General features: G+C 36.2%; 5 protein-coding genes and 1 pseudogene across 8 annotated transcripts in view; 5 read left to right on the top strand and 1 right to left on the bottom strand.

Annotated features, from left to right (window-relative positions):
• Window positions 1-2,228, top strand: part of LOC116255313 (DNA replication licensing factor MCM7) — a 14,467-nt gene extending 12,239 nt beyond the window's left edge. The window contains exons 10-15 of the mRNA XM_031631110.2: window positions 1-136; window positions 244-416; window positions 560-763; window positions 1,025-1,190; window positions 1,275-1,496; window positions 1,852-2,228. The exon at window positions 1-136 is cut by the window's left edge and continues 56 nt beyond it. Coding sequence (XP_031486970.1) covers window positions 1-136; window positions 244-416; window positions 560-763; window positions 1,025-1,190; window positions 1,275-1,496; window positions 1,852-1,959 — 1,009 coding nt within the window. The 3' untranslated portion in view covers window positions 1,960-2,228. The remainder of the gene's footprint in view (window positions 137-243; window positions 417-559; window positions 764-1,024; window positions 1,191-1,274; window positions 1,497-1,851) is intronic.
• An 892-nt stretch (window positions 2,229-3,120) lies between these two features.
• On the top strand, window positions 3,121-7,023 carry LOC116255049 (ribosomal RNA small subunit methyltransferase). Of its 4 annotated transcripts, none has more exons than XM_050078082.1 (4): window positions 3,121-3,280; window positions 3,832-3,961; window positions 5,256-5,563; window positions 5,984-7,023. In XM_050078082.1, the coding sequence occupies exons 2-4, from the start codon at window positions 3,955-3,957 to the stop codon at window positions 6,725-6,727; spliced, it is 1,059 nt and encodes a 352-aa protein (XP_049934039.1). In that variant the 5' UTR covers window positions 3,121-3,280; window positions 3,832-3,954; the 3' UTR covers window positions 6,728-7,023. The 4 variants fall into 4 exon arrangements, with proteins under 4 accessions (XP_049934039.1, XP_031486639.1, XP_031486640.1 ...); XM_031630779.2 differs by having other exon boundaries at window positions 3,454-3,961; XM_031630780.2 differs by lacking the exon at window positions 3,832-3,961.
• A 1,115-nt stretch (window positions 7,024-8,138) lies between these two features.
• Window positions 8,139-9,959, bottom strand: LOC116253939 (uncharacterized). The gene is made up of 2 exons (XM_031628941.2): window positions 9,769-9,959; window positions 8,139-9,597 (listed from the first exon to the last, which is right to left on the bottom strand). The coding sequence occupies exon 2, from the start codon at window positions 9,202-9,204 to the stop codon at window positions 8,356-8,358; it is 849 nt and encodes a 282-aa protein (XP_031484801.1). The 5' UTR covers window positions 9,205-9,597; window positions 9,769-9,959; the 3' UTR covers window positions 8,139-8,355.
• Window positions 9,960-19,053: 9,094 nt separating this feature from the next.
• On the top strand, window positions 19,054-23,984 carry LOC116254281 (pyrophosphate-energized vacuolar membrane proton pump 1-like). Its single transcript, XM_031629559.2, has 8 exons — window positions 19,054-19,546; window positions 20,481-21,055; window positions 21,451-21,830; window positions 21,916-22,002; window positions 22,165-22,495; window positions 22,749-23,159; window positions 23,235-23,294; window positions 23,604-23,984. Exons 1-8 carry the CDS (start codon window positions 19,291-19,293, stop codon window positions 23,808-23,810), a joined length of 2,307 nt encoding a protein of 768 aa, XP_031485419.1. The 5' UTR covers window positions 19,054-19,290; the 3' UTR covers window positions 23,811-23,984.
• A 21,503-nt stretch (window positions 23,985-45,487) lies between these two features.
• On the top strand, window positions 45,488-50,405 carry LOC116255083 (pyrophosphate-energized vacuolar membrane proton pump 1-like; annotated as a pseudogene).
• A 4,025-nt stretch (window positions 50,406-54,430) lies between these two features.
• LOC116254493 (mitochondrial Rho GTPase 1) lies at window positions 54,431-70,836 on the top strand. The gene is made up of 15 exons (XM_031629916.2): window positions 54,431-54,663; window positions 55,112-55,323; window positions 55,404-55,536; window positions 55,652-55,798; window positions 58,532-58,708; window positions 58,842-59,096; window positions 59,676-59,744; window positions 61,975-62,030; window positions 63,271-63,352; window positions 65,266-65,477; window positions 65,636-65,705; window positions 67,197-67,309; window positions 67,773-67,923; window positions 68,458-68,644; window positions 70,429-70,836. Exons 2-15 carry the CDS (start codon window positions 55,121-55,123, stop codon window positions 70,500-70,502), a joined length of 1,929 nt encoding a protein of 642 aa, XP_031485776.1. The 5' UTR covers window positions 54,431-54,663; window positions 55,112-55,120; the 3' UTR covers window positions 70,503-70,836.
• The last annotated feature ends 955 nt before the right edge of the window (window positions 70,837-71,791 follow it).

Raw genomic sequence — 71,791 nt, 5'->3', positions numbered from 1 at the left:
ACTTTTAAAGCACATAATAAAAATAGCTCCAAGAGGCATATATACCACTGGAAAAGGAAGCAGTGGAGTTGGTTTGACAGCTGCAGTTCAAAGGGACCCTGTCACTGGTGAAATGGTGCTTGAAGGAGGTGCTTTGGTAAGACCACAAAATGTTCTTGCTTGCATTAACATAGATTGGTGGAGCAGTAAATTTTAAATTTTAGGTTCTGATTTTCTTGGAAAATTACTCTCCTTTGAGGGCAGGTGCTAGCAGACAAGGGTATTTGCGGTATTGATGAATTTGACAAGATGGACGAATCAGATAGAACTGCAATTCATGAAGTTATGGAGCAGCAGACTGTTAGTATTGCTAAGGCCGGGATAACAACATCTCTGAATGCTCGTACTGCTGTTCTTGCAGCTGCAAATCCTGCATGGTTATGTTCTAGTCAACTCGTTTCCGGAGTTTGTTCTTTGTTTCTGAAACTTAAAGGTTTTCATTAAGTGATCTTCTATCCACGAAATCGTGCCTATACTGTCACCCTAACAATTTTTCTTTTCCAACTCATTGTATATTCAGGGGACGATATGATCTTCGCAGAACTCCAGCGGAAAATATAAATCTTCCACCTGCCTTACTCTCAAGGTTCGATCTGTTGTGGCTAATTTTGGATCGAGCTGATATGGATAGTGATCTTGAAATGGCAAGGCATGTCACCTACGTGCATCAGCATCAGCGACCGCCTTCTCTTGGGTTTAACCCAATTGAACCATCTTTACTTAGGTAGTCTACATTTCAAAATTGTATCATCTGCTTTTAACTTGCGGCCCCTATAGATGCCTTCACTTCCTGCACCTTTTGCTGGTGCAGTGTGATTTAATACCTTTCCACGAATAGGATCTATATGCCCAACTTAATGCCTAAAACATGTAATTTACCTGCCATAATTCTGTCCTTTAACCAGAGCAGTAAGCGATTATTGTGTGATAGAACCTAACGACTGTCTGCAAATTGACAATGTCTTATTGGCTGTTGTATGACCAGAGCTTTTATCGCAAGGGCAAGGAAAGAGAACCCCAGTGTCCCTGATGACCTTACAGAATACATGGCCAGCGTTTATGCCAGCATGAGGCAAGATGAGGCAAAAACCAGCACTCCTCACTCTTATACAACAGTCAGAACACTTCTTAGTATCCTTCGGCTGGCAATGGTATGCTTTCAATCTAAAGGACTTTCAAGTTGATGCTTTGTAAAATATCCGCGAAGGTTGACTTTTTTGTATATGCTGTTCCAGGCACTTGCAAGGCTCCGGCCATCGAAGTTTGTCGCTCAAAGTGATGTTGATGAGGCCTTGAGGTTGATGAGAATGTCGAAGTTCTCACTTTATTCAGATGAAAGGAGGAGGTCAGGTTTAGATGCCATCTCTGACATCTATTCGATCATTAGGGACGAAGCTGCAAGGATGAACGCCATGGATGTCAGATATGCTCATGCACTTAACTGGATCTCAAGAAAGGTAATCATAGTTTATGTAACCCCAGACATTAACTATAGGGCAAACCTTCCTTCTGCATTTTTGAAAATCAAGTTCGAGCCCTACATAGCCTCCAGTATTGTGGAGTGCCCATGATGATTATTCAGTCCTTTTCCCTCCTGGAGAGCATTTATCACAATAAATTTTTTGTCCATGGGCTATCATGGCCAATGATCGAACTTTGGCAAATGAGGTGCCAACGGATTTTAAAAGATCATTGAGATGATACGAGTCATGATATCGAGCAATCCATGTTCAATAAACTAATGTCTTTTCGCTTTTCATGGTAATAATTTTACTATGCTGGTGAACTTATGTCTTTAATTGAATCTTACAGGGCTACAGTGAAGCTCAGCTGAAAGAATGCTTAGAAGAGTATGCATCACTTAACGTGTGGCAGATTCATCCTCGGACATTCGATGTCCGGTTCATTGACGCATTTTAGATTGTATTCGTTCCTTGTATATTACAAAAGAGCAGCATCACCGCATGCACTAATTAAATCTCTTTGCCTGTGGTTTCTTCTAATTTTCCTTCAAGAAAAGGATTTTTTTCAGTTTTTTGGGGGATTGGAAAGGCGGGGACAGGTTAATGCCTACTAGATTATGCTAAGGGAGAAACTTGCAGTTGGTATTAGGGATGATTCATGGTAGAATGGTGGGAAGAATGATGTTCCTGCTGCATTAAGTTATTTTACGATGTACTTTGATTTCACGGATGTACTTTCAAATCTCATATCAAAGACTACCAAAATGTGACTTTTTTCTCCAAAATCCTCTCGTTGTATATTCCCTCTTTCTCTCTCTCTCTTAATTGGTAATAGCTATATATAAAATCCAAAACCCAATCCCTTTGCATTCTTAAACTGTGAGAGAGAATGCATCAGACTGCCCCCCCAGGTCACCATATGATCCGTTCATTTTGAGTTGCCGCAACCATTTCTGCAGAAGAGAAAGAACCATAAACGCAAGAGGAAGTTCGGTTACTCGATAATTTGTCTACGAAGGCGAGGGTTCAAACACGGGTAGAATTATCCTGGATAGCATATCATGAGTGTAATGCCTGCAACACATTTATTTGTCCAACTTGGAGGGGTCCATAAAAAATGTCAAAAGTTTTGCTTCTAGATTAACAAATCCGAGGTAAATATCCTGCAGTCAAAACTATCATTCTGGCCAAAGTTTGATTGCTTAAAGACAAATCTTTGAATTTTCAATCCAACCCTTTGACAAAAATCCATTAACACTGATAACACTGATAGCATGCAAACATTTTCTTTGGTACGAGTGTAGTCACTAGTTTGAATCTCATAAGCATTAACTCTCTCTCAGTAAATCGATTATTGAGAGTAAGAACTCTAACCTTTAGTTTTTATCTTGCTAGGCGCACGACAAAATCTATTGATATGACTAAGTATGAGGCTAGTCTTAGTTTGAATCTCAAAAGCATTAACTCGTTTAGTAAATCAAGCATTGAGAGTAAGAACTCTAACCTTCAGTAGTTTGAATCTGTTAACCATTAACTCTCTTAGTAAATCGAGTATTGAGAACTATAACCTTTATCTTTATCTGTTAGGCGTGCGACAAAATCTAAGGTGGCTTGGAGCGAGGGATTTCTCGTACTTGCCCCTCGAGTTAATCGTGAAATGTGAGATACCCGTCCGGCTCTCCCCCAGCAAGAGAGAGAGGGATCGATCTCTGAGTTAGGGTTCCGTAGCCCTTTCAGGTGCTTCTCCTGCTTTCTCCATTGCTCGCGGGCGCAGGAAGGTAGGGTCTCATTACTTTTCTTCTAGCGATCTCTAGAAATTACTTCTTTTCTTTCTCAATTTGAAGGGTCGATCGTCAGAACCAGATACGGTGTAGGGTTTCGTTCTTCTTCTATTCAATTCTCCGAAGGAACTGAATCTTGATTGGCTACTTCCTGTTGTGTTCCTTTGTAGATTCCCTGGTTTATTATTGTGCTTCCGTTCGTGGACGATATTGGCTCGGGAGAATACGAGAATTTAGGGTTTTAGGGCAAGGGAGGAAGTTTTCTTGCAGTTGGGGATCTAGGGTTTTGAAGATTGTTGAGGGATTGTGGTGAATGTATTTGACTTTGGTTCTGGGGACGAGCCAGCGGCGTTGTCTCGGAGGGGTATTTCATGTCTGTTTTTAATTCATTTATCTAGGTTTTCTGTGTACTTGGTTTTCAAATTTGGGTAGCACGTAGATGGTATTGTGTGTCTGAATTTTTTGGGTTTTGTAAGAGGGATAAGGATTCGAGGAATCAGTGGTTTGGTCGAGATTTCTGCTTAGAATCGGTACACGATCATCTACAGGTTCCTGTATCTGGTTGGGGGGGAGAGAAGCACAATGTCGAGCAAGAAAGAAGAGAAAGCGCAGGCTGCAGCCGACCGGATCAAGGCGGCCGCGCTGAACGCCGCAAAGCTGTTTATACAGATATGACTGGTATGAAGAAGGACAAAATCTTGACTCCACCACTGGATATCAGTGCTATGGTCTAAGAAAGACAAGTGTGAAGGCTGTTTGAGAATTGGTTGGAAATTCTTAGGCGCCTATGTGCTAGTTGTGTAGTTGTCAGGGGGCTTTTTATAAATTTTTTTCTTTTGTTTAAAAGGTTTAAAAGAATGATTTTCACCGACCGAAACGGATTTCTGCCCTTTGCGAAACCCTGCATCTCTCCAGTAATCTCTCTTTCTCCCTCTCTCTCGATTCCACGGCTGACGCGTGACGCCCCCTCGCTCTCGATTCTGGCCGCCGGCGCCGCGCAGGTATCTGTCTCTCTCGCTTGAGGGCCGGCAGCCGGCAGCCTTCGCTTCCTTTTCTCTTTCAATGAGTGGTTATTTCTCTCTCTCCCTCTCTCCCCCTTTGACGAAGGGCTGTTGGCCCTCTCCTTCGGTTTGTGCGTAAGGGCCGGCGATGCACTTCTGTCACTCTCACTCTCTTTTCTCTCTATCTCGATTGCTTGCTTCCGCTATTGCTCAACATGGAGGAGTAGGAAAACAGTGCTCTTGCTGATGGTAGTAGGTGTTTGTTTGAGCATCAATTGTATTTGCTTAATTTGGCTGTAGGCGTTTGGTTGAGCATAAATTGTATTCGCTTAATTTGGTAGGTTGATTAGCGAAGCTTGATAGTTTTAACAAGGTTATTTTGTGATTTTTCGAGTGAACTTGTAGCTCATGAAAAAGAAACAACGAGTGCTTTCCACTTAATTTAGTTTTTCTTTCCCCGTTTCTGCAAAATTTGATGCTTGGCATGCTTAGACTGTAAACTGAATTGTTCCTTTCTTTCAATTGTACAGTTTTCTGCAGAAGAAAGCGAATAGGAGAGTTTTATGGGATATATAGTGCTAATTTTTGCTTTACAGTGCTAAATTCATTGTTCTTAATTGGGCTGTTTTATCATCATGCATCTTATGTTGTTGTCTGGTGCTGGAGGTTTCTCCTCTTCGTTACTTTGACAAGCTTATGTTCATCTAGAATCATTATCCAGATACAAGTCATTGGGGTTATAAACTTGCAGATTGTACCTTTTCTTTACTGTATCAAATTTAATGTTATTTTTTTAGTTCAATGATTTCGTTGGATTTGATGAAATCAGCTTGCTTTTCCTTTAATTTTTTGTAGACGAGTGAAAAATAGTAGTTGTCAATTACTCTATCTTCTTGTAGAGGACCATGAATTTGCAAAATTTGTTGTCGTAACGATCCAGCTAATTTATGCTATGAACTTTCAATGGATAGTTTCAATGGCTGGTGGCAAAATCCAAAAACGAAAACCAGCTTCGGCAGATCACTACCAAGGCGGAATACAGTTTCATAAATCAAAAGGCCAACACATCTTGAAAAACCCTTTGCTGGTCGACACAATTGTTCAAAAAGCTGGAATTAAGAGCACGGATGTAGTTTTGGAGATTGGTCCTGGTACTGGAAATCTTACCAGTAAGCTTCTGAATGTCGCAAAGACAGTCATCGCTGTTGAGATGGATCCCCGCATGGTTTTGGAGTTGCAGAGACGCTTCCAGGGGAGTGGTTTTGGTAATCAGTTGAAGGTATGGCTAATGCATTAACATTTAGCGTGTGGTTGTCTATAATTTGATGAGTTACGCTATGGCTGAAGTTTTGTGAAGATTTGTGCTGGTGACCTTATGCCGGATCTATCCAAATGGTTTAATGCTCATATCATCCATGCTTATCAGAGAGACAAGATTGAACTAAATATCTTGTAACTGGTTTTTTCCTACTTTAATTGGTCAATCAATGCACTCCGTGGGCCCTTTATCATTTCATAAAGTACCATTTTGTGCCTACACCTGTGAAAATAAAAATGTTCCTGCTTCGGCTTCTTGTGTTTCTTAGGAGGTTTCTACATTTGATGTATCATCTTTCTTCTTTACCATGTGTCTTTGCATAGCCGTCCTCTCCATCCTAAAACTGAAGCTGATGAGAATATTAAATTTTTAAATTTGTAGGTTATACAGGGAGATGTTCTCAAATGTGAGCTTCCATATTTTGACGTCTGCGTGGCTAACATCCCCTACCAAATATCATCACCTCTTACTTTCAAGCTTTTGGCTCACAGGCCTGTATTTAGATGTGCGGTCATTATGTACCAGAGAGAATTTGCAATGAGACTCGTTGCGAAGCCAGGGGATACTCTGTACTGCCGTCTGTCAGTAAACACTCAACTTCTGGCACGTGTTTCCCATCTCTTGAAAGTTGGAAGGAACAATTTCAGGCCACCACCAAAAGTAGATTCATCTGTTGTTAGAATCGAGCCTCGGAAGCCACTCCCTCCCGTGAGTTTCAAGGAATGGGATGGGCTGATCCGCTTATGCTTCAACAGGAAGAACAGAACTTTGGGTGCCATTTTTAGGCAGAAATCCGTCCTTTCTTTGCTTGAAAAGAACTATAAGGCAATGCAGGCGTTGCAAATTTCACAACCATCGTCGAATGATGCCAATATGTTGGATGTGGCTGTCCTGGGTGATACTGCTGGAGACTCGAGTACAGATCTGGATGGTGGAAAGGAGGACGAGGAGATGGAAATTGATGGTGGGGATGGAGAAGGGGCAGAGGAATCCGAGTTCAAGAGCAAAATCATGGGCATCTTGAGCCAGGGAGATTTCGAGGATAAGAGGGCTAAAAAACTAACTCAGGTAGATTTCCTGTACCTTCTCTCTCTCTTTAAGAAAGCTGGCATCCACTTTGCCTGATTCTTTCGACCGGTTGGTGCCCAATTTTTTTTTGTCAAGAATCACACCGATCCTTCGTAGGTCTGACTGAAGAGTGTACTTTGCTGCGTCTGCTTTTGTAGTCTCATCGCCTTGAGTTATTGCAAATTTGAAAGTTTTGGTTTTGGTCTGATGTCCATTTCCCTTAATTTGATTCATTTAAGTTGTAGATGGCATTGAGAATTTTAGGGTTCGGCAGGAACATCTAGGTGTGATGAACATTTTCTGAACCTTATTTTCCTGAATCATGAGGAATGAATACAGTGCCAATCATCTAATTGCTCTCTCCCTTTCTCCCTCTCTCTCCTATGTGCATGCTTTTGCTATGTTTGACACAATCATGGATGGTATCTGTATCAACTCGTCTCATTGAAAACAATCCTTCTCCTGCTATTTTGAAGCAGCCATGGCTGGTTGCTCTAATTCCCAATTTTTTGAGAGATCCTGAATGTTTCGTCTTATTTAAGAACACAGGATGATATCAGAATCTTAAAGCAATTTGTTGCCTTTCAAATCATGGAATTTAAGGAATCTAGTCAGGAGGGAGGATCTGACCTTTTAAGGCATGCCTTTATCCGGCCATCTACTCCTGTACCTACCAGCACGAGTTTGGATCTCGAGTCTAATCTATCCTGGGATTTGCAATCTTGTATTTTGCATCTGGTAAAACAAGGTATTGGTGCTAAAAGCCTAAAATCTGCTCATTGCTGCCTCCTTGTGTCTTCGGATCCAAGAGCGCAAAAACCTGTATCACGTTTGTGTTCCTATGCACGAATGACATGGAGTGAGGGGACTCGAACGACCACTTCATCCACCATTAATAGAAGGGTGCGGCATACTGCTGGAATTTGCTGACGTGAGTAGCAACCAATGTAAGCGGTTCAAAGTGAGGTTGAATCGGCCTACTGAGATTCATCTCCGGTTTTCTGACAGGTCCCCAAGGCACTAACGATTTAATCACTAAAAGTACCTCGTTGGATCAGATGATTCAGCGCTTTCTCTTTTGATTCGGACGACGAAAAGCTAATTTCAATAATAAGTGGCCCCAAGGGGCATAGCTAGTTGGGTAGGGGAGAAAGTGCATTTGGGCAATTTCATCAATTCTATGTTTTATTGCAGAAACAGATATCCAATCCCAACTCTTTTTTTTTTCAATTATATGAGAAACAGCATCATGGATTGCTTGTCTGGGTCTACTTTACTAATGGCCACTATTCAATGCTTTCAAGAGGGTGAATACCGTTTACAGGAAACTACACATTTTAATCATGCCTAATGTTACAACGTTATCTCCTATGCACACAGATTTCCATCGTGATAAAACATAGATACACCAGAGAAAAGAGGGGTTCGAACTCTCAAACGTTAACACTCACAAGATCCAATGCAAATGTCAGGAAGAAGAAGAGAAAATAACCCTCGATCCACAACTACTGTCACAACATTATTTCAGAGCAAAAGCATAAAAAGGAAATGAAAAACAAAAAAGATCAGGCTTCAGTACTAACTTCGGATGAAAGATGAAATAAGACCCTAGGAAGCAGTTAACAAATGCAGCAAGGCAGAAAAATAGTAAAAAAGATAAAGAGTAGGGAGACGAGGGTCCATCTTCATCGCCTTTTGCTATGTCTTTTGCTTTTCCTTCGACTATCCCTTTCTGAGTCGGAGTCATCAGCAGAATCTGAATCAGAAGAATCTGAAGAGCTATACCTATGGTGTCTTCTCTTCTTCTGCTGCTTCTGCTTCCTCTTCCTTCTCCTCCTCCTTCGCCCCTCCTCTGACTCAGACTCCGACGAACTATAACTCAAGCTACTTTCCTCACTGGAGGATTCAGTCTCTGTTCCTGACGACCCCTCACTGGAAATGCCACTGTCACTTGTAAATACAGAAGCTTCACTTGCATCGCTCCCAGAATCCGAGTCCGCGAGTGCCTTTCTTTTGCTTTTCTTGCTTCTCTTCTTATTCTTCTCTGCCTTCTTGGCACCTGAACCAGACGGCTCATCTGTTTGATCCCTACCACGCAGAGGATTATCAGGATTGTCCAATTCGTATGAAACTGAAAACTTCATCTTCAACTTGGGATTTTTAAGCTGCTGTGTACGAGAAGGGCGTGATATGTAGACCCTTTCGTTCTTGCATTCGTACGTCCAATGGCCGGCCTGAAAGCACTTCTGGCACTGAGCAGCCCCGCCGGCGGAAATCGCTGGCTTCAGGTCCTTCCTCTCCCCCAATTTGACAGCCTTCTCGGTACTCATCAGATACATCTGCCTCTTCGCTTCTTTCCTTTCCTGCCATCTACTCGGCCCCTCTTCCTTCTGCCCATAAGCATTGACATTCCTCGCGGCAGCTGCGGCCGCCCTTTCAGCCTGAGCACGGCTGAGACCCTTTGCGGCGTTCAGCGCGGCCGCCTTGATCCGGTCGGCTGCAGCCTGCGCTTTCTCTTCTTTCTTGCTCGACATTGTGCTTCTCTCCCCCCAACCAGATACAGGAAACTGTAGATGATCGTGTACCGATTCTAAGCAGAAATCACCAAACCACTGATTCCTCGAATCCTTATCCCTCTTACAAAACCCAAAAAATTCACACACACAATACCATCTACGTGCTACCAAAATTTGAAAACCTAGATAAATGAATTAAAAACAGACATGAAATACCCCTCCGAGACAACGCCGCTGGCTCGTCCCCAGAACCAAAGTCAAATACATTCACCACAATCCCTCAACAATCTTCAAAACCCTAGATCCCCAACTGCAAGAAAGGTTCATTCCCTTGCCCTAAAACCCTAAATTCTCGTATTCTTCCGAGCCAATATCGTCCACGAACGCAAGCACAACAATAAACCAGGGAACCTACAAAGGAACACAACAGGAAGTAGCCAGTCAAGATTCAGTTCCTTCAGAGAATTGAATAGAAGGAGAACGAAACCCTACACCGTATCTGGTTCTGACGATCGCACTTCAAATTGAGAAAGAAAAGAACTAATTCTAGAGATCGCTAGAAGAAAAGTATTGAGACCCTACCTTCCTTCCTGCGCCCGCGAGCAATGGAGAAAGCAGGAGAAGCACCTGAAAGGGCTACGGAACCCTAACTCAGAGATCGATCCCTCTCTCTCTCTCTTTCTGGGGGAGAGCCGGACGGGTATCTCACATTTCACGATAAACTTGAGGGGCAAGTACGACAAATCCCTCGCTCCAAGCCGCCCGACACAGCTAGTAATTTTGAATCCCGTCGTATATATAATTTGAGTCCGTGATATATATATATATATATATATAATGAGAATTCTATGAATAATCAACCAGGTGGTTGTGATACGATTAATGATTTTTTTTAAAAAAAAAAGAAAAAGAAAAAAGAGGTATGGATATTTGCATTATTTATTATTTTTATTTTTTTATCTAACCAACTCGTGGTTAACTAGAACCTGCTAAAAATTAAGCTGGAGTTGAACTCGAGTTTTAGAAACTCGACTCACTCATAAATCGGTATATTATATAATACTATCAAAATCGATTCACCAGTTTTAATTTTAAAGTAAAAACAAATTTTCACATGTTATTCGAGTTACTCGTGTTGATGCTTGTGTTAGTTAACGCCTGAATGAGTCGAATTCGAACTTGATTTTGTGTTTGAGTTCAAACTTGCTATGAGGACTTGAACTCAACTTCGAGTCCGAACTCAAGCTTTTGGAGCCGAGTCAAACTCAAGCTGATCAAACTCAAAGCTCGACTCGACTCGACTCGTGTGCCACCCTAACTCAGTAACTAGTGTCAACATTCACCCACTATATATATTTAATCACGACCAGCTGAGATGGTTTACATCTCCGTCCTTTATTCCAATGGCCATTGTAGCTCGTCCTTATCGTTGCCAGCCCATGAAAGCTCCGTCACATGCCATAGCATTGGCAGAACTCCGACAAGCCGTCGGCGGTCTCTTTCTTTTCTTTTAGCAGCTACCGTCTCCTTCGCCATCGCCAGCCGATCAGAGCTCCGTCACATGACGCAGCTTTGGAGGAACTCCGACAGGCTGTTGGCAGTGGGAGAGAGATGAGTGAAAGTAGTAATAATAATAATAATAATAATAATAATAATAATAATAATAATAATAATAATAATAAAAATAAATTTTTATATACAAAAATCAAATATTAAGATAAGACCTGTTTTATGTTAAATAATTATTTATGAACAATTCCTATTTGTTAAAAACATTATTTTGATTGGAATTTATAAGGTCTTTTTGTTCATAAGGACATACCAAATATATATATATATACATATATATGTATATATATATATATATATATGTATATATATATTAAGAGGTCTTTTTGTTCATAAGGACATACCAAATATATATATACACATACCATAGTAAAAAAATTTATATTGCTGAAGGACAATGAATTATTGCTCCATAGTAAACTATGGCAAATGTTTTTTAGCAATACATTTTTGGTTTTTAATCAACTGACAACATTTAGTATAATAATAAATAAAATTACTGTCAAAATAATATTATACCGTGTGTTTTAGTTATAAGAAAAAAAAGGAAAGAGAGATAGCGAGGAAAAGGAGTTGAAAAAATCAGTTTGGAAAATACAACTACACCTTTTATCGAACAAATTTGTCATAACTAAATTTTGCTAATATTTATGTAAAATCAACCGTGCTGATGTGAATTCCGAAGCAGAACACTAAAATCATTTAAATCCTTGTTGCTAATATTATGTAAAATGTTTGTTAATCAACATAAAGTCTGATAATCTAAGATCCTTGGTTGGATATGATTATTGATTTTAGTATCGTTCTTTTGTTTTATCAACAAAAACAAATCATATCATATCTATGAATCTAAAATATAAAACACTCAAACTAACTCGAGTTGAAATATATATCATATGACAAATACCACCTAGGACGCAACACAACCCTAAATCAAGCTAGTAGAAAAAAAGGACGGGATGCTTCGCCCTCTCATTCAGGTAGTGGGATTCCATCTCTCTCACCAAAAAAAACATCTAATTTGTCCCTTACCAAACATTGGACAAATTACTTTTGTTCCCGTTAAAATTTTGAAAATGTACTGTTATTGGTGACATATAACAAGGGTGGAGACAAGAATGAACACAGGGGCTTGCACTAACCATAGCTCATCGGGATTGTGAAGAAAAATAAAAAAATCTTTTTGCATGGCGATCGAGTCGAAAGGTGTACCATAGGACCAATGCCACTCGAATCCCGAAACAACTCTATACTCCAAAAGTAGAAGAAAGATTAAGGGAAGTTTTGGTCCGTCACTCAGGTGGTGGGATTCCTTTTGCTCACATGAAGAGAGAGAGAAAAAAAAAAAACTGTTTGCAAATTTCAAAAAAATTGAATTTGCCTTATAAAAAATTTGAAAAATATACAAAGTTTTAAAAATATAGTATTATCCTTGAAAGTATAAATTTTTTTGTAAACAATCTCTCAAACTTTCTATCTCTTTTATTTCATGCACATAACTTTTTAATTATTGGAATGAAACCAGCCTTGTTTGATACACAAGGATTTTATTGTGAATCGGATGAAACTTGCCATTTTTGTAGGACTTTTTACTTTCAAATCAAACACAAGAAAAATTAGTCTCCTGAAATATATGGACCCTCTAAGGTCCAACTTCTTACCATAAATTTTTTTTAATGGCAAATTTATCGTTCTAAGTTTTTTATCTGCCATCAAACAGGGCCTTAAGAACCAACAGGACTTGCTTTTTAAAAGGTAAACCCCCACCTAGACTGACTAACCTCTATGGTTTAGAGTGGGAACAAGCCACTTGGCAGAGCAGAAATTTCTCGGTGAAGGGCACTCCTAGTGTAAATTTCAAATCTTAAAGGGAACTCGTATGTAAAAAACTGAAAATTAATGAACTTTTTGCATGCAAATAGTGTAATTTTTTAGAGCCGATGTCGAAAACCAGCAATAATGTAGCTCGGCCACTAGAAGAAGCATTCTACAAGATAATGCGAAAAGTTGGTAATTCCATGATGAATGGCAAATACTTTTGCGGCATTTGGATGATAATCTCATCTAAACACTATGGTTGCATTTGGATGACACCTTGAAAAAAAAAAATATTTTTGTGAAAACTTGGTTTTATAAAAACTAATTTCTTTAGTGAGTTTTAAAAACCTGGTCTACATGTTTAGATTAGATGACAAAAACCAGGTTTTCACTTTCTAAAACCTAGTTTTTGTTGGATGACAAATTATGCTTCTTTTGAAAACTTTGCAAAACATTGAAATATTATCTGTAAGATATTATTTCTATTTTATTACAATTTAAGAATAAATGAACTGAAAATGACCTGAAAAGCGCCATGGTGAGGGTTTTAGAATAGGGAATAAGCATGCTATACAATAACGCCAAAAACTGGCGATTCGACGAACAACAAATATTATGTGGGGGCATTTGGATTATATCCTCATTTTTTGGGTGACCGAGAGGTTCATCCCACCACCCGAAACAAGGGTCGAAGCACCCGCTCCATTCTCCTTGCCTTCGGGGTTCTGGGTTGCGTCGGTATCAACGATAGCAACAGTTGCACCCTTCAACTTGGATACCGTGCCCTACCATTTTAAGACACAGGAACATAGCGCCCACGAAAATTGAACTAAAAATCTGCCTTTATACAGACTCATATCCCAACTAGCCATGCTATGCCCCTTGAGGGAGATTATATCCTCATTTAATCTAGTTTGTGAAAACTTGATTTTATAAAAACTAAGTTTTTTAATGAGTTTTAAAACTCCTTTTTTATGACTTAACCAAAACCTGGTTTCTAAATAATCTGATGAAGACCAGTTTTGTCACTCTCTTTTACAGAATCAGCTTTTGTCAAAACTGGGTTTGAGAAAATCCAATTTTGATGACACCCAAAAACTCCAAAAACATGATTTTAGCGGCTAAACGAGATCCGCGTTGTTTTGGGGTGTCATCCAAACAGGCCTATAAGAATTCAACCATTCATTGATGCAAAAGAAGAAGCGCATGCAAATAGGGAAAAAAAATGTCAATAAAAGTTTTATTGATGCGACTCATGACAATGTGCTAAACTACTACAAGTTATGATCCTGATAATGCATCAAAAATAAGTTGGCAACTTGGCAGACTTCACTTTTTACAAACAATAAGTGAAAAGTATATAAAAATAAGATAAAATTAAAAAACCTAAAATATTTTTAAAATAGTTAAAAATTAACACATTTAGGCTGATTCTTCTGATAATACTGGTTTAAATCGGTAGGGAAGAAAATTAAAAAGTATATACTTTTAGAAGTACATAAATTTAGTTTCACATGAGAATTGAGTGAAACCATTCTTAGAGTTAAAATCATCTGTGACAGGAAAGGTCATTATCCAAAATTAACTTGTGCAATAAAGTTTCCATTAAATTTCTAGGTTTTGCTGTCTCCACATTTAATATTTCTCAAGTTGGCAATTTATTTGGGGCCAATAGTGGTAGCACACAGTTTCATGTCAGTGTATTTTTTCTTCTCTGCACATTTATGGTCATTGAGCAAGTCTGATTCAACTTGGTTGCTTACAATTAAGCTTTAAAATAAAAAATATTTTTAATATAAAAATAAAAACTTATGAATATAAAATATATTTTTAATAATAAAATATTTTATTATTAAATAATAATAATCTAAAAATAAGTCGTGCCGAATCAGGCCCGATTGAGGCGGCCTGATGCCCAAGCTTACTTACAATATGGCAATTTGGATAGTAAAATTTGACAACCAACAATTTTCTTGTGCAATGCCATATTTTCCAATAGTAGAAACTAGTGATGTAAGTATTGTTGTGGTTGTTGTTGTAGCATAAAGCATTAAGATTAAGTTTAATTTCCATATTTTTTTGGGATTTTTTTAACATAAATTTTATTGGCTTTTTTTTTTGCAAAAATATATTTGCTAGCCGAAGATATGAAATCTATTTTATTAAATGCTTCATCAACTTATGATTTCAAATACGAGACTATCAAACGCCATCTAAATGTTACCTTGTTTAATGAAGTGTTTAAATGCCAATATAGTTATTGAAAACAATATAATAGTTAATAAAATAGGTATTGTGAAGATAACATCGTTTTATCACAATTAAACGTGACAAGACTTATTAATAAAAAAAAAAGTTTTAAAATATGATAAAGTTGGGTTTCTTGAATAATTGATAAATCCGATATTATCTTAAACCCAGTTTAAGATATAATAATAATAATAATAATAATAATAATAATAATAATAAAATAAAAACTAAATTCATAAATGAGACTGCCCTACTCGATCCGGTTAGCTGCTGCTACTAATTCGACAAAAAATAGAAGAATAAATAAATGAATAACAATAACGGAAAACGAGGTCCAGCTTGAAAGCTCATCTTGATCCACTGGTGGGGTCCAGTTGATTTTTCCGTGTAAAAGATCCATATTAAATGAGATGTCAATGTCAGGTTCGGGTCAAACGTCTGGACAACCACCCATCGTTTACTCTTATCTAGTCCAGATACCTCTAAGATCAGGATCCAGACCCGGGTCGACGTAGCTGAGTTTCGGACCTTGCCCCGGTTTACCCAGCTAATCTTGCATGGATGACAATGACATAGAGCTATACGTAGTTATCAAATGCAAATCTAAATCCAGATCCGTTTGCGACTTCCTAACCCCAGCTCCCTGCGTCGGTTGCTAGAGCTAACCCGAATTTTAATGAAATAAAGTAATTCCATAGAAAGTTCCTTTGGACCATAATGGATCTGGATCCATTTGATTACTTACTTGGACTGGCTTTTGTTGGTTTTTGAGTTGGATCATATCCATATGCAATTATTGGTCTGCCGACACAAAACCCGAGATCAGTTTATTATGTGATCCAAACCCGCGCTTTGACATCCCCATTTATCGGGTCCGAATCCATTGTCTAGGTGGATCCCGAAAGGGGTGGAGTCACAAGAGTTGGGCCACGTCTGTGGGTCCCACATTGACGTGGATCTGAGTCACCTAATGGAGGATGCCATCTGACTTCCAAGTTGAGATAAACGGCTGAGATTTAACATCACCAATCAATGGCCGTTAGCTCTTCCAGATGATTCGGATACGGATATCAAAAGTTGGAGGTCCGGTTATGGATGTGCACGCAACCCAATTATACATCGAGATAATAAAATGAGAAACAATGAAGCTGTTGCCAGAATCGGGTCTGGTTCAAGCAAAAAGTGATCAAACCTTCAACGCCGGATCCAATCCACCTGCATAATTGTTCAGCATACCAGCTCACTAATACGGTCCCCCGGGTCCAATTTTGAAATCCGAACTTGATTCTCGAAATACCTTTCCCAAACTCAGATCCAATCTTGCTGAGTCAAGACCCCATGCACCAATATCCATATCTACGATTCTGATTCTAATATCATACGTTCTAATGACGAATCTAATTAAAGAAAAAAATGCTAATCTCACTTAATATCTAATGTTGCCTCAAATGGTGTAGCAAAATCGGCCGAACATGCGAACACATAAAAGGCACATCATCTATTCGATTCTTATGTGTATTATTCACACAAGTTATAAAACATCATAATCGCGACACTCTAATGGACAAGCATACTCAATGCTATTTAGGTCCCAATGTATATCAAAACTCCAAGAGCAAGGAGAATCGAGACCATTGAATGGATCATTAGGTTGTTAACCTTCTACTCACTCAAATAAGATCTATAATAAACTCGACCTAGGTCCATTTAAACATGCTATTATCCATATCCTAAAAAATGAGGGCAGTTTTGTAATTTTTTGTTAGTTGGATAATATCAAAAATTAGTTGTTGAGATGTTGAATGTAGAGAGAGAGAGAGAGAGAGAGAGAGAGAGAGAGAGAGAGGAATAAATAAAATGAATGTGCATAATAAGTCTCCTGTCAATTTTGGAATATGGAGAATTTTTTTTAAAAAAAATATTATTCTCACCAAAAAGATCTTATCATCATAAACTACCAGTCATAACGCCAAGTCTTTTGGGTTTTTCTCTCATTTCATTCTTGTAGACCCCTTTCCTTCGCATTTAAGGAAAGTTGGAACCTACTTTTTATTTAAAACGATTATTAACGAATACCTATGGTGACCCTCCTTTGATCCAGAAATTTCAAAAATAAGCTGGGTCCTTTAATGGCATTTCGTCTTTTCCGTAAGTTTTTAAGGAAATAACGTGGGGTGAAACGAGTCGTGATGGACGGCCCTCCAAAAGAGTTGCTGAATGAATACGCCGACCCAAATAGCAAATAATTAATTAATTAATTATAAGGTACTTATAAATTATTATACCTTCCCTCTAACTAACTAAAATCGCCAACTAAATGTTAAGTTCAAGTATAAAAAAATGGAAACATTTTGTTATAATGAGACATATATATATATATATAACTTAAAAGTATAAAATACTTCTTTTGTGTACCCAAAATTCAAATAAAATAGTCTGATTCAAGCCACACGATAACATTATTAGGAAAAGTGTGAAAAAAGGTCTAATTTAATTAATATTTCGTTGCACTTCCTCATTATTGTGGTTGCATGAAAAATGAGATGCACCATGTTGGGTTTTTCATGGTTTACAAGAAGACCATGTAACATTTCATGTAAATAATAAATTTAACATGATGAGACCACCAAAAGACCACGCTCCATATTTAATTTGAACGTTGGATGATAAAAAATGATATGTCACAGGAGGAGGGATGAATTAAAGTTTCTAAATTTTGATATGTATGAAAATATTTTTTTTCAAAATTTTTATATAAAACAAGTAAAATTTTTTAAAATTTATATGTAATTTTTTTTTTTTAAAAAATTGAGATAGAACCAAGGACCATGCGGGCCTTTCTTGGCTCCGCCCTTAGGTATAGTAACTAGCAGGAAATTTAGATATATTTTAATATTATATGTTAGGTACAAGCTAATTAGAGTGCACTACATCATACTTTTTTTATTAATTGTGTTTTTAGAGATTGTTTGGCAACTGGAACCATTAAGTAAATTTAATCATAAAAATAAACATATTTAAAAAACAATTAATATATATTTTTTATGCATTTGTTTATTTTTGTACTTAAAATCATGAAATCGTTAGGACTGCAGAACTGTAATTTGGACGTTATTTTTGTCCTTTGTCAACAGAGGCCAGTTTTAATCGACTGATAGAAAATCAAAGCGCGTACAAAGTTCCAGGGCATGTTGGTGATTTGGGAGTATCTGGCGGACAGATTGGTCTTTTTTGCGGGAACGACAGCGGAGAGGGACATGTTCGTCATTTTGTTTATTGTAGAGGGCATCGTGGACCCCTCGACAATACCCGCGGAGCTTCGGATACGCCACAAAGTTTGGAGTTCCGAAATTGCCCAAATTAAAAAAGCAAATACCCAGAAAGGCCTTTTTGTTTGTAAGACAAGGTTTCCATTCTTTAGAATGACTAAACTGACCTTGGGCCTTGCAGAAGTGGCATGTATAGACTCGACCGCTTTTACTCCAATTATTTTTAAAATTGTATGATAAATTTTATTAGCTATAATCACCAGTGTTTAATTTTACAATTCATCATGTAATTCTTTTAGTTGGCAACGTTTACATTGCATGCATTTTTTGAAACACATATTCTTAAAATATATAATCTAATACACGATGTAATTACGAAGATTGCAAGTCATTTTTTCATAAAAATGTATGTCATCAATATTTTTGGAAGTCTAGTTATCAGTTTAATTGACTCTTGTGCATCTTTTTATAAAATTCCAATAACAAACGGGATCCAAATCCAACAACATTGTTTCAGACCTCAAAAAAACTTCATACGGACGAAGTCTTTGATTAATGAAAACAAAATAAATTTATTGTACAGATTAACGACAAAAGGCACATGAAAATTATTGTGTGCCAAATAACAACAAATGTTTTAATTTGAAGCCGCCAACTCTACTGGTAAATGGCTCAATTTGCAGTTAGTTGATTGGGAACTTAAGAAGGCCTGAAATCGATCAGAATTCAGATGGATCGAAGGTTTAAAATGTTAGAAATTTACAATTCAAATGGTCGAAGGTCCTTTCTGGCAACTACAGTTAAGGCCATTGTAGTGATTTCATCATCAGCTTGAGGGTGAATGTACCAGGCAGCAGATTTTTGAAGTACCCCAACGTTCTCCGAAATCACAATAAAAAAATACAGGGGGAAACGTTAAAAAAAACCAACTATATATAATATATATATATATATCTATGAAGTCTGAATCTTCTGTCTGACAGACTGAGCCCAAGATCTTGTACCTGCCGTTTGCTTCCCTTTGAAGGGAGAGAAAGAGAGAGACCCAAGTTGGTCTTTGAAGAATTGTAATGGATAAGTGATTCTCAGCTTCAGATTGGTGTGTTGTGAAAGACTGGTCAGAAGGGTGGTCGATTTTGATAAAGGTGTTTGTAGCAGGGAAGTAGCTCTGAAGTTTGGTTTTAGTTGGTGAATTTTAATGGTTGCTGTGATGGCTAGCTCGGTATTACTGGGAGAAACGCTGACGCAGATCCTAATACCAGCTGCAGCGCTTGTTGGTATTGGGTTTGCTTTGTTACAATGGTTTCTGGTGTCGAAGGTCAAGGTGTCTCCTGAACTAGATGGAGTGACCAATAATGGCTACAGCGACAGATTGATCGAGGATGAAGAGGAGAATGTTGATGCAGCTGATGTTATCACCAAGTGTGCTGATATTCAGACTGCAATCTCAGTTGGTACAGCAGAGTTCCATTTTCTTCTCGCTTTGAGCCTTTTTTTTTATGACTTTATGTTGAAGTCTGCATGTTTTTTGAGTTCAGTTTTGGTTGTCCTTTCTAACTTTGTGAGTTGAGAGAAAAGTTGGTGTTCATGGCATTTTTTTCTTACGTATCTGTTGGCAGAAAGAATTGTTTTGGTTTCGGAGACATTTCATTCTGTTTGATAATGGTTTCTTCTTTTGTTCAGTTGGTTTTACAGTGTTTCTAGTTCTTCGTTCTGTTCTATAATTTCCTTCTTGATTTCGGGCTTTTTTTATTTAATAATTTCTCCTCAATGTTTTCGTTTTTTATGTCTATTCTCCTTTCTTGGTATCACTTTCTTCCATATGTTGAGACAATTATTATAATTCTGTGAGGAATTTCCGGTTACAAAGTCTCGATCTACTCAGAAGTTTATGATTTTTTTTTTCATTTAATTTACCATGAACAGTAACCAATTTTTTGTAAAAGTATTTTTCAGCTCTGTTTTTCTTTTTCCTGTTTTTTCAAACCATTGTACTTTATTATTAGATATGTTTCTCGATCCTCCCGACTCACATGGTTCTATTTGGTGAACTCCTGTTAACCATTTTGCTACATGATTTTCTTCGCGGGTGATTTTCTTCCCAACTGTAGCAGCTTCTTGACATTCATGAATCCTCTGTATGTTGGTTCTTGTTTCTTGATTCGATGGTATATTCTTGTTCGTTCATCTGAAATCAAAACCAGCTATCTTTTTATTGCTGTTATGTCTATAAAACATGACAAATAATCTTACGTGCTTTCCGCTTAGCTGCTAGTTTAGGCTGACATTTAGTTGCAGTTGCATTCAAAAGAAGCGTCCTACTGTGCTTGGGGTTTCACCCTTCAACAGGCTTTCTCATCTGTAATTGTTCTATGATGATGAATTCAGGTGCAACTTCATTTTTGTTCACTGAGTACAAGTATCTGGGCTACTTCATGTCTATTTTTGGTGTAATCATCTTTCTCTTCCTCGGATCTGTTAAGGGATTCAGCACACAGAGTGAAGCTTGCACTTATAATCCTTCAAAGCTCTGCAAACCTGCTTTAGCAAACGCTGTTTTCAGTACTGTTGCATTTTGGCTTGGTGCTTTGACATCTGTTCTCTCTGGTTTCCTCGGAATGAAGATTGCTACATTTGCTAATGCAAGAACAACTCTGGAAGCAAGAAAAGGTGTTGGAAAGGCATTCATTATTGCCTTCCGTTCTGGTGCTGTGATGGGTTTCTTGTTGGCAGCCAATGGGCTTCTTGTCCTGTATATTTCAATCAATCTCTTCAGGCTGTACTATGGTGATGATTGGGAAGGGCTTTATGAATCTATTACTGGTTATGGTTTAGGTGGTTCCTCCATGGCACTGTTTGGAAGAGTTGGAGGTGGTATATATACCAAAGCTGCAGATGTTGGTGCTGATCTTGTAGGAAAAGTTGAAAGAAATATCCCTGAAGATGACCCACGAAACCCCGCTGTATTTATGCTCTCTCAAAACTTCCATTCATTTTCTGTTTTCCCTGAATTGTTTGTTCAAATTGAAGACTCATTTTGTTTTTCAGTACTAGCCTATCAATATCTCAATTGTGATTTCTGTGCAAAGATATATTTTCCAAGATCACTGGAAATGATATACCGATGATGATACTTTTTCTCAAAATTCAAAAGGCCTGATTTTCAACTACATCTATATTTTTACATCTGGATGTAAAATTTCTGCTCACTGCTGTTCATTTAAAAAATGAAAGCAGAAAGGCATTTGAACTTGCTTTTGTCGGGCCATGGTAATTTTGTGGTGATTATTATGATTTTTTTGGTATGTTGATGTTGCACTTATTGCCTTCTTTTGACTTTATTGCTTGTGGCTTATAGGTTATTGCAGACAATGTAGGTGACAATGTTGGGGATATTGCTGGAATGGGTTCGGACTTGTTCGGGTCTTATGCAGAGTCAACATGTGCAGCACTTTTTGTTGCCTCCATCTCTTCATTTGGCACCAGCCACGACTATTCTGCCATGTCCTACCCTCTAATCATCAGTTCAATGGGGATTGTGGTTTGCCTGATAACTACACTTTTTGCAACTGACATCTTTGAGATCAAGAATGTTTCAGAGATAGAACCTTCACTGAAAAGACAGCTTCTTATCTCAACTGTCCTGATGACTGTGGGCATTGCTGCAGTGAGCCTTGTATCTCTGCCATCAGAATTTACCCTCTTCAATTTTGGTACTACAAAGACAGTAAAGAACTGGTATGATTATGGTACTATGCATTACTTGAATTTGTGAAATGATCATAGCATCTTTGATTTATTTGAAAACTTGATGTTCCAAAAGGTACCTGTTTTTCTGCGTGTCAATTGGGTTATGGGCAGGCCTTGCCATTGGATATACAACTGAATACTATACCAGCAATGCTTACAGGTAAGAGTTTACCAATTGGTTCTGTTGCCTTTTGGTCATTTTGCATTTGTTCTCTTTAATTTTTTGTGATCAAGGATAATGCTTTTGCACTCCTTTGATTTGGGATGTGTCATATTCAGTTTGTGTCTAGTGTCTTAACAGTTGATATCTCAATCTTTCCAGCCCAGTGCAGGATGTGGCTGACTCATGCAGGACAGGCGCAGCTACTAATGTTATCTTTGGCCTGGCTTTGGGGTACAAATCTGTGATAATTCCCATATTTGCGATTGCCATCGCCATATATGTGAGCTTCAGCTTGGCGGCTATGTATGGAATTGCAGTAGCTGCTCTAGGAATGCTCAGCACTATTGCAACAGGTCTTGCAATCGATGCATATGGGCCCATTAGTGATAATGCTGGAGGTATTGCAGAAATGGCAGGGATGAGCCACAAAATCCGTGACAGAACAGATGCTCTTGATGCCGCTGGAAACACTACTGCTGCCATTGGCAAGGTGAATATTCATTTATTCGATCCCACTCTCGTGTCTTTTTGAAAATTGCTTTTATCTTCTGTACTGCAGAACATCAGTTTGAAGACTTGTTCTTAAAATAGGAAATCATTTCAGCTATAAGTCTTACTAATGATTATATTCCACTGTTTATCTTTTGAAATTCTGCTCGTTTTGAAGTACTACCCATTTTTATGGGCTGAATTTCTTCATTACTGTGCTCGTTTAATACTGATCGTCATGTTATTGAACACAGGGATTTGCCATTGGATCTGCTGCACTTGTTTCTCTTGCTCTGTTTGGGGCCTTCGTCAGTCGGGCTGGAATAGAGGCAGTTGATGTATTAACTCCTAAGGTCTTTATTGGACTAATTGTTGGTGCCATGCTTCCATACTGGTTTTCAGCCATGACCATGAAAAGTGTAGGTAGTGCAGCTCTAAAAATGGTTGAAGAAGTCCGCAGACAGTTCAATTCTATTCCTGGCCTCATGGAAGGTAGAGCAAAACCTGATTATGCGACTTGTGTGAAGATATCTACCGATGCTTCATTAAAAGAGATGGTACCTCCTGGTGCACTGGTCATGCTTACACCATTGATTGCTGGTACATTCTTTGGTGTGGAAACCTTGGCAGGAGTACTTGCCGGCTCGCTTGTGTCTGGTGTACAGGTATGCTAATTTTCGTTATTTCCTTCTTGGAGAATCTGCGAGATGTTCTGATAAGCTTATGGTCAATTTCTGCAGGTTGCTATATCGGCTTCTAATACTGGTGGTGCTTGGGATAATGCGAAAAAATACATTGAGGTATTCCTTTTATTCTAATTACAACAAAGAGACGTCTCTTCTTAGAGTTACTATACTTCAACTTTCTTCTGAAACGAAAAGAAAAAGAAAAAGAAATTTGGTCTGCATAATTTTGTGATATACCATTGACGCTTTACATATGTTGGCATAAGTCATCAAAAAAGTTCTGTTGGTATTATGTGGAGGCATGACTTCCTTCTGTGGTTTGGTTTCTTTCACCATCTGGTTGGTTTCTTTTACAGGAATACTAGTACAGGTAGTCCACTAAAGAAATAGAAATCCTTTTACTGATTCTGTTTCTGTAATCAGGCTGGGCGATCAGATCATGCACGCTCACTGGGTCCAAAGGGATCTGATCCACACAAGGCAGCAGTCATTGGTGACACGATTGGTGATCCTCTCAAGGACACATCAGGACCATCCTTGAACATCTTAATCAAGCTCATGGCAGTTGAGTCGCTTGTCTTTGCACCATTTTTTGCTGCGCATGGAGGAATTCTCTTCAAGTGGCTGTAAACAGTAGAAGTCAGTGTCCCTAGTTTTTGCTGCATTTCTGTTCTAAGCCTTGTTTAACCATCAAGTGGACTAAGAGTATGCAGCTTTGTATCAGCTGGTAGTTTGTTGATGATAATGGTTCCAGCACCTGCACTAAGTTTATGAATATATTAACAAACTTCCCACCTGTCAGAATTTGCCTCGCTTTAACGTCCAGAGCTCTACTGGTAAATGAGCCAAATGGAAGGAATGAGCTCTGTTCAGTCTCATTCACTAAGCATGAAGTCTCTTAAATGAACAGCTCCACAAACTCTTCGTGGACCAAGCAGAGGCCAAGCTTATTCGGCATCGCGCTTTACAAGCTGAACCTTGCCTTTTTAGGAGGAACTTTTGTTTTCTAAAGTGATGTTTAAGAATTTGACAAGATATATTATATATAGCATAATATATATGTATCATACTATATGAATGCAGAATAAATGTGTCAGGCGTATATAATACACGTATACTTGAATGATAATGGATGAGTGGACGGAGTTTGCAAAAGGGCATGCATGATTGATTTTCCTGCACTCGTGGCTTCATTCTTGTAATTGGATCTAAACAAGTTTAAATGCTTGTAAATGGATCCACATCCACAATCCATCCCTTTATATAAAATGGGACGTGGGTTCATTTTGAAATAGTCGAAAAAGTAGAAAAAAAGTACAAGCTCTCTTGTTAGTTTTCTTCTGTTATTCTTTTCGTCTAGTCATTTGCTTGAGTTTTAGTTAGCTTCAAAACGTAGATTTTTTTTTTCTTAAATTTAGTTGTGAATGCAGACTGGTTACGATTTACTCTGTCTTACATTAATTGGTATCAGAGAGAAGCTTTACGGGCATTACTGCTTCACCATTAATGGTGATGGCTCAAGGAGAAAATGGCATGGAGGAATAGGTACCGCAAACATTAATGGTGATGTCTGTTATGAAGAATATCAGAGAGATGTTCTGCTCAGTTTTGCAGAACACACAAAACTGTCATGGACTTGCTGTTGTGAACGACCGTCCAACCATATTTTGATCAGACACTGAAACAGGAAGAAGCGAGTGTCATCCCTGGTTATCTTGCTGGAGGCACTGAAGGCGTGAGAGGATCTTGGAACCAGACCTTGAATTTGAATCTGCCATCTCTTTCTAGATCTGAATAATCAAATCATATCACCATCCATATGCCTAATCCAAGTCTATTGATGATGCATGAAATGCATTATATTTTAGCTTAATTATGCATCCACAATTTATAGTGTAAATCCCATGAATATATATAGATATATATATATATATATATATATATATATATATATATTGTGAAGAACCTATGGTTCAAATTTAGCGCAAAGCAACGTTAAAACAATCGGCCTCAGCAATTCTAAACCTCAGATCTCCGCCAAAGAATCTGAAGGCCATTTCTATAAGAAGCAAACAAGGATCAGTGAGGAGGGGCATTGGCAGTTCTCTCTCTCCGAATTCTTCTCCGAATTCTTCTTTTCCTTATGTACTTCTGACCTCACCCCCATTTGGTATCAGAGCCTGTGTAGTTTATAACTAGGAACTAGACTAGTAAGTCTCATGGAGTCTGTTCCAGAGACTAATAGCAGCCATATATCTTCAGCTTCGTCAGAAGTTGATGAACTATCTGTAAGTATGGTCCTTCCAGTAATTGAATAAAGTATTAGTTTTCCTTACGAGCATGTGTTAATATTTTGATTTTCAAGCATGTGTAGAGTAGTTTTATTTTCTGTCACAGGCATCATTTGAATTTACCTAAGTTTGCCTATATGATTAGTTGGTAAAAGAGGAAGCCTGAATGTGTTACTCAAGAGGGAAAGACCCCAGACGAGTACCCACAAAGGCAGAGGCCGATCGGGGAAAGTGAGATGGTCATGTCATGAGGGAAACACATAAGGGCAAGTCTTGAGCCAAGTACATCATATAGAGAACAAAGGTTATTTCAATTTCTGCAGCGGATAGATTATAGGACACAAAACACATACTTGAGAATGGAAATGTTTGCACTCCTCGGACAGGAAAACACTTCACAAATCATGGAAAAAACTGAATTTGAAAAAATTATACAAGACTTGGAACTAGTTTTAGAAAACCAAAAAAGGATCAGTAAACAACTAAATGACATTATAAGAAATATAAATCAGAAAAAACCAGAACTTCAGAATATAGAAAGGGAAACAGAAAAGCTGTATATTTCAGACCAGATAGTTAAAAGAGAAATAAAATACCTGACTGCCATGTACAACCGAGATTTAGTAATAGGAAGAGTAATAACGGAGTCATTCATATGAATAAATTAGAATACGAAACAAGCTCGAAGAGAACATTTATATTTGGACAAAAATGTAGGATAGTTGAAACAAACTTGGATAGAAAATTCTTAGAATTAAACCCAAATGACATGTATCTAATATTGGATGAGGAAGAAATGAATACAGAAACAATATTAGAAAGGATAAAAAGACTAAATAATGAAAATAGGCAAAAAAAAGAAAAGGTACGACAATATGAAGGTTGCCATGCCGATACATCACAGTCGGTACAAGGTTGCCCAGCGTATCTGGAAGACAAAATGGATAAAATAATAAGCTTGCTAGAAAAACTTATCGAAAATATTGACCAAAAGTTTGAACAAATAAATGAAAAACTGGATAGGATAAACGAAGAAGAAATTAATATGTTAGAAATCAACAGTCTTCAAAAAACAGAAACTGATACTGAAAGAGAAACAGAAAATTATGAACCTAGTATAACGTATACTGAATTAATAAACGAAGAACATGATGAACCAATTACAGACATGGAAATAAACATGAACACAACACCTAATGAAGGGATTAAGATTAAGGAAGAATACCCATCAGGACCAAGAACACACAAAGGAAACCCAAGTAGGAATAGGCATTATGATGACTACAGTAAAAATGAACGATGGGAAAGAATATGGAAATCCAGACTAAAAAATAGGATAGAAGAAAGAGAATGGAAACAAGGAATACTAAACCTAGATGACACTAATAATATATTAATGTTACTACAAATATGGAAGGCAGAAATGAGTAAACACATCACAGAGATCAAAATAGAATTAAAGAGTGTACCAGCGTATATTGAAAATTCGTTTGTAGGAAACATATACTTATGGTTTGACCAACTACCGAATTCTTCAAAAGAATCTTTACGAGCAGAGACTGATAACCAAGGAACAACGACAACAAACCCTTTAGATATATTAGAAAAATACCTAGGATCAATTAAAGCAGAATTCTCACATTCGAACATCGAAAAAATATATGAAGATCAAATAAAAGTAACCGCACGACAAAATATTTTAAACTTAACAATATGTGATATGTGCTATCTAGAAGAATATATACAATTATTTAGTAAATATTATTACCAATCAAGCATAACCACTGAGGAAAAATCTAGATATTTGGACCTGTTTTTCTCGAAATTACCACCAGTAATTTATGAACAAGTAATAAAAACCTTTCAGGAAAATAAACCTAAAGAAGATACTTTAGGATCTAGAATAGAATTCTTAAGAACATGGTTCAAAACAATGTGTGAAGAACATGTAAAATCGAAAAAACTAAAACTCATTATACAATCGCCTTATAAATGTTGTGAAGAACACATAGCACCACAGTTAGGATGTAAACCATATTATAAAACAAAACGACATAAAAAATACAAAAAACTTAAACACTATTATAAAAAATACAAGAAATATAAGAATAAGTATCCAAAAAGAAGATATTATATAAAGAATAAAAATAAATATCCAAGAAACCCTAAAAGTTGTAAATGCTACAATTGTGGGAAAATTGGACATATAGCGAAAAACTGCAGACAAAAAATGAAAGAAAAATTAATAAATATAATAGAAGACGATTATATAAATATCGAAGACCTTAGTGAAACAGATATTTCGAAAGATGAAACAATATATGAAACAGAGAGTGATCCAGATGAGTGATAAAATAGAAAGGCCACAAGACATAAGATATCATGAAGAATTAACAGAAGACTACACTATCCAGAGAGTTATATTTGATGAAAAAATCTTTAAACAAATAGAAAAGCAAGAACTAGATATTAGCACAGAGAAACTGTTTGATTTCCCATTAATAAGAAAAATACCAGTGATAAAATCCATGCTCAAGAAAAACACAGAAGAATATTATATAATAAACCAAAGAGAACACGTAATAGACATAGAACATGCAGGGATATCAGAAGGAACGACTAGAGTACCACTAATAAGTAAACAAGGTATCCAGGAGGAACTAAGGCAATTAAAAGTAAAAAATCCTATGAAATATGTGTACTTCGGAGGAATAGAAATACTAGTAAAAGCATGTTTTAAGGAAGGGATAAATACACCTTTAGAACTCTATTTATCAGATGATAGGATAATATACCCAGCTGAAAAAGCAATAATAGCAAAAGTTAGAGGAAACTTAATATACCAAAAACTTAAATTTATAGTAAAACCAAACTATACAATCAGCCTAACAGACAAACACATAGATAGAAGCTTAGTGTTATACTGAAAACTATCAGGAATTAAACTTGAAAAAGGATGTAAGGTAATGACTATCAAAGGTAAAAATATGTATGTAGTAACAAATAAGCACAAGATGTCTGTCAAACAGAAAACGAACGACATAGTACAGATTGATAACCCATTTAAACAACTAATAACAGTAATAAATGATGACGAACCTTACTATTTGGAAGATGGACAAAACGAATTACAAATAATAAAACAAAGATTAAGCATTAGCTCAGCAGGAGAAACAAGCTACCAAAGACAATTCCACATAAAAAGGAAACATAGACAATATGATCAAGAAAATACTGATAGACACGGGATCAGAAGATAACTACATCACACCAGACATGATAAACAATGACATTGTATTACCAAGCGAACATAAGTACAAGGATATACAAGGAAACATCATTAAAAGCATGGGAAGAGTTAGCAAAGAAATCAAAATAGCAGACTATATGTTTGAAATAGAATTTGAAGTACAAGCACATAGAAATGATACATTAACAGGAATAATACTAGGGAATAAATGGTTAAATAAATATGAAAATTTTAAAATAGAGAAAATGTACTAGAAATCGAACATTTAGGAAAACGTATAATAATTCTCAGAAACTTAGATGATTAGCCAAATAAGTAAAAGAAAATTTGAACAAGATACGAAAAATGTATTAGACAAAGTATTAGAAGAAAAAAGACTAAGAAAAGAAAAACTTATAAAAATATTTAAACTATATATAATGGTATATAAATTCATAAATAATATTAGAGATGAGATAGAAGAGAAAAGATTAGCATTAGAATTAGCGTACACAGAAAGTGAATATGACAGTGATTTAACAGACTACGGGAATTCATATTATGATGATTACAACGACGACATAATGTGGCGAAATATAATGAATAGAATGGAAGGATGATAAAACTAGGAAAAGGTTTGACATATATAACTCCAATAAATTGGAAAGATAGAAGACAAATAATAATTACGCGAAACAAATGGATTCTTTGGTTGAAAAAGATGATTATAGTAAAACAATTTATTGATAAATTAATACATAAAGTACATGAAAGATGGTTAAAAGAAATAAGAAATATGAAATCAGATGAAACAATGTCAGAAATATCATACGAAGAATCAGAATGTTTTCAACTACAAGTGTAAGGGTCTATAATAATCAAACTAAGAATTTTGTGCGAAACAGACTAGGAAAACTATTCCGGATATATATATATGTGCTTAGATTTATAGGAAAATTAGGAAAAAGAGTAATAAGAAGAAAGTTTAAAGATTATAGAAGCCAATTCTTTACATATTTAAGGGCTAGGGTGGTAGCAGAATGGAAATTTATGAATTATTGGAATGAGAAAGACAAAAGAATAGCACATACCTCTTACCAAGCCTTTGGAAGCAGAACTTATAGTGATGAAGAAACAAGTGAAGAAGAATGAACATCAATAAGAATAAATTTATATACATACTAATTAAAGTCATACCAAGAGGATATAATAATCGATACTACACTGCCTACATAGACACAGGAGCTCAAATAAATCTATGTAAAAAGAACTGCTTACCAGACAATGCATGGAAAAAATTAAAAAATCCATTAGAAGTTAGGGGATTTAACGGAGCCAAAGCCATAATAAATTCTAAAGCAGAAAATGTTAATATCCAAATCTGGAAGAAAGTAATAAAAATTAACAGAATATATGCGTTTGAATTACATAGCAAAGACATTATATTAGGAAGACCATTCCTAAATAGTTACCTACCAATAAACATAACTGACAAACATTTGGTATTAACAACACCTTGTGGAGAAAAAATAAATGCCCTCATAGTAAAAAATAACGAACGAAAGCAAACGGTATGGATCAAAGGAGACAGTAAAACAACACAAAAATTAACACGAGAAAAAATAAATACCATAACGATAAATGTATATGAAATAAATGAGCTAGAAAACATAGAACAAAGACTGAACAAACTATATTCTGAAAACCCATTACAATATTGGGAAAAACACAAAACAACTGTAAAAATAGAACTAATAAAAGAGGACAGTATAATAACCCAACCACCATTAAAGTATATACCAGATGACCTTAAAGAGTTTGATCTACACATAAACGAACTACTAAAAGGTAATTATATTCAGAAATCAAACTTAAAACATAGTAGTCCAGCGTTTATTGTTAATAAACATAGCGAACAAAAAAGAGGAAAAACTAAGATGGTCATAGACTACAGGAATTTAAATGCTAAGGTAAAAACATATAATTATCCTATCCCAAATAAAATATTAAAATTAAAACAAATATCAGGATATCAGTATTTTAGCAAATTCGATTGTAAAAGTGGATTTTACCACCTAAAACTTGATGAAGAAAGTAAAAAATTAACAGCATTCACCGTACCTAATGGATTCTATGAATGTGTATTACCATTTGGATATAAAAATGCACCAAGAAGATTTCAAAATTTTATGGATCAACAATTTAAAGGATTAAGAAATTGTGTGATTTATATAGATGATATATTATTATTCAGCCATACCTAAGAAGACCATTATAATTTATTAAATGAATTCATAGACTATGCAACCAAAGCAGGAGTAGCAATAAGCAAAAATAAAGCAGTTATTAGTAAAAAACAAATAGATTGGCTTTTGTTGAAGAATGCGATGGTTTCTCTTTATGTCTATTCATCCTTTATTCTGTCATCCACTTGTTTCTCTTCCTCTAGTCCCATTATCTTTTTCTTTCTTTAGTCCCATCATCTTTTGCTCATTTTGTCTTCTTCATCTTTTACTTTTCTTCTTTTAGTCCCATCATCTTTTGCTCGTTTCGTCTCCATCCTCTTTTGCTTTATTCTGATTCTTTTGGTGCGATTGTTGTGCTAGTTCTTTTTGGAATATATTCCCAATCGATCATAGCTTTTCCATTTTCATGGTTGTGATTGAAGGATTGACTGGAAATTTACTTTAAAGATTTACCTCGCACAACTCTTTTCCCTTAGCACATTCGGAACACTTATGTTCTGGATATTTCTGCATAAACTGGCAATATTCTCTTAGATTCTTGGCTCCCATTAATGGTCCCTTGATTGCTCTGGTCTGAGATGGTTTATCTGGTATAATTAAAGTCTCTAACCATCTTAATATCTCTTCTTTACTTCCTTCTTTAGTCTTCAATGATAGGGAGTAGATAATCTGGCTGTTCCTTGCTTCGTACATCCATACATTTGGTTCTTGGTATTGATGCAGAAGTTCTTCGAATATTACTTGCAAATCCCTGGGTCGTTTCTTGGAAAAGAAGTCTCTCATTTCTGGTAGTAATATTTCTTCTTGTTGTTGAACTTCTGGATTCACCATTTCTTTGGTTAGTCCTATCTTGATGGCATAAATAGCTGGTATTATTCGTTCTTCGAATATTTCTGCCTGGGCAGCATATATTCTTAGAAAAATAAGTGGGGCTTTTGTTATCTCTAGATAACGTTTAGCTGCTTTGCATAACTCTGGAATCTCTTCCAGTTCTTTCGCATTGCTGGTATATAGAGTATGGAGTAATCCATAACTATGTACCATTTTTACCAAGTTTGGGTCGGTATTAGGATAAGCTATCATCTTGTTTACTCCTGGGTATGAGATAGTAGTATAACCTTTACCTGGTACTGTATTCTTTTCTCTTGGGTTTTTATTTAGGAAGTCACAGACTTTCTTTAGATTTCTAAGGTAGTTATTAACTATTATAGACTGGCTTTCAGTTTTTTCTTTTTGTATAGTTTCCAAATAGGTTTGGGTTTGAGGGGGTATGAATAGACTGGTTCTTGCTGGTATTATCGTTTTTTGAAATTTTTGGTTTAGGTTGGAATTTTTGAATCTTGGCTTGAAAGTGATATTTATGTCTTCTTGTTCTGTTGTTTCTATTGTTTTTGGTTCAGAAATTTTTGGTTTGATTATTTCTGGGATTTTTAGCAATGGCTCTATCTGGGTTTTCCACTTTAAGAGTTCATTTATTTGGTTTTGTAGTGTTGCTAATTGGGTTTGCTGTTCTTCTAGCTCCATTCTGATTAGCTGCACAAATAAACAATCGGTGTTATTGAGAGACTTGGCTTTTACGCCGCAACTCAATTTGTGTGTGTTCTGTGATGGTTAGTTTTATCACTTTCGGAAAGTGATCATCCATCAACGGATTTGATTTGTCTTTACCAGGAGCTGTTTGCTCTGGACTAGCCATATTCTTTTCCACTTGTAGTGGTTGATTGGTGAATATGATTACCAATGTGTGTGTGTTGTGCTAATTAGTTCTTGTATTTAGCCTCTCTTATTCGTCTGGCTTGTTACTTTACATTTCTAGACAAATAATCTGCATAGCAATTTTCATTAGTCCTGATTACTTCAATTTCAAAATCAAATAACTTGATATTGTTTACCAGTCTCCTTATTTCTTTTTTAACAATTGAATTTTCTAGTTTAGCATTTAACCAATATTTTACCTGTGTGTTATCTGTTTTAACTTTAAATTTTGTATAGACTACATATATTTCAAAATGTAATAGTGCATAGTATAATCCTAGTAATTCTTTTCGATTTATTTCCCATTTTATTTCATTATCTTTGAAGCTTCCTGAGTGATATCTACAAAGATATTCTTTTCCATCATCTAGATATTTATATTTTAGTACTGATCCATAACTAGATTCTGAAGCATCTGTTTCAATGATGCATATAAATGGTTTTTGTTCATTTGGAAATTCTAATTTAGGTAGGTTTGTACAAACGGTTTTTATTTGGTTTATATGTTGTTTATCTTCTTCAGTCCAGTAATATTCTCTATCTTTCTTTAATTTTTCTTGTAAAATTTTGTAATGTTTAGCTAAATGAGGAATATATTCTCTGACTTGGTTTACTAATCCTAGAAAAGACTGTAATTTTTTCTTGGTGTCTAATTCTTCTGTTTGTGCTATTTTTTGGATAATATGTGTTTGCATTTTTATTCCGGCCTTATCTATTTCTATACCTAGAAAATCTATTTGTTTTTTACTAATAACTGCTTTATTTTTGCTTATTGCTACTCCTGCTTTGGTTGCATAGTCTATGAATTCATTTAATAAATTATAATGGTCTTCTTGGGTATGGCTGAATAATAATATATCATCTATATAAATCACACAATTTCTTAATCCTTTAAATTGTTGATCCATAAAATTTTGAAATCTTCTTGGTGCATTTTTATATCCAAATGGTAATACGTTCCATTCATAGAATCCATTAGGTACGGTGAATGCTGTTAATTTTTTACTTTCTTCATCAAGTTTTAGGTGGTAAAATCCACTTTTACAATCGAATTTGCTAAAACACTGATATCCTGATATTTGTTTTAATTTTAATATTTTATTTGGGATAGGATAATTATATGTTTTTACCTTAGCATTTAAATTCCTGTAGTCTATGACCATCCTAGTTTTTCCTCTTTTTTGTTCGCTATGTTTATTAACAATAAACGCTGGACTACTATGTTTTGAGTTTGATTTCTGAATATAATTACCTTTTAGTAGTTCGTTTATGTGTAGATCAAACTCTTTAAGGTCATCTGGTATATACTTTAATGGTGGTTGGGTTATTATACTGTCCTCTTTTATTAGTTCTATTTTTATTGTTGTTTTGTGTTTTTCCCAATATTGTAATGGGTTTTCAGAATGTAGTTTGTTCAGTCTTTGTTCTATGTTTTCTAGCTCATTTATTTCATATACATTTATCGTTATGGTATTTATTTTTTCTCGTGTTAATTTTTGTGTTATTTTACTGTCTCCTTTGATCCATACCGTTTGCTTTCGTTCGTTATTTTTTACTATGAGGGCATTTATTTTTTCTCCACAAGGTGTTGTTAATACCAAATGTTTGTCAGTTATGTTTATTGGTAGGTAACTATTTAGGAATGGTCTTCTTAATATAATGTCTTTGCTATGTAATTCAAACGCATATATTCTGTTAATTTTTATTACTTTCTTCCAGATTTGGTTATTAACATTTTCTGCTTTAGAATTTATTATGGCTTTGGCTCCGTTAAATCCCCTAACTTCTAATGGATTTTTTAATTTTTTCCATGCATTGTCTGGTAAGCAGTTCTTTTTACATAGATTTATTTGAGCTCCTGTGTCTATGTAGGCAGTGTAGTATCGATTATTATATCCTCTTGGTATGACTTTAATTAGTATGTATATAAATTTATTCTTATTGATGTTCATTCTTCTTCACTTGTTTCTTCATCACTATAAGTTCTGCTTCCAAAGGCTTGGTAAGAGGTATGTGCTATTCTTTTGTCTTTCTCATTCCAATAATTCATAAATTTCCATTCTGCTACCACCCTAGCCCTTAAATATGTAAAGAATTGGCTTCTATAATCTTTAAACTTTCTTCTTATTACTCTTTTTCCTAATTTTCCTATAAATCTAAGCACATATATATATATCCGGAATAGTTTTCCTAGTCTGTTTCGCACAAAATTCTTAGTTTGATTATTATAGACCCTTACACTTGTAGTTGAAAACATTCTGATTCTTCGTATGATATTTCTGACATTGTTTCATCTGATTTCATATTTCTTATTTCTTTCAACCATCTTTCATGTACTTTATGTATTAATTTATCAATAAATTGTTTTACTATAATCATCTTTTTCAACCAAAGAATCCATTTGTTTCGCGTAATTATTATTTGTCTTCTATCTTTCCAATTTATTGGAGTTATATATGTCAAACCTTTTCCTAGTTTTATCATCCTTCCATTCTATTCATTATATTTCGCCACATTATGTCGTCGTTGTAATCATCATAATATGAATTCCCGTAGTCTGTTAAATCACTGTCATATTCACTTTCTGTGTACGCTAATTCTAATGCTAATCTTTTCTCTTCTATCTCATCTCTAATATTATTTATGAATTTATATACCATTATATATAGTTTAAATATTTTTATAAGTTTTTCTTTTCTTAGTCTTTTTTCTTCTAATACTTTGTCTAATACATTTTTCGTATCTTGTTCAAATTTTCTTTTACTTATTTGGCTAATCATCTAAGTTTCTGAGAATTATTATACGTTTTCCTAAATGTTCGATTTCTAGTACATTTTCTCTATTTTAAAATTTTCATATTTATTTAACCATTTATTCCCTAGTATTATTCCTGTTAATGTATCATTTCTATGTGCTTGTACTTCAAATTCTATTTCAAACATATAGTCTGCTATTTTGATTTCTTTGCTAACTCTTCCCATGCTTTTAATGATGTTTCCTTGTATATTCTTGTACTTATGTTCGCTTGGTAATACAATGTCATTGTTTATCATGTCTGGTGTGATGTAGTTATCTTCTGATCCCGTGTCTATCAGTATTTTCTTGATCATATTGTCTATGTTTCCTTTTTATGTGGAATTGTCTTTGGTAGCTTGTTTCTCCTGCTGAGCTAATGCTTAATCTTTGTTTTATTATTTGTAATTCGTTTTGTCCATCTTCCAAATAGTAAGGTTCGTCATCATTTATTACTGTTATTAGTTGTTTAAATGGGTTATCAATCTGTACTATGTCGTTCGTTTTCTGTTTGACAGACATCTTGTGCTTATTTGTTACTACATACATATTTTTACCTTTGATAGTCATTACCTTACATCCTTTTTCAAGTTTAATTCCTGATAGTTTTCAGTATAACACTAAGCTTCTATCTATGTGTTTGTCTGTTAGGCTGATTGTATAGTTTGGTTTTACTATAAATTTAAGTTTTTGGTATATTAAGTTTCCTCTAACTTTTGCTATTATTGCTTTTTCAGCTGGGTATATTATCCTATCATCTGATAAATAGAGTTCTAAAGGTGTATTTATCCCTTCCTTAAAACATGCTTTTACTAGTATTTCTATTCCTCCGAAGTACACATATTTCATAGGATTTTTTACTTTTAATTGCCTTAGTTCCTCCTGGATACCTTGTTTACTTATTAGTGGTACTCTAGTCGTTCCTTCTGATATCCCTGCATGTTCTATGTCTATTACGTGTTCTCTTTGGTTTATTATATAATATTCTTCTGTGTTTTTCTTGAGCATGGATTTTATCACTGGTATTTTTCTTATTAATGGGAAATCAAACAGTTTCTCTGTGCTAATATCTAGTTCTTGCTTTTCTATTTGTTTAAAGATTTTTTCATCAAATATAACTCTCTGGATAGTGTAGTCTTCTGTTAATTCTTCATGATATCTTATGTCTTGTGGCCTTTCTATTTTATCACTCATCTGGATCACTCTCTGTTTCATATATTGTTTCATCTTTCGAAATATCTGTTTCACTAAGGTCTTCGATATTTATATAATCGTCTTCTATTATATTTATTAATTTTTCTTTCATTTTTTGTCTGCAGTTTTTCGCTATATGTCCAATTTTCCCACAATTGTAGCATTTACAACTTTTAGGGTTTCTTGGATATTTATTTTTATTCTTTATATAATATCTTCTTTTTGGATACTTATTCTTATATTTCTTGTATTTTTTATAATAGTGTTTAAGTTTTTTGTATTTTTTATGTCGTTTTGTTTTATAATATGGTTTACATCCTAACTGTGGTGCTATGTGTTCTTCACAACATTTATAAGGCGATTGTATAATGAGTTTTAGTTTTTTCGATTTTACATGTTCTTCACACATTGTTTTGAACCATGTTCTTAAGAATTCTATTCTAGATCCTAAAGTATCTTCTTTAGGTTTATTTTCCTGAAAGGTTTTTATTACTTGTTCATAAATTACTGGTGGTAATTTCGAGAAAAACAGGTCCAAATATCTAGATTTTTCCTCAGTGGTTATGCTTGATTGGTAATAATATTTACTAAATAATTGTATATATTCTTCTAGATAGCACATATCACATATTGTTAAGTTTAAAATATTTTGTCGTGCGGTTACTTTTATTTGATCTTCATATATTTTTTCGATGTTCGAATGTGAGAATTCTGCTTTAATTGATCCTAGGTATTTTTCTAATATATCTAAAGGGTTTGTTGTCGTTGTTCCTTGGTTATCAGTCTCTGCTCGTAAAGATTCTTTTGAAGAATTCGGTAGTTGGTCAAACCATAAGTATATGTTTCCTACAAACGAATTTTCAATATACGCTGGTACACTCTTTAATTCTATTTTGATCTCTGTGATGTGTTTACTCATTTCTGCCTTCCATATTTGTAGTAACATTAATATATTATTAGTGTCATCTAGGTTTAGTATTCCTTGTTTCCATTCTCTTTCTTCTATCCTATTTTTTAGTCTGGATTTCCATATTCTTTCCCATCATTCATTTTTACTGTAGTCATCATAATGCCTATTCCTACTTGGGTTTCCTTTGTGTGCTCTTGGTCCTGATGGGTATTCTTCCTTAATCTTAATCCCTTCTTTAGGTGTTGTGTTCATGTTTATTTCCATGTCTGTAATTGGTTCATCATGTTCTTCGTTTATTAATTCAGTATACGTTATACTAGGTTCATAATTTTCTGTTTCTCTTTCAGTATCAGTTTCTGTTTTTTGAAGACTGTTGATTTCTAACATATTAATTTCTTCTTCGTTTATCCTATCCAGTTTTTCATTTATTTGTTCAAACTTTTGGTCAATATTTTCGATAAGTTTTTCTAGCAAGCTTATTATTTTATCCATTTTGTCTTCCAGATACACTGGGCAACCTTGTACCGACTGTGATGTATCGGCATGGCAACCTTCATATTGTCGTACCTTTTCTTTTTTTAGCCTATTTTCATTATTTAGTCTTTTTATCCTTTCTAATATTGTTTCTGTATTCATTTCTTCCTCATCCAATATTAGGTACATGTCATTTGGGTTTAATTCTAAGAATTTTCTATCCAAGTTTGTTTCAACTATCCTACATTTTTGTCCAAATATAAATGTTCTCTTCGAGCTTGTTTTGTATTCTAATTTATTCATATGAATGACTCCGTTATTACTCTTCCTATTACTAAATCTCGGTTGTACATGGCTGTCAGGTATTTTATTTCTCTTTTAACTATCTGGTCTGAAATATACAGCTTTTCTGGTTCCCTTTCTATATTCTGAAGTTCTGGTTTTTTCTGATTTATATTTCTTATAATGTCATTTAGTTGTTTACTGATCCTTTTTTGGTTTTCTAAAACTAGTTCCAAGTCTTGTACAATTTTTTCAAATTCAGTTTTTTCCATGATTTGTGAAGTGTTTTTCTGTCCGAGGAGTGCAAACATTTCCATTCTCAAGTATGTGTTTTGTGTCCTATAATCTATCCGCTGCAGAAATTGAAATAACCTTTGTTCTGTATATCATGTACTTGGCCCAAGACTTGCCCTTATGTGTTTTCCTCATGACATGACCATCTCACTTTCCCCGATCGGCCTCTGCCTTTGTGGGTACTCGTCTGGGGTCTTTCCCTCTTGAGTAACACATTCAGGCTTCCCCTTTTACCAACTAATCATATAGGCAAACTTAGGTAAATTCAAATGATGCCTGTGACAGAAAATAAAACTACTCTACACATGCTTGAAAATCAAAATATTAACACATGCTCGTAAGGAAAACTAATACTTTATTCAATTACTGGAAGGACCATACTTACAGATAGTTCATCAACTTCTGACGAAGCTGAAGATATATGGCTGCTATTAGTCTCTGGAACAGACTCCATGAGACTTACTAGTCTAGTTCCTAGTTATAAACTACACAGGCTCTGATACCAAATAGGGGTGAGGTCAGAAGTACATAAGGAAAAGAAGAATTCGAAGAAGAATTCAGAGAGAGAGAACTGCCAATGCCCCTCCTCACTGATCCTTGTTTGCTTCTTATAGAAATGGCCTTCATATTCTTTGGTGGAGATCTGAGGTTTAGAATTGCTGAGGCCGAATCTTGATGGACGGCTTTTGTTGAAGAATGCGATGGTTTCTCTTTATGTTATTCTGTCATCCACTTGTTTCTCTTCCTCTAGTCCCATTATCTTTTTCTTTCTTTAGTCCCATCATCTTTTGCTCATTTTGTCTTCTTCATCTTTTACTTTTCTTCTTTTAGTCCCATCATCTTTTGCTCGTTTCGTCTCCATCCTCTTTTGCTTTATTCTGACTCTTTTGGTGCGATTGTTGTGCTAGTTCTTTTTGGAATATATTCCCAATCGATCATAGCTTTTCCATTTTCATGGTTGTGATTGAAGGATTGACTGGAAATTTACTTTAAAGATTTACCTCGCACAACTCTTTTCCCTTAGCACATTCGGAACACTTATGTTCTGGATATTTCTGCATAGACTGGCAATATTCTCTTAGATTCTTGGCTCCCATTAATGGTCCCTTGATTGCTCTGGTCTGAGATGGTTTATCTGGTATAATTAAAGTCTCTAACCATCTTAATATCTCTTCTTTACTTCCTTCTTTAGTCTTCAATGATAGGGAGTAGATAATCTGGCTGTTCCTTGCTTCGTACATCCATACATTTGGTTCTTGGTATTGATGCAGAAGTTCTTCGAATATTACTTGCAAATCCCTGGGTCGTTTCTTGGAAAAGAAGACTCTCATTTCTGGTAGTAATATTTCTTCTTGTTGTTGAACTTCTGGATTCACCATTTCTTTGGTTAGTCCTATCTTGATGGCATAAATAGCTGGTATTATTCGTTCTTCGAATATTTCTGCCTGGGCAGCATATATTCTTAGAAAAATAAGTGGGGCTTTTGTTATCTCTAGATAACGTTTAGCTGCTTTGCATAACTCTGGAATCTCTTCCAGTTCTTTCGCATTGCTGGTATATAGAGTATGGAGTAATCCATAACTATGTACCATTTTTACCAAGTTTGGGTCGGTATTAGGATAAGCTATCATCTTGTTTACTCCTGGGTATGAGATAGTAGTATAACCTTTACCTGGTACTGTATTCTTTTCTCTTGGGTTTTTATTTAGGAAGTCACAGACTTTCTTTAGATTTCTAAGGTAGTTATTAACTATTATAGACTGGCTTTCAGTTTTTTCTTTTTGTATAGTTTCCAAATAGGTTTGGGTTTGAGGGGGTATGAATAGACTGGTTCTTGCTGGTATTATCGTTTTTTGAAATTTTTGGTTTAGGTTGGAATTTTTGAATCTTGGCTTGAAAGTGATATTTATGTCTTCTTGTTCTGTTGTTTCTATTGTTTTTGGTTCAGAAATTTTTGGTTTGATTATTTCTGGGATTTTTAGCAATGGCTCTATCTGGGTTTTCCACTTTAAGAGTTCATTTATTTGGTTTTGTAGTGTTGCTAATTGGGTTTGCTGTTCTTCTAGCTCCATTCTGATTAGCTGCACAAATAAACAATCGGTGTTATTGAGAGACTTGGCTTTTACGCCGCAACTCAATTTGTGTGTGTTCTGTGATGGTTAGTTTTATCACTTTCGGAAAGTGATCATCCATCAACGGATTTGATTTGTCTTTACCAGGAGCTGTTTGCTCTGGACTAGCCATATTCTTTTCCACTTGTAGTGGTTGATTGGTGAATATGATTACCAATGTGTGTGTGTTGTGCTAATTAGTTCTTGTATTTAGCCTCTCTTATTCGTCTGGCTTGTTACTTTACATTTCTAGACAAATAATCTGCATAGCAATTTTCATTAGTCCTGATTACTTCAATTTTAAAATCAAATAACTTGATATTGTTTACCAGTCTCCTTATTTCTTTTTTAACAATTGAATTTTCTAGTTTAGCATTTAACCAATATTTTACCTGTGTGTTATCTGTTCTAACTTTAAATTTTGTATAGACTACATATATTTCAAAATGTAATAGTGCATAGTATAATCCTAGTAATTCTTTTCGATTTATTTCCCATTTTATTTCATTATCTTTGAAGCTTCCTGAGTGATATCTACAAAGATATTCTTTTCCATCATCTAAATATTTATATTTTAGTACTGATCCATAACTAGATTCTGAAGCATCTGTTTCAATGATGCATATAAATGGTTTTTGTTCATTTGGAAATTCTAATTTAGGTAGGTTTGTACAAACGGTTTTTATTTGGTTTATATGTTGTTTATCTTCTTCAGTCCAGTAATATTCTCTATCTTTCTTTAATTTTTCTTGTAAAATTTTGTAATGTTTAGCTAAATGAGGAATATATTCTCTGACTTGGTTTACTAATCCTAGAAAAGACTGTAATTTTTTCTTGGTGTCTAATTCTTCTGTTTGTGCTATTTTTTGGATAATATGTGTTTGCATTTTTATTCCGGCCTTATCTATTTCTATACCTAGAAAGATATTTTTTGGTGTTTTGGAGCAGGTTTCCAATATAACAGAAATCCATATCCAAATCCATAAGCTCAATCAAACTAAACGAGGGAGCTAAACCTCAAATCTACATCCAAAAATTAATGATCCATATATGATAAAACTTAAATGTTTCAAAAGAATGCGACCAAAAAATGGGAAGCGCCTTGTGCTAGCACATCAAGTTGGTTTGAAAATTATTTCTAAAATCTTGGAGTGTTTTTGAAATTTTCTTTTTTGAGAACATGAATAAAATGGAGGGGACGTCCCCCATTATGGGCATCCTAAGCTTTTAAATATCATATACTAAATGCTCTTACATTTTGAACTTGCCAGCATTTGGTCCAAAATTTGGAATCAGATATGAATGTAAAAGTCACATTCAGATTGTGACATCGGGTTTGGATTTTAAATTCAGACTTACTTTGTAGGACGAGTCAACGGGTTAGTCCTCTTTCTGTTCCCTTCTTCTAGAAATTCGGTCTAAAGTCATAGTAATTAGGAATGTCAATGTATCTGATTTGAATCAAATATCCGACCTATCCGATCCAAAAAAATCAGATATGAAAAAAATTTAATATCCGATTAAGCAATCAGATCATATTCGGATTTAATAAATGATATTCAATTGGATTCATATATATATAAATATCCAATCGGATTCAAACCAGATTCATTTTTACATGAGTATCCTATATCTAGTGCTATTAAATTTTGAAAATTGGCTAAATCCGGTTCAAAATTTGGATTTGGAGTCGGTTATACATATAAAAATCGGATTTCGGATTTAGATTTGGATATGACTTTCTTTATTTGAATTTGAACCGAATATGTAAATATAAAAAAAACGAATATAATCAATGATATATCCAATCCGTATCTGATCTGTTGACATCCCTAATAATCATGTTTTTTATGTTTCTTTCTTATTGATTTTCCAGCACAGTTTTTTTTTTCTTTCACATTTTGACATTTCTAGGATTAAGTTTTTTGGGAGCATTAATGGCTTTTGCAAGTCTGCTAGCCGGATAGCTAAAGCTTATTTTTCCTCCGTTTTCCTCTTCTTATTTTCTGTTTTATGTTGATTTTCAGCACATTTTAGGTATAGATTAAAGGCAGTTTAAATCTGTGGCTTACTGTACTTTATGTATACAATGTGTATTCCTTTCATATATGATTATACATATAACATGTTTGGAGGAGAAGAGAAACCAAACCAGCCGGCAACCTCTTCATTGGGCTAGCTGGTCAATCTTCTTTCTCCCAACCACTAACATAGTAAATTGTGTTTTATATATATATATATATATATATATATATATATATATATATATATATATATATATATTATTTATTTATTTAGTAGGAGAAGATATATATATACATATATATATATTATTTATTTATTTATTTATTTATTTATTTATTTATTTAGTAGAAGAAGCTTTTTGTCATAATCCATTGGGTTCAAAATAGGTGGCTGAATAAAGTCTTACGAAAACAATGAAAATGGTAACGATGGACGTGATCCAGTGGGGAGGTGTGCCAGCAACCTGGCTAAGTTTTGCTCTCCATTTTGACAATAATAGTCATTTGTTAGATTTAATATCTATCTTGGCGACCTTTATAATTGGGTAATATTGATTTGTCTTTAACGAATTGTTGCCATTGTCGATGGAGCAAGTAAATCTAATTGCTAGAGAAAATGAAAACATTGGCGAACATTCAATAACTTTGCAGGATTTTATTGCTAACTAAGTTGGCAGTAATATTAATTTATTAGATTTATTACCTATGTCAGCAATCTTTATAATATATATATATGGTTTTGTTTGGTCATGCATGTCATGAACATTACCTATATATATGAAGATGGCTCATTTCATATGAAATAGCCAGTTTCATATGAAAGAAATGCTATATGACCTTTTTTTCATATGAAAGAGTATGTATGTATGTATATTACCTCTGAGGCTGGAATTTTTTTTGTTAAATTTTGTGTCATTAAAAACGGTGGCAAAAGATGAATTAGCATTAACATTTTTTTTTGGATATGGTTTTTAGTTCCTTAATATTTTGTTTGTGAACTTTGTTACATTCAACATTTTCACTGAATATAAGTGAATTCCATTGGATATAACTCGCCGTCTCTGAGGCTGTCAAGACGTATGTCCAATTATCAGCTGTGCTTACTATGTCATCAACTTTTATGTTTTAACAGATGCCTGTAGTAAATAATAGTTCTCTCTCGATAAAAATCTGTGCATTTTGCAGCAGTTGCAGTAAGCTCCAGAAGCCGTAAGGAACAATTTTTAACAGGGTGTTTGTCTGAATTCTTTGTAATATTCCTGCTTTGTTCTCTGTATTAGTTCATTTATCCTGTTGCTGGACCCTTAAGCAGGTGATTAAAAGAAAATGCAAAAGATAGGTATTGGCAGAGCCATCCGCCAGAGAAATAGTTTTTTAATTAAGTTATTAATAGGGATGTCAATATATCCGATTTGATTTAGATATCTGACCAAACCAATTAAAAAAAAAAAAGATATGGAACAAAAAATTAATGTACTATCATGAAATGAGATCGGATTCGGATTTAAAAAATTAATATACTTTTCTTAAATCCTTTCGTTCCACACCCAAAGCCAGGTTCGGCGTAAATGTGATCATCCAAAATAATTTACTCCATCTAGTGCAATGGCGAAATCGTCATGAAAACAAATATGGATCATATATATCATGCGGAAGTGGGTGGTTTTGAAATTACAGAAAATGCTCTTGTCGTGCACGACTTTTCTGGAGACGAAAGTGCACTTTTTCTCATTTTAGTCGACCCAGTTCAGTTTAGTGGTAGTTCAGTTTAGGATATGTCTACCACTTTGCCAAACTTTTGTGGCTGATTTACCACTAAACTGAACTGGGTGGACTAAAGTGAGAAAAAATGCCAGAAAAGTGGTGCACGACAAGAGCACTTACTATAATTTGAAAACCACCCACTTGGGCAGGATATATATGATCCATATTTGTTTCCATCAAGTAATGGTGTTTGGCCATTATATTAGATGGAGTAAATTGTTTTGGATGATCACATTTATGGGTATGGAACGAAAACATTGTCCCAGCAATCTCATGAGTATTCAACTTGACGTGCAAGGCATGATGTTCTTCCCAGTGACTCGATTCCAATATGCTTTGTACACATAGTTTGGAAGAATAATAGTCTTTGAGGATATGACATAATTGGTCAGGTTGATGGTCAGTGAAAGTCCTGTTGCTTATGTTTTTATCAAATTCCAATACGAAACAGCACACCTCAAAAAAACTTCATACGGACGAAGTCTTTGATTAATGAAAACCAAATAATTTATTGTACAGATTAACGACAGAAGGCACATGAAAATTATTGTGTGCCAAATGACAACAAATGTTTTAATTTGAAGCCGCCAACTCTACTGGTAAATGGCCTCAATTTGCGGTTAGTTGATTGGGAACTTAAGAAGGCCTGAAATCGATCAGATGGATCGAAGGTCCTTTCTGGCAACTAAAGTTAGGGAGCCATTGTAGTAATTTCATCATCAGCTTGAGGGAGAATGTACCAGGCAGCAGATTTTTGAAGTACCCCAACGTTCTCCGAAATCACAATAAGAAAATACATGGGGAGACGTTAAAAAAAAAAACCATCTCTCTCTCTCTCTCTCTCTCTCTCTCTCTCTCTCTCTCTCTATATATATATATATATATATATATATATATATATATATGAAGTCTGAATCTTCTGTCTGACAGACTGAGCCCAAGATGTTGGTACCTGTTGTTTGCTTCCCTTTGAAGGGAGAGAAAGAGAGAGACCCAAGTTCGTGTTTGAAGAATTGTTATGGATGAGTGATTCTCAGTTTCAGATTGGTGTGTTGTGAATGATTGGTCAGAAGGGTGGTTGATTTTGGTAAAGGTGTTTATAGCAGGGAAGTAGCTCTGAAGTTTGGTTTTAGTTGGTGAATTTTAATGGTTGCTGTGATGGCTAGCTCGGGATTACTGGGAGAAATGCTGACGCAGATCCTAATACCAGCTGCAGCGCTTGTTGGTATTGGGTTTGCTTTGTTACAATGGTTTCTGGTGTCGAAGGTCAAGGTGTCTCCTGAACTAGATGGAGTGACCAATAATGGCTACAGCGACAGATTGATCGAGGATGAAGAGGAGAATGTTGATGCAGCTGATGTTATCACCAAGTGTGCTGATATTCAGACTGCAATCTCAGTTGGTACAGCAGAGTTCCATTTTCTTCTCGCTTTGAGCCTTTTCTCTTTTATGACTTTATGTTGAAGTCTGCATGTTGTTTGAGTTCAGTTTTGGTTGTCCATTCTAACTTTGTGAGTTGAGAGGAAGGTTGGTGTTCATGGCATTTGTTTCTGTACGTATCTGTTGGCAGAAAAAACTGTTCTGGTTTCGGAGACATTTCATCCTGTTTGATAATGGTTTCTTCTTTTGTTCAGTTCGTTTTTCAGTGTTGCTAGTTCTTCTTTCTTTTCTATAATTTCCTTCTTGATTTCGGGCCTTTTTTATTTAATAATTTCTTGTCAATGTTTTTTGTTTTTTATGTCTAAAGATTCTCCTTTCTTGGTATCTCTTTCTTCCTTATGTTGAGACAATTATTATAATTCTGCGAGGAATTTCCGGTTACAAAGTCTCGATCTACTCAGAAGTTTATGATTTTTTTTCCATTTAATTTACCATGAACAGTAACCAATTTTTTGTAAAAGTATCTTGCAGATCTGTTTTTCCTTTTCCTTTTTTTTTTTAAACCATTCTACTATATTATTAGATATGTTTCTCGATCCTCCTGACTCACATGGTTCTATTTGGTGAACTCCTGTTCACCATTTTGCTCCAGGATTTTCTTCGCGGGTGATTTTCTTCCCTTCTTTAGCAGCTTCTTGACATTTGTGAATCCTCTGTATGTTGGTTCTTGTTTCTTCATTCGATGGTATATTCTTGTTCGTTCATCTGAAATCAAAACCAACCAACTCTTTATTGCTGTTCTGTCTATAAAACGTGCCAAATGATCTTACGTGCTTTCCGCTTAGCTGCTAGTTTAGGATGACATTTAGTTGCAGTTGCATTCAAAAGAAAAGTTCTGCTGTGCTTGTGGTTTCACCCTTCAACAGGTTTTCTCATCTGCAATTGTTCTATGTTGATGAATTCAGGTGCAACTTCATTTTTGTTCACTGAGTACAAGTATCTGGGCTACTTCATGTCTATTTTTGGTGTGATCATCTTTCTCTTCCTCGGATCTGTTAAAGGATTCAGCACACAGAGTGAAGCTTGCACTTATAATCCTTCAAAGCTCTGCAAACCTGCTTTAGCAAACGCTGTTTTCAGTACTATTGCATTTTGTCTTGGTGCTTTGACATCTGTTCTCTCTGGTTTCCTCTGTATGAAGATTGCTACATTTGCTAATGCAAGAACAACTCTGGAAGCAAGAAAAGGTGTTGGAAAGGCATTCATTATTGCCTTCCGTTCTGGTGCTGTGATGGGTTTCTTGTTGGCAGCCAATGGGCTTCTTGTCCTGTATATTTCAATCAATCTCTTCAGGCTGTACTATGGTGATGATTGGGAAGGGCTTTATGAATCTATTACTGGTTATGGTTTAGGTGGTTCCTCCATGGCCCTCTTTGGAAGAGTTGGAGGTGGTATATATACAAAAGCTGCAGATGTTGGTGCTGATCTTGTAGGAAAAGTTGAAAGAAATATCCCTGAAGATGACCCACGAAACCCCGCTGTATTTATGCTCTCTCAAAACTTCCATTCATTTTCTGTTTTCCCTGAATTGTTTGTTCAAATTGAAGACTCATTTTGTTTTTCAGTACTAGCCTATCAATATCTCAATTGTGATTTCTGTGCAAAGATATATTTTCCAAGATCACTGGAAATGATATACCGATGCTGATACTTTTTCTCAAAATTCAAAAGACCTGATTTTCAACTACATCTATATTTTTACATTTGGATGTAAAATTTCTGCTCACTGCTGTTCATTTAAAAAATGAAAGCAGAAAGGCATTTGAACTTCCTTTTGTCGGGCCATGGTAATTTTGTGGTGATTATTATGATTTTTTTGGTATGTTGATGTTGCAATTATTGCCTCCTTTTGACTTTATTGCTTGTCGCTTATAGGTTATTGCAGACAATGTAGGTGATAATGTTGGGGATATTGCTGGAATGGGTTCGGACTTGTTCGGGTCTTATGCAGAGTCAACATGTGCAGCACTCTTTGTTGCCTCCATCTCTTCATTTGGCATCAGCCACGACTATTCTGCCATGTCCTACCCTCTAATCATCAGTTCAATGGGGATTTTGGTTTGCCTGATAACTACACTTTTTGCAACTGACATCTTTGAGATCAAGAATGTTTCAGAGATGGAACCTTCACTGAAAAGATAGCTTCTTATCTCAACTGTCCTGATGACTGTGGGCATTGCTGCAGTGAGCCTTGTATCTCTGCCATCAGAATTTACCCTCTTCAATTTTGGTTCTACGAAGACCGTAAAGAACTGGTAAGATTATGGTACCATGCATTCCTTGAATTTTGTGAAATGATCATAATATATTTGATTTATTTGAAAACTTGATGTTCCAAAAGGTACCTGTTTTTCTGCGTGTCAATTGGGTTATGGGCAGGCCTTTCCATTGGATATACAACTGAATACTATACCAGCAATGCTTACAGGTAAGAGTTTACCAATTGGCTATGTTGCCTTTGGGTCATTTAGCATTTGTTCTCTTTAATTTTTTGTGATAAAGGATAATGCTTTTGCGCTCCTTTGATTTTGGATGTGTCATATTCAGTTTGTGTCTAGTGTCTTAACAGTTGATGTCTCAATCTTTCCAGCCCAGTGCAGGATGTGGCTGACTCATGCAGGACAGGTGCAGCTACTAATGTTATCTTTGGTCTGGCTTTGGGGTACAAATCTGTGATAATTCCCATATTTGCGATTGCCATCGTCATATATGTGAGCTTCAGCTTGGCGGCTATGTATGGAATTGCAGTAGCTGCTCTCGGAATGCTCAGCACTATTGCGACAGGTCTTGCAATCGATGCATATGGGCCCATTAGTGACAATGCTGGAGGTATTGCAGAAATGGCAGGGATGAGCCACAAGATCCATGACAGAACAGATGCTCTTGATGCCGCTGGAAACACCACTGCTGCCATTGGCAAGGTGAATATTCATCTGTTCAATCTCACTTTCATGTCTTTATGAAAATTGCCTTTCTCTTTTGTACTGCATAACATCAGTTTGAAGACCTGTTCTTAAAATAGGAAATCATTTCAGCTGTAAATCTTACTAGTGATTATGTTCCACTGTTTGAACTTTGAAGTATGACTCAGTTTTATGGGCTGAATTTCGTCATCACTGTGCTGGTTTAATACAAATCTTTTATGTTATTGAACACAGGGATTTGCCATTGGATCTGCCGCACTTGTTTCTCTTGCCCTGTTTGGGGCCTTCGTCAGTCGGCTGGAATAGAGGCAGTTGATGTATTAACTCCTAATGTCTTTATTGGACTAATAGTTGGTGCCATGCTTCCGTACTGGTTTTCAGCTATGACCATGTAAAGTGTGGGTAGTGCAGCTCTAAAAATGGTTGAAGAAGTCTGCAGACAGTTCAATTCTATTCCTGGCCTCATGGAAGGTAGAGCAAAACCTGATTATGCAACCTGTATGAAGATATCTACCGATGCTTCATTAAAAGAGATGGTACCTGGTCATGCTTACACCATTAATTGCTGGCACATTCTTTGGTGTGGAAACTTTGGCAGGAGTACTTGCTGGCTCGCTTGTGTCTGGTGTACAGGTATGCTAATTTTCCTTATTTGCTTCTCGGAGAATCTGCGAGATGTTCTATTAAGTTTATGGTCAATTTCTGCAGGTTGCTATATCAGCTTCTAATACTGGTGGTGCTTGGGACAATGCAAAAAAATACATTGAGGTATTCCTTTTATTCTAATTACAACAAAGAGACGTCTCTTCTTAGAGTTACTATACTTCAACTTTCTTCTGAAACCAAAAGAAAAAGAAAAAGAAATTTGGTCTGCATAATTTTCTGATATACCATTTACGCTTTACATAAAAGTTTTGTTGGTATTATGTAGAGGCATGACTTCCTTCTGTGGTTTGGTTTCTTTCGCCATCTGGTTTTGTTTCATTTACAGGAATACTAGTGCAGGTAGTTCACTAAAGATATAGAAATCCATTTACTGATTCTGTTTCTGTATGTCAGGCTGGGGGATCAGATCATGCACGCTCACTGGGTCCAAAGGGATCTGATCCACACAAGGCAGCAGTCATTGGTGACACCATTGGTGACCCTCTCAAGGACACATCAGGACCATCCTTGAACATCTTAATCAAGCTCATGGCAGTTGAGTCGCTTGTCTTTGCACCATTTTTTGCAGCACATGGAGGAATTCTCTTCAAGTGGCTATAAACAATAGAAATCACTGTCCCTAGTTCTTGCTGCATTTCCGTTCTAAGCCTTGTTTAAGAATCAAGTGGACTAAGAATATGCAGCTTTGTATCAGCTGGTAGTTTGTTGATGATAATGGTTCCAGCACCTGCAGTAAGTTTATGAATATATTAACAAACTTCCCACCTGTCAGAATTTGTCTCGCTTTAACGTCTAGAGCTCTACTGGTAAATAAGCCAAACGGAAGGAGTGAGCTCTGTTCAGTCTCATTCACTAAGCATGAAGTTTCTTGAATGAACAGCTCCACAAACTCTTCCTGGACCATGCAGAGGCCAAGCTTATTGGGCATCGTGCATTACAAGCTGAACCCAGGTTGCGTTTTTAGGAGGAACTTTTGTTTTCTAAAGTGATGTTTAAGAATTTGACAATATATATTATATATAGCAGAATATATATGTATCATATACTATATGAATGCAGAATAAATGTGTCAGGCATATATAATATATAATACTTGTATACTTGAATGATGATGGATGAGTGGACGAAATTTGATTTTGAAACGTCAATGTAGAAGCTAACACCAGCAGAGAGTTTCACATTCCCGACAGAACATCTGGGGTTCTGGCCATTAGACCAATGCAATAACTTGAATTAGATAGCCTCCCCTCCCTAATCTACTATCTTCCTTTAGCTTCTAACATCTTGTCGTTCAGTCAGTTTGAGATCCCTCCATCATGTCCCTTCTTTTGTACTTTCTTCTACCACAGTTGATTAATTCATGGTATTTGTTTAAGACATGACAATTTTCTTTGTTGTTTTTGCCTATTTTTCAGTGGAAAACTTTTCTCTTATTCTATACCACAAAACTTTTGTCTAAACTGACCTTAAACACGAAAAAGTTTTTACTTTTCTTTTCCCCTATCAATCAAGCATGGAAAAGCTTTAGACAGACCAAAATTTTATCTACAAAATATTGTTATTGATGAAACTTTTGCCTTAATGAAACAACCCTTTAGGTTGTTTATCGAAAAAAGGGATGAACAACTAAAGACTTGGATCATCATGATTAAACCCTAGACTTTTGCCTGAAAATTGGGTTGGGGAGTTAAAATTATACATGCGTATGTTTCAAAAATTATATATTTTATACTTGTTCAGGTTCCGGAGACCCATTCCATGTGATATACAGCAAGTGCCATCACACCACCATCATCACTGTCACACAGTGCATCAGATAATGAACTACAATAAATCCAATGAGAAGACTTACAGTGAAAAACAAACAATACGACAAACTGGAGATGCCCACGGTGGAAGAGACGGAGGAAGAATCAACTTGGAACTTGGCCATCAATCAACAAAACGTAATTTGTCAATATTCTTAGGAATCTGAGAAATGCTAGCAGTTTTCACATTCTCACTTTTCTGCATTTTCTGTGGAGGCTTCTATGGAACCTTTCCCAAGAATTTATTCCTTTGGTTCACCTCAAGGAAGTGTGAGTCCCACACTTAACCTTTTGTATGTAGTAGGAATGTAGGATGATGGGAACCCAAAAATTCTAAAAAATGTTGGTGGTTTTTAGTATTTTCATTTGCCTTCATTTACTTTTTATTGGTTGGATTTGCTATACCGCAGTGATATATGAGATTCATGGATCACCACCCTCCATCTGACTTTAAATCCATAGTTTTTAACAAGTAGCAAATCCATACTACTCAGATATTCCGTTTAAACAAACGGAGGATCCCCCCAGAATGCACATTTTTATGCAACCTTAGATCTAAAATCGGAAGCTATCAAACGCAACCTAAGTGCCGTGACTAAGTTGTAAAACCTTGTGGCTAGTACCTCCGCCCCAGGCCGTCCATCTAACAGTAGAGGCGAAGCCCACTACACGGACTTCCTTGGTGAGGGTCAGCTTATTTGATTATTAACATAATCTCAATTCTCACTAGTCGGATTTTAACATAATCTTGTTAGTAATTAGATTCAGACGCAGGTTATGATTCTCTATGAATATTGCTGGAATATATATGTAAATCTAAATTATAAATCGCTTAGTTATAGATGGAATTGGCTGATTCAAATGCTACAGGATCGATCCAGCGGCTGATTGTAAGCTAAGATTCTTGAAACATACTAAAATTATACAATTTTTTGCCGGAATTGAGTATTCAATAAAATTTAGCTGGTCGGCTAGTGAAAGCTCGGTCATCAGTTTTGATTTTCATGGGCACTTCTCTTCTAAACTGCGAATGATGACAACACTGCAACTAAGTTCATTCAAGTGCCGAAACAACCTTAAACTTCAAGGGCAAAGGAGAGAATGAGGGGTTTCATCTATTGTTACTGAGTTAAAGCAGTGTTGGTTCCAGCTTACTGCCTTATTCAGGCTGCACGTAAATCGATGCTATGATTTTGTGTATCAGCCAATGCATTGTTTGTTGGATGAAGAATAGATCCAATGCAAATTTGTTGATATGCATCAAAAAGTTTTGGTGGATCCAATACTACTGATTTTTTTTCTCTCGCGACTCGTTAACATCACAGAAGAGGGTGTTTGATAATAAGAACACTATGCAAAATCTATTGTTTATTAAACAATGGGTCCTACATAATATGGGTTTCAGATCTGATACAGAACTGATACCGAAGCGTATCAGATGCACCTTGGGTCGTTTGGTAAATTGAACAATTTGTAAGTGTTTGAAAAATTGCTTAAAAGATTACCTAGATTCATAAATACCTAGTTCTAATGTTCCAACCGTCATACAAACATCAAAATAAAAAAGGAAAGAAATAAAACTTATTTAGCCCAATGGGTTGTTGATTATATATATATATATATGTGTGTGTATTAAAAAAATAAAAAAATGCAAACTTCATTTTGAAACAAAAAATAAAATACTTAAAAAAGAATGGTTAACTTGATGACATATATTCGATTCAAATAGGCTGATTCAAGACATAACTCGCATATATGAATGTCAATTGAATATTCGTGAACTTGGTAACATCTAACCATTTTTTTTTTGCTCTTCTCTCTAGATAGCTGAAATTCAGTTCAGGCTTTATTCGTTGCCTTTTTTGCACGAAGCGTATATTTTATTAAAAAATAATGTAAAACATGTTTTTTTTTTAAAAAAAAATCCCACGTAAAGGATGTGTCTGAATGGGAAACTCTACAAGTAAATAACAAATTATAATTTTTTTTTAAACAACGGCCTGCACTTATTTGACTTAATAATTTCCGTTTTTCTCTTTTCTTACTTTTTTTTTTTTACGGTGGCATCTGAAATTAGTCTCCATGGTTCAATGCGCCACCAAATACTTTAAAGGAACAATACATAAGGGAGTTCTATCTGCCGTATAATCAGATTGTTAAAAATCAGTCACTAAAAGAAACAGCTATCACATGAACATTAGTGTCTGTTTACGAAGCAACAACAATTCATAACGTTTTTACTACGGTTTTACAGTACTTTTAGTGACAGATTGTAATTTGTAGCCATATAACAACATTTGGCACTTGAAGATAGAATTCTTACACACACACATATGTATGTATGTTGGTAGGTGTTATATATTTAAATGTTGTATGGGTAAGAAAGAATCTCAACTTTTAATCTTTTCCAGATAAGAGATAGAGAGAGAAAGAAGTGATGAACCATTTGCATCATCAATCATCAAGTAATAGCTTAGTGATGATTTATCATCAATTTGGTGACAATTTTTAAAATTTTAATAATCTAAGAACTATCCAACAATATGGATTATAAACATATACACACATATATAAATTTCAAATCATCAAACTCTAAACTCATACATAATCCAAAAGTTGTACGTTGGTAGCTGAATGAGCGATTTCACACCTTCAAATTATTATATAAATATATATATATATAGTTTAAATTTTGGATTTTTTTACTTTGTTATTAATTTTAAATTTCACCGGATCCGGTTCGCTTTCATTTGGACTCTCCCATGGAACATGGCTATGTTTCAACCCACATCTACCTTGGATCCATCTTAAGAGCCTTTATCGGAACCCGATCCATGTTACTTTGGACTCGTTACAGGTTGCGGCCAAATGCTCCACGAGAAAAAAAAGGGGCTCTGGATTATCCACAGGAGCTTATCACAATCCGATCCAATGTATGCTCCCCCGAAAACCGGAACACGATCGGAAAATGGGTTATCTTGTAGGGACTACAGCGTAATTTACTCTGCCAGTGGCCGCAACCAAAAGCGGCCTCCCTGTTTTCTCACTCATGAGAGAGAGAGAGAGGTGAGAGAAAGTGAAGAGAGAGGGGAGGAGATATTCCCCTCGCCGCAGCGTCGTCCTCTCGGACATTTTCTCTCCCCTTGCGTCCGCAGGAGCTATCGTTCACCAAATCGTCGTTCTTTTCTGGTTATAGGTTTTTCGATTCTCCCACCTCAGACGAAGAGTTTAGGAAGAAGCGCGGCCTGAATTAGTAGCCCCAAGCCTCTCTTACTCAGGTTTCTTATCTCTTTAGCTCGGTTGTTTTCCTTTTCGGATGTCTTTTATCTTGGTTTAGGTGGGTTCTTGGATTGGTTTAGGTATTATGTATCCTAATGTCTAAGTTTTGGTCGTATCTAAAAATCAGTGACGGAGGCAAACGGTGGATTCTCTTTTTGGTTTCTGTAAACTACATAATGCTATGTATCTTACGATTTTGATGAATTAAGGCTGTAAATATTTGATAGGGAATCAGGGCTTTAGTGGGTATTCTTGCAAAGAAATCTATTGCTATGGTGGACCGTGACAAGGGTTCAATGGGAGCTTTGTTAGCTTTGTGGCATAGTGTTATTCGATTCCGTGTTAGTTGATTTGCCATTGTCCGGTGAAAAGGGTTGATGGGGAGTGATGTTTCGGGCTCTTCGAGTGTTAGCAGACTGAAAATTTTGCATGGTTTTGGTGGCTTAGGTGTTCTTGATGGCGAGTTCGAGCGTCGTTGGTCGGACCAACGTGCGGATCGTGGTTGTGGGGGATCATGGTACCGGAAAATCCAGCTTGATCATTGCTGTGGCAACGGAATCTTTTCCACAATCGGTTCAGGCTGTGGTGCCACCCACTCGGCTACCCGTGGATTATTATCCTGATAAAGTGCCTCTCACGATTGTTGATACTTCGTCTAGGTAAGCCTGCTTCCGAAGTGGCTTTTTTTTCCTTTTTTGATTTTGCATTTGTTATTTATTATGTGTTTTTGTTATTTTAGACCAGAAGATTGGAACAAGGTTGCAGCAGAATGTCACAATGCGGATGCAATTGTCTTGACTTATGCATGCGATAGGCCAGAGACACTCGACCGGCTATCCACCTATTGGCTCCCTGAACTTCGTAGATTGGAGGTTGATCAATTGCCTCCACTCTTATTGCTTGCTTTTGTTGCAATGATCTGCTGAACTGACTTTTGTGTACGGTTTGTTCTTTATATGTATACATCTTTATGTTATATGGGCACAGGTGAAAGTTCCTGTGATTGTAGTTGGTTGTAAGTTAGATCTGCGAGATGAGCAACAACCTAGCCTCGAGCAAGTGATGTCCCCAATAATGCAACAGTTTCGGGAGATTGAGACTTGCATAGAGTGTTCTGCCTTGAAGCAAATCCAGGTACGTATCGACTTTGGCTACTCCAGATTGGTGGAACAAATGCTTATACTCGTCATTCTGGTCATCTGGGTTTTGGTCACGTAAGGGGTTCATATATGTTGTGTACAGTATATGTTTTTAATGTTGATATTGACATCCATCTATGGATCTGACAATATAGACTTTATGTTTTGAAACGGACTTCCTCAAGCAGTGTAAGTCGCTGGGGCACATCAAATAATAATCTGATTCTCTTAGGTAGTCTAAGCGATGAATTTTCAAAATGTGCATGAAAAGAAGAAGAAGCAAGTAAGGTCGACACAACCAAACATATCGAAAAGTGGCTGTGAGGTCCAAGTATGCACACATGTTCTTTGGGACTCTTAATAATAAAAGAGCACTGGTAACTAGTTACCTGACATTTCATTAATATAAAGATGATGGTAGCATCATATGTCAGGAAGGCTTTGATGAACAAGCCTCATAAAGCAGATTTCATGTTGTCTGTCAAGATTTTTGGATGGTTTGCTTAACGTTGGGTAGGTTATGGGTGAATGAAGGGATGTCAGGGTGCATACCTTTCTTGTTCAATCATGAATTTGGTGTTCCGTCTCAAAATAAATGCTGATCTATGACCTGGGGCATGATAGTGGATAAAACTAACACACATGCAAGGATTGTTGACGAAAGAGGAGCAGGTAGCCAGGTTATTTCTGTCACATATAAATATTTTAGGAAATGTACTTGTAAATTAGGTAATCAACTCTGCCACCCCCACCCTCCAAAAGAAAAAGAAAAAAAAAGGGACACGAAGATTCCAGATGAGCAGAAAAGGAAAACTAACAGTAGTACTTAATACGCTTCCAGGAAATGATGCCACTCATTTTTCTGAGAATTGTGTCCTTATTAGTAGTAGACTGTAGTTTTTTGGTAGTCCTTACTTTTTCAAATAATCCGACTTTTGAAGAACTAAACTTGCATTAAACCAAATAATGGCCTAATAAATAATGCAACTGGAGGTTGTAGAAAAGGACTACTCAAGCACTACTATATTGGTTTTCCCTTTCCTCAATTAACTCATGTTTCTAACTTTCTTTCAGAGAGCAATTTAAACCTGCCTGCCATTTTTCACAGAGAGCAAACATCTTGGATAAAATTTCGTGTTTTCTTGCACAGGAAAATGTTTTCATATACATATGCTCCATATTGTCCAATCTAAATTGGGTCTATTGTTTCTCATTATCTCTGGTACACTTCACTAATTTACATAGATGCATATATAGGCTTGCTCCCAGGAATTGATTAATTTATACTTTATAGTCTTAGAGTTTGCATTGAAATGTTAGAATCATTGTGATGCCCACAATGGTTCTTTGTTAATCTTAGTTTCCAAATCTAGTTTATCAGTTTATGAAAGTGTAGACACTAGTCCCCATTGCTTTCCTTGGCAAGGCTGTGATATTATGGATGTATCTAGATATTTTGCTAAAACTATATGGTGGCTTCATGCCAGCAACAGCACTGTGATATACAAGCTTCAACATATCAGCAACATTCGTGACTATTCTGTTTGGTAGTTTCAGGCAATCTGCAAAGCAGGTTCATGGATTCTTTTTTTCTACATGCATATATACATACATATGTGGGTGTATCCTTTGCATGCATACCAATTTAAGGTGTGTATGTTCACATATTTATGTACATGGACCACAGTCACAAGTATAATTTTTGCCTTTTGGTTTTTATCATTGAGGCTTTTCTTGGGTATTAATTGAGAAGTTTGTTTTTATTGAGAAAACCTTGGGGATCCAATGATTAAAAAGCAAAATAAAAAAAAGAAGTTATGAATTTCTGGTTTTTCTACAAATTTCCCTATGAGAACGCTAATAAAAGTTTAAGATAATTATTGAAATGTTAAAAGCAAAAGAAAATGTTTAAAATACATTTAAAAATCTTTTTTTATTACTGAAAAAGTATTGCAGTATTATTAATATATTTTTGCAAGAAATTGCAATTGGTGATATTTTCAAAATATCGTGATAAATTCCCTTTTTCTCATTTTATTCAACTTGATGATATTATCGCCAATATTTTAAAATATTACCAGTATTTGTGATTTTGTCATGGACATTTTTAGGCCATGTTACAAACTGCACTTACTAAATTTTTCTGTTGCTCTCTTGTTTACTGAAGATGATTGAACTTATGGAACCTTTAGTCAAGGTAAAATGACATAATTTTAAGTGAAAATATATAACTGAAAAGTCAAATAGTTGCTTTAGCCTTTATGCACATCTTGATATTCTTCATTCCTGGATATTCATGGTGATTATGTTGGTGAAATACCTCTGTGTTTAACCTCTAGGGAGGTACAGGCAGTCGTCATAGTAGTCAGCTTTAAAGATTTAAAAGTGCAAATATCATGACCAAGAAATTCCCTGAGGTCACATCTATGTTACTGCATATGAGCTTTTGATTCTTATTTATTTTTATATTGAAGGTTTTCACCTTGGTTTCTAATTCAGGAGGCATCTGTCTGTTGGTATATGATATGTCAGTTATAGGAACCCTACCATGTGCGTCACATGATCATCTTTGTTGCTTTTGAGGTCTGCTTGACCTGCCAAGCTTTATCCTGTGATTGGAGACAGCATTTTCCATGGCATTAGTAATTAACTTTTTCTTATGATAAATGGCTATCTCAGAAATTCATTCCAGCATTGTGGAAAGGCTCAACCTTTATGCACCTTGCAGGTTCCTGAGGTTTTCTATTATGCTCAAAAGGCAGTACTTCATCCTACAGGTCCTCTATTTGATCAGGAAACACAGACCTTAAAACCTCGATGTGTCAGAGCCTTAAAACGTATCTTCATTCTTTGTGATCATGATAAAGATGGTGCTTTAAGCGATCAGGAGCTAAATGATTTTCAGGTTTTCCCTAAAATCTTTTATTCTGTTATTGGCATCTGGTACATGCACTTGGTTTGCCAAGGTCCTCATTTAATCTTAGTGTTTCTTAGTGATCACATGCATGGTAAGATTGTATTATGGCATCTGTTTACAGGTTAAATGTTTCAATGCTCCACTTCAACCTAGTGAGATAATGGGCGTGAAGAAAGTTGTCCAAGATAAGCTTCCTGAAGGGGTTAGTGACCGTGGGCTGACCTTGACGGGGTTCCTCTTCCTGCATGCTCTGTTTATTGAAAAAGGACGTTTGGAAACAACTTGGACAGTTTTGAGGAAATTTGATTACGACAATGATATTAAGCTCAGAGATGACCTTCTTCCAGTTGCTCAATTTAAACGAGCCTCTGATCAGGTGCTACTTTCTTTCTGTAAATCTTTGCTTTCTATTGCTTTTGTTCAGTAGCCATCAAATTGCCCTGCTTTTTGTGTTGATAACACAAACACATTTTGGGTTTTCCAGGAACCTTTAAAAGAACAAGTTGATTTGTCATCCCAAACCTAAGGAAACTTAGTTTGTCCTGGTGAATTAGCAACTCTGCCTAGATTGTCCAAAGTTTGAATATAGGGAGAGTTTTTTTTTTTTGCAATGTTTCTTGTTTATTGGCAGTAATTCATTTGTTTGATATTCTGAGTAAAGATGGTCTTCTTCCTTGTTGGGCCGGTTAAGCGTTTGTTGTATATTTGACTGGACAAAAGAAGTTATTGTGATTTCATCTGTTTTATAGGCCCAAGCTTGTCAAAGTTTTCACACACAAGGCTGACTTTGAGAAAAATGTCATCCATGTAAAAGTTAAATGCAAGTAGTGCACACACATATATGTGATGGTGCTCCAATAAATGCTCAGATACTCACATGCAGTTAGAAGAGCACACATGTAAGCCACAATGTTGAAGCTTAACTTTCGTATTCATATTTCTCTACTTATTGCAGAGTGTTGAGTTGTCAGCTGATGCATTAGATTTTCTCAAGAGGATCTTTTCAATGTTCGACGTGGATGGTGTACGTATCACTTTATGTAGTTTTGAGTGTCCATGCTTAACCATGCAATTTGCTTCCTTTTGTGGCCCACACAATCTGTTTGTTGTGATTTTTGCTGTTTTTTTAGTTTTTTTGTTATTAAAAACAACCTTCTGCTCAATTGTTGCCAAGTTGGATATGATCATCTTGCCTTGTTCAATTTCTGCGACCCAAAAGAAACAGGCCAAGACAAAAATCTCCGTGTGTAATGAAAATGCTTATCATACCTTACTGTTATTTCCTAATCCTGAAATGTAGGGTGGGCATCGGGCCAGGCCAGGCCTGGGCATTGGGCCGGGCCGGGCCGGGCCCGATTCGGCCCGACTGGCCGCTCAGCCCGGGCCCGGCCCGGCCGGTCCAACGGGCTGCTCAGCCCGACCCGGACCCGACCCGGGTCCTCCTGCCCCTTTCCTCCGCCCTCCCGTTGCGCTCTGATGGAGGAGGAGGGGGAGGGAGACAGAGGAGGAGGGAGAGGGGAGCAGAGAGGGAGAGGGGAAGCAGAGAGGGGAAGTGTGAGAATCTTCACTAAGACACCACCGAATCACGTCTCTCTGTCTGAAAATAAGGAGGATGGAGAATAGAGAATAGAAGAAAGCAATGAAGGGAAGAGAACCGTCGGCCAATGCAGCCACACGATGCTTGATCTCTATTATTAAAACATAAACCTAATTAGGTTACAACAAAAAAGAGGAATAAAACATGAAGTAATTACAAGAGATGCCACCACTTAGGCGTGAAAACATAAAAACAAAGTGGATCGGGTCTGAACAGACCCGATCCCCTTACACTTATACGTACAGACTTAACAGGAAGCAGAGAGGGAGGGGGAGCGCGAGCAGAGAGGGAGAGGGAGAGGGGGAACGGGAGCAGAGAGGGAGAGGGAGAGAGGAAATGGGAACAGAGCTGCAGAGAGGGAGAGGGGGAGCGGGAGCAAAGAGGGAGAAGGAGAGGGGGAGGGGGAGCGGAGAGGGAGAGGGAGAGGGAGGGGAAGCGGGAGTGGTCAGTGGAGAGGGAGAGCGAGAGTCGGGCCTGAAACCCGGGCCTGGCCCGGGCCAGGTTTTCCCCGGCCCGGCCCGACTGGCGCCGGAGGCGTTCGAGAGCGTCACGGCGAAGGCGGTGGTGGAGTCAAAGTGTCTGGGAGTCGGAAGGGGGGAACGGGGAAGAGGAGGAGGAGGAGGAGGGGGGATGGGGGACGGAAGGGGGGAAGAGGAGGAGGAGGTGGAAGCGGAAGGGGGGAAGGGGGACGGGAAGAGGAGGGATGGGAGGAGGAGGGGGACGGGCCGGGCCGGGTACCTGCTGGGCCGCATCATTGGGCCCGGGACCCGGTTTTTCCGGCCCGGTACCTGGTTCCCGCCGGCGGCCCAGCCCGACGCCCAGGCTTACTAATCCATCAATACTTTGACAAAGTCAACTTTTCTATTGTCACTTGCCAGAATCTCCATTAGTTACTTTTATCTTGTAATGCAGAGGAATTTGAAACTGACTATTCTCATTTTCTTGCAAGTACCTCTGGTTTCATTATGGTTATGTCTAATCTTTAAGAAATGCAGTTACAAACTGCTATAGATACTGGTTCTATACTTGTTAATTCTGTGTGTGTGTGTGTCTGTGTACAGTTGAGGTTAACCTACAGGTGACCTTGTGAATATGACAGGTCACAAGGACTATACACATCGTGGTTGGTGTCCCATTAGCAGTGGAGTGGAAACCAACGAGTGATATTTATGCCCCTAGTTTTGGTGTTGCATGTTCCTGTGCATGGTGTGTATGGTTTTTGGGTAGGAAGTTTGGATCCAAAAGCCAGCGAGGATATTGATATATCAATTCTGTATAGGTTCCTTGCAGGATAGTAGATAATAGGCTTGTCCACATGGTGTTTCATTTCCTGTTTCCTAAGAGTTACTGATAGCACCAGTACTGTTTTCTTTCATTTCCTTTTGATCTTGAGAATCTAGAGGACAAGAATTGACTACAATTGAAACTGCATAAACTTTTTGACAATTTTCTCTTTAATGTAATTGCTTTTGGATTTTTAAAGTTATTTTCTTTTACGAACATCATTGGATTACAGATCAAATACCATATTGAATATGGCTGTTACAACTTGCAGGGAAATTGATTAAACTATTTGATATTTATTTTTTTCACAAAAAATGGGGATGTTTGTGTCTAGATTAAGTTTGTCCTAATTCGCTGTTCTCACTATTGTCAGGATGGGGCATTGCGACCATCTGAACTCGAAGATTTGTTTTCAACTGCTCCTGAAAAGTAAGTTTCTCTTTTCTTCCATATTGGTGCATGATTTATGCTACTTCCTGTCTCTGTCCATCAGTTTAGAATACTGCATATTGATAAATTTAATCGGTAGGGCCAGATTCTGTTTGCAATTATTCCTATTTCTTGGTAATGAATTAGTTCTGTTTGCTTAGGTACTTGAACGTAGTGATAATTTATTAAGCAAAAGTCAAAATCTTTGACGTTTTCTTTTTCATATCCTCGCAAAGCTACCATCAATAATATGTTTTTCATGACCTCTTACCTGATTTTATCTCAAACACCTGAGGTTTAAGGTCAGACACTCCTTTCCTCCTATTTTTCTCAATCTGTTCGCATTGAGAGATTTTTTCAGTGTACAATTGAAAAGTTATGGATCATGAGTCAGCCCTTTGGTCTTATGTGAGATCTGTAGTTTGATAAAAACCTTGGGTACTGATATGGAGTGTCTGCTGCTAGTTTTTAAAAGAATGGGTCCTGATGTGGTGTTTCTGCTACATCAGCATGGCCATGATATATCAGGTCCTCATATTTAAGATCTGAGGTTGTGGAACACAATTTTCTGCAATATTTTCTTTATGGTCTTTTAAAAACGTATTGTATCCCAGCATGGCAATGATATTTTCAGAAAGTTACTAGTTTTGATCATGTCTGAAATTTTGCTGCGAAGATATGTCTGTGGACCACCAGGCAAAGTTCCACACTCTCTCCGCACATTTGGTTACTAGATCTGGTCTGCAACTATTTTAAGTATACACACATATATATGCTCACATGGGAATTTTCTCCCTATTTACATGTAGTGCCAAATCATGGCAAGTTAAACATCCAGTTGTGCAATTCTCAACTCTAGTTGTTTCACATGGATCATGATGTCATATGCCTCCATGATGGTGCCATATGGTACTGGCACCCGTGTATCATAGAGTACTAGGTGCTTACATATGCATCTTTGTTTTGGAGCTGCTATGGTCATGATTATGAAAGTGGGAACAGGGTCATCCTCTACCATGTTATGGTTGGTGCTGATCTGACTGAAATACACTTCGTCTGGTCTTCTGTAATGTCTTGTCTTTCCCATTACCTTGTGCCAGATGATTTTTGGAATAACTAGAGAATGGTATTTATTCTTTCTTTGACACAATTTCCATGTTGGACTTTTTTTTTTTCCTTTTTTCTGAACAAATAATGTCTGCTATTTTTTTTATTCATTGCTTCTTTTTGTACATGTCAGCCCTTGGAATGAAATTATCTACAAAGATGCTGTTGAGAAGAATGCAATCGGTGGTTTGACGCTAAATGGATTTTTATCACAGGTATAATTTGTACATGTTATGGATTGGGTCAGTTTTGATCTGATACCATTTTTAGGTTTTGTTCTCCTCATGGTGCATTGACTATCAGTTGATTGTGAAACTTTGATGTATGATTTCTGTTGTATGCTTGTATGACCTTTTGGTAGAAATATTATTAGAGCTTTGGGAGAGCTTCTTTGGCACTGAAATGGTGATTCTTCTTTTATATTCTTGAAAATTCTAAGAAACTGTCAATCATCATTTGGATCGGTCACTCTGGCTGATCACATGTTGTCAAGGGCAGTTACCTTTTTTTTAAAGTATACCCTCACATGCAGGAGGGGTTCATCGTAGCTAGCCTCTCATAACCTAGGTTTGGTTCAAGCCTGTTCAAAGAACCTCGAAGATGCTTCCTTTTATTTTCCAATAAGGGTAATTTTGAGTTGCAATCTGTAGGGCCAACCTTCCTGTAAAGAGTTTATCAGGGCACTTTTTCTCATATTACTTTTTCTTTCAGTTAGGATCCCTGTTGCAACCAATTTACAATAAACAGCTTGTGAAATCTATTGCTGCCAGCCTTGAACATGCAAAATGTAATACTGAAAAGCATGACTCCATTTGGTCAAGACTTACGAGAGTTTGTTTACCAATGCCCCCTTCTCAAAAAACTGATCTGAGCCAAATGCCATCCACCTTAATAAATCTCCAAATTTAGGAATTTCTCCTATATCCTGTTTCTACTTAGTTTAGTGGAAGCAACTTTCCTTAGGTTGACCTTGTCAAACAGTCAAGGTGGTTCTTAGCATGGCAAATGTCATGCCCGATATATTACTGGTGTGACAATAGATGCTGGTTCCAACTGTTTGTCCTTTCTTGAACTTCTCACGAGGCAGTATAAACTGGAAGACATTCCACAGAGCAGTGTTGTACGTATCGTACGATACGGGGCCGTATTGTACGATACGTATCGTATCGTTTGCAAAATACGATACGATACACCCCCTGTATCGCAAATGGGGGTGTATCGTACCTGTATCGTACGATACGTGCGATACGGCCCGTATCGTACGATATGGGCCCCCGTATCGTACGATACGGTGCGATACGGCCCGTATCGTGCGATACGGCCCGTATCGTACAATACGGGCTGATTTCTAAAAAGGAGACTTGAACCCCATTTTTTCGAGTTTTTTTTATAAAAACCCACCCCTTCCTCATTTCTAATCTATAGATTGTACCGTTTTAGAGGGAAATCATTGATTTCCATTGTGAAATCATCGATTGTCACCGTGAAATCATCTATTAAACCATGGAGTTGTGCATGGGTGGCTGATTCCCATTGAGAGGAAATGGTTTTTTTTTTAAACCATGAAGATAAAGATGAAAAAGAATGATACTGTTATGAATTTTGATGTCTATGAAGTATGAATGATGAACCGTGAACGTGTAAGTTTATAGCATTTAGCAAAATAATAAGTCTATCATTATCTAAAAGACTAAACCATGTTTTCTATGAAGAATTTATTATTTTTAATTTTTTCTGATTTTTTATGAATTTTTTGATTTTTTTTAAAAAAATTTCTGATTTATTATTATTATTTTTTTAAAATTTATGATACGGTTACGATACGTTACGATACGGCGTATCTTAAAACCCGACTGATACGCCTTACGATACGCTTTTTACAACATTGCCACAGAGATCTGTTAGTTATACGATGGCAAAAGGACTTAAAAAGATGATTAAGATAATATTTTCTTGCAATCACTGCCTTGTATTTCTTGCAGCCATTTATAGGTATCCCTGTTTTGGTTTTGTTTTTTTGGTTGGCTCTTGGTTTGACTATTATTTCTGTTTGGCTACAGTGGATGGAATCTTTGTTCTAAGTGCACTGTTGGTTTATCAGTTTATCTAAAACAGATCTTGTTTGCAGTGGGCACTTATGACGCTACTGGATCCAGTAAATAGTCTGGCGAATTTAATATACATTGGATATGCTGGTGATCCTTCAACAGCATTTAACATAACTAGAAGGAGAAAGATTGATCGTAAGAAAAAGCAATCGCAGAGGAATGTTTTCCAGTGTTTTGTATTTGGTCCAGAAAATTCTGGCAAATCTGCTTTGCTGAATGCATTTGTTGGGAGGTAAGATGGACTTTAATATCTTATGAGATATTTTACAGGTTGTAACACCTCAATGATTGAAAACTTGAAATTTGGTAGTACTTATCAATTCAATTACCTGTCTTTGTTCACTTCTTTATTTATGATTCCATTTGTCTTGGACACTTTCAAATTTTCAGGCCATTTTCTGACAAATATATATCAACTGGTGAACCTCGTTATGCTGCTAATATCGTTGAGCAAAATGGGGTGAGTTAAAACTTTAAACTTAAATTGCTAATCTTACAAACAGTTTCACCCTGATATATTTTTCATGCTATCATATTTTCTCCTGAAGATACTGTTGGGACCAAGTGTCTTAAATGTGGAACACACATAGTTATATGATGAATAGGTGGTAATGTTACTGATTGTGTCGTTTTGGTTATTATATAAGGTTTGTCTGCTAACTTTGGTAGTTGAATGGTTTTGAAGCATAAAATCTGTTTCAACTTTCAAATATTCATCAACATGATGGATACTGAAAGTGCAAGTATGCAATATGTGTTGTCTGTGTGTGTATGTGATGGTTTAGTTAGCAATTGTTGAGTTTGTTAAATGCCTAATAACTTGGATTAAGAACTAGGGCCATGGAACAAACCAAGGAACTTGTAACCCAATTCAATTCATATCTGTCACACGGGTGCAGGTTGCGACAAGTTCCAAACAAAATTGGGTGTGGTTGCCGCGAGAGCATATATATATATATATGTGTGTGTGTGTGTGTGTGTGTATATATATATATATATATATACATACATATATACGTTATTTGTTATATAAGTAATTTTATTTGTCGACATTTTAAAACTTTTTTTATTAAGGTTACCTTAATCTCATCAAAAAATTCAAAGTTTTATTAAAAAAAATAATGAGAAGAGAGAGAAGTGGGAAAGATAGGAGAAGGAAAAAAATGAAAAAAAAAACAAAAGAAGAATAATAGGTGCGGTCAGTAGCACCCGATTCGGTTTGACTGAGTTGGGTGCCGTGTCGGGCAACACCCGCATCGGTGCGGTGGTGCCACCATAGTTGGCGCACCTGTGTGACTTAGATTCATCTGTATGTGTATTAATTTATTTATTTATATCTATGTGTATTTTAAACATGCCAGTTCATCCTTGCCTTGGGCACGTAGCAAATTAGTAATTATTCAACCTGAGCTCATTGGAATCTTGAGCCTGAGTTTCAGGCGTGTTTGAGCTTCAACATGCAGAGCTTGAAGGTCCGTGCTTATTCTTGAAGCTCATTGGCAGCCCTTTGAGTTATGTCACATGAATGTGAGTGCAGCAGGTGTGCATGTGTGTGTGTGACTTACAAGCTGGTCAAACCACACCCATGCCAGTGTAGCCTTTCGGAACATAGTTGCAAGTATGGTGGGGGTTCAGAAGACATATGGTGGTAACATTTTGCAGGAAAAGGGATTTGAAAGTTATGGATGAGAATTTGAGAATGAGCTTTTTGAGTTCAACCTTCATCTCAGTTCCTTTTCTTTATTATTATTCAAACACTTCCATGTGGATATTTAAGTTTTAAATTCTTTTAGTTCAGGATCATTTCTCTTGTTGGATTTGTCCGATTCTGCAACACGTCTTCTTGCAAGCTTCAATCTGTGAATCTTTAGAAAATATCCAGATAGTGAAGCTGCAAATGTAATAGAATTTTTGACATATATCTAATTATTTTTTTCATGTTTCCATGAAGGCAACCAGAAAGACCCTTGTGTTGAGGGAGGTACCTGCAGATGGAATCAAGAAACTTCAGTCCAACAAGGACTTCTTGTCATCATGTGATGTGGCTATATTTATGTATGACAGGTACTTGTCACATGGTTCTTCATCCTTGTGGCATCTTTGTAAATGTTTTTGCAGTTATACACCTTAGCTTCAGACATTCTTCATGTGACATTTTTTTTTTGTTGTCCGCATGTCCTTAATTAGGTGAAAGCTTGCAATTGCATATTTTTCTCCTATATATATATATATATATATATATATATATATATATAGTGAGAGAGAATGCCTGTGTGTGTATGCAATTTTTGTGTTTAGCAACCTGAGGTCTACTTTCTAAATGAGTTAACACCTAATGTTTGAGTGTCCTTTTTTTATTCTTATATTGCAATTATTTGAATTCATCAATTCTTTTAAGTTAGTCAAGCTCTTTTGTTTGTTTTGAAGTTTCATTGTATTTACTGTGGCATTTAAAAACACTTTGTGTTTTCATCTTAGCTGATGTAAGCAGGACTAATGTTACATGATGTTAACATTCCACCTGCAGTTCTGACGAAGGTTCATGGAAACGGGCTAATGACCTGCTTATTCAAGTAGCTAGTTATGGGGAAGACAACGGTATTGAGATTCCTTGTCTCATCGTTGCTGCTAAGGACGATCTAGATCATTATCCAACATCTGTACAAGACTCAACAAGAGTATGCTCTTTAAAACTGGTTAACATTTAGAAGGCCTAGATAATCTAGATTATGCTCCATTTCCTGTTTATTGTCGATTTCATGATTTTTTTTTTTTTTGCAAAATTTTTTATTATTTTACCTGTTAAAACTCTTTTCTTGGTTTATTAGTTTGACACTAATTTTCTGATTTTCTTTTGTTTTTGCTTTTTTTTTTTTTTTACTCTTTGAAAACTTCTTGCTGGGTGTGTAAACTTTTAAGTTTTGTATTAATATCTTTATTGTTAATTTTCTTTCCTGAAATTTGTACTTCAATGTTGCCTTTGTGGAAGGTTTAACTTTCACTCCATTCAGCCAGTTTCATACTTAGTAGTTTTGCAACGGGCTCTGCTAATAAGATGCATTTATGATATATGGGGCAGCTGTGCCATTGATTTTCGTTTTTATTGAGCTGTTTTTTTTTGTTCTTCTTTTCGTCTTTTACTTCTTTTCTCAATTTTCTGGTTGAGTTTCATGCTAAGGGTATTTCCATGCTTTTCATTATATATATTTTAGGTTAGCCAAGACATGGGAATAGAGGCACCTATAACCATCAGTGTGAAGTTAAGGGATATCAATAATCTATTCCACAAGATCATCAATGCTGCCCAACAACCACATTTAAGCATTCCTGAAACTGAAGCAGGCCGAAATCGTAAGCAGTACCGCAAGATTATGAACCGCTCTCTCATGGTTGTCTCAGGTACTCGTTTTTCCCTCTTTCTTTTAATGATTACTGCTCTAGGCTAAAATGCTTGTACAGTTTCTCTTTTCCCTCCAAGATTTGACCATGAGTGTTGATGCCTTTTCATTTCTTAATTTTTGTCCTCTGGAAGACATGTTATTGACTAGGAAGTCAAATTTAAGCACCTAAAAGGAGTGATGTGTTGGCATACTAGAATCAATAGAACTCAGCAAAGAGAAAAACAAAACAAAAAGAAAAAACTCAAGGTCAATGGCAAATCAGCTTCTTTACTGCTTCATATACGACTTACTATTTGTATACTGGAGCATATCAAATGACTTATGGTGTTTATAATGGTTTCTGATGAAAGGCATCATAGACAACATTTCAAGTTCCAGTATATTGCTGTGGGGTTTGGGGGTGGGGGGAGAGGGGGGTGTTGAATTCAAGAAAAAGGGACGTGGACTGACTGAGAGTTGAAAAGCTGGAATAGGCTATTTGAATGAAGGCCAGTCTGAGAACTGTCTTAGCGTGTGATGAAATTGTTCTCTGGAGAATGATGGAATGTTAGGATCTAGGTGATTAGGGCTGTAACTTGGAACATTTTTTTGCATCACTTTATTTAGGGTCTCATGATTGTGAGTCGAAATTAGGATCTACTAGTTTTGTATTTACAGCACTGCAGTGTGAGGTCTTGTCCATTGAACCGTGGTGTGTATTTATCTGCAGTGTGTGCTTAGTTTCAGTCTATTTCATGTATTTCTGTTGGATTATGGGCATTGTTAAAAATATGAATGCTCATATCTACACTAAGAATCATGAAAAAACCTTTCGTATAGGTTTCCTTTCAGAAAAGAAAAAGACAAGTCCCACATATGCATCTGATGTTTGTGAGACACCTTGTTTAAGGGAATGCCCTAGTAAATGTCAGTTAAACTGGACGGGGTCTAAGGCGGGTGTTTTCATGTTCAGGCACTGTTTGTAACTCATAAAGTTGGTGGTTCAGATTTCAACACATACTTCTGGACTATAGGCGTATCCACGTACTGAAATCCCTAGGACGTGTTTCCTGGGAATAGCAAAGTTCATCTTATTTGTTTCTTTGGTAGAAAATATGTTTGCTTTTCTTAATATTATTCTCTTCATAAAAATCAAGATTTGCCTAGGGATCACTGAGAAATTACTTGCTGGTATTGATGGCTATTGCTATGTGTTGCCTATAAGGAGTAAGAAATATAGTCAAAGATTGTTCATGCCAAATTCTGTTTCCCCTTTGCAAAGATCCTTGTTGCTTTCCCTTGCTTACTACTAGTAACAACATGGTCTGTGTTGGTTTGGTGAATGTGCTCAGTAAATGGAATTTTTGCCATGGATATCTGCTTTTGAAGGTCGGAGGCCTCATGTTGCACCAAAATTTTGTGATAGGATACACGTTTACATTAAGTACTTTGTACCATGATTAACACAGTACTTGCACTGTCTGATTAGGTGAAGCTTGCAGCTAAGGTAGGTGTGTCTTTTATTACCAAAACATGTTGTGCAATTTGTGCCCATATTTTGCTTCAGAAATGGCTGTGGATTGGTATTGAACGCTGAGGTTACTAAACCTGTGATTTTTTGCCATATCTTTTGGCCATGTCTGGGTAAATGTTTTCTTTTAGTGTGATATAGTTGCTTCAAATCATGATGTGTTATGTGGTTGAACAGGGAATGTACATACAACAGTCGTGGCCCAAATATGCATCTCTTTGACTTTGTCCTCTTTTAATCCTCAACTAACTGCCTCTTTATTATTCTTCCAGTTGGAGCGGCAGTTGCTGTGGTTGGATTGGCTGCATACAGGGTATATGCAGCACGTAAGCATTCATCTGGTTAGAATTCCTCAACGTCTCCAGCCAGATCGCTTTCCTCTGCATCATAATCAGGAGGGAAATAGTGGGCTAGGCACTCTGGGATCCTCCCTTCCTCTCCTGAGCTTCTTGGTTATTTTTCATATGATCCAGTTGGGAACATGCAGTGTACAGAGAGCATTTAGATATTTTTGATATGTAGGAACCAGGTAATACCTGGTTTGGTTCTTCTCTTTAGGCTTTCGTGATGCTTATGTTTTCTCCTCTACATTATACTGTCCTGCCCATGTTTAGTTGCCATATCAGTTTGGCACATGGAAGGGATATTTTCCATCATAAATATATATTTTTTTGGGGTCATTTATGTTGATAGTTAGTGATTGATTTTTCAAACTGGTTGGCTAGTTTACAGTGATCCAACACGGCTTACGTAACTGCATTCCTTTGGAAAAGTAAATGCTTGTTTGTATCACAAAATTGAGCTGCAGGGGCAGCTGGTTTTTCCAAAATTCTTGGTTTTGTCTATCTTAGCATTAGAACCAGGTGTTTTACTATTTTGAAATAGACTCGCTTGTGGATTTCACTGATATTGATCACTACCAATTTCTTGCCTGGAAGTGAGTCGTTCGACTGCACTCCCATTTGTTTGATGGCGGCACTCGTGTAGTTAAATGAGCTTTAGCGTCTTTCTTGGTTGAACATGAGTCTTGTTGACGGAAACTTCTCAAAAAACTTGTTTTAGCTGAGCCTAAGATCTAAATGACCATCTTACCATTGTTTTCTTCGACCTGTTTATGCTCGTATCTTGTAAACAACCCCTGAGACTTCCAACATTGTTATGATTTGTTACTTTTGGTTTTGTTGCTCAAACTAATGATCGATCTGACTCCAAATGCCTGCTTCATGATTTAATGCAAATGCAAACAAGTTTTATGTTTTTTTTTTCTTGAAGAATTATAGTTGCAACCGCATACAGTGCAGATAATTTGAATAGTGATCTTAAATAAGTTGATCATGGATGGCCTAATTTAATTGAAGCAATGCACAGAAGATATCGGGTGGCTATGAATTTTAAGGCTATCACTGAGGTGATATGAGGGATCCCTTCTTCCTTATACTGTGACACCTTTGCAAAATCTTAAATTTGTACACCTTAATGTTTCCATAAATCTTGGGTTTACTCAAACGATCACCTTGTACCCAGTTGAGTGGGTTTACAAAAAACCTTCAAGTTAATTCGTCAGATCGGTATCAAAGTCATCTCTTGACCTAATGTCTTTGTTGTTTAAGAGTAAAACTTAAAATCTATGTTATA

This window comes from Nymphaea colorata, chromosome 5 (genome assembly GCF_008831285.2).
Source record: "Nymphaea colorata isolate Beijing-Zhang1983 chromosome 5, ASM883128v2, whole genome shotgun sequence".
Lineage (NCBI taxonomy): Eukaryota > Viridiplantae > Streptophyta > Magnoliopsida > Nymphaeales > Nymphaeaceae > Nymphaea > Nymphaea colorata.
This window is presented reverse-complemented; position numbering and strand designations above follow the sequence as displayed.

Coding starts and splice junctions, on each gene's coding strand:
- LOC116255049 (XM_050078082.1), top strand. Junction 5,564..5,983: donor GTTTTGGTAATCAGTTGAAG/GTATGGCTAATG, acceptor TTAAATTTGTAG/GTTATACAGGGAGATGTTCT.
- LOC116254281 (XM_031629559.2), top strand. CDS start 19,291: ATGGTTGCTGTGATGGCTAGCTCGGTATTACTGGGAGAAACGCTGACG. Junction 21,831..21,915: donor ACAAAGACAGTAAAGAACTG/GTATGATTATGG, acceptor ATGTTCCAAAAG/GTACCTGTTTTTCTGCGTGT. Junction 22,003..22,164: donor TATACCAGCAATGCTTACAG/GTAAGAGTTTAC, acceptor CAATCTTTCCAG/CCCAGTGCAGGATGTGGCTG.
- LOC116253939 (XM_031628941.2), bottom strand. CDS start 9,204: ATGTCGAGCAAGAAAGAAGAGAAAGCGCAGGCTGCAGCCGACCGGATC.
- LOC116254493 (XM_031629916.2), top strand. CDS start 55,121: ATGGCGAGTTCGAGCGTCGTTGGTCGGACCAACGTGCGGATCGTGGTT. Junction 63,353..65,265: donor TAAATGGATTTTTATCACAG/GTATAATTTGTA, acceptor TCTTGTTTGCAG/TGGGCACTTATGACGCTACT. Junction 67,310..67,772: donor GCTATATTTATGTATGACAG/GTACTTGTCACA, acceptor TTCCACCTGCAG/TTCTGACGAAGGTTCATGGA.